This window comes from Henckelia pumila, chromosome 4 (genome assembly GCF_033568475.1).
Source record: "Henckelia pumila isolate YLH828 chromosome 4, ASM3356847v2, whole genome shotgun sequence".
NCBI classification, from domain to species: Eukaryota; Viridiplantae; Streptophyta; class Magnoliopsida; order Lamiales; family Gesneriaceae; genus Henckelia; species Henckelia pumila.
Window position 1 is genome coordinate 97,884,604 of NC_133123.1, and position 72,089 is coordinate 97,956,692.

The following is a 72,089-nucleotide window of genomic DNA, read 5'->3' on the forward strand; positions in this document are numbered from 1 at the left end:
TCTTTCAGATGACAAACGAATATTCAGAGAATTGAGGGATTGATATTTTCAGAACAGATGCAGAAGGAAGTTTAAAGAATAACTACTGATAAACTGGACTATCCACAGCTGGTAGCTGAGAGAGAGATCTGATTTCGGTGGTACAGTTTATTATTTCAGAATAGAATTGGGAACTTTCGACAGGTGTTGTTGCAAAGCTACCGGTCAGTCTGAGTTTGAATTGCCATCCGTGTTTGATTGACCGATTGATGAATCTGCTATTGTATTCCCTACAGAATGGTTCTCAGACATGATCAGATGTTAGTGTTTCTGTCAGAACTTTTGTCAGATTGTTTGAATGTCGAATTTGGTCATTTTAGATAGAGATCTTGGTTATGTCCTTTCTTTTGGTTTAGTCTTCGAAGAGACTTTTGTTATTCTAGTACATCTGAGTTCAGCGATTATCCTCAGAACGGCGGACAGCCAGAACAGATGATATGGATTAGAGGCTTTCCTTTTTTATTAGAAAATTTTTTTGTATGAGCAGTCTATTCCTTCTCTTAAGCTCAACCTTAACCATAATTGATAAATCATGGTATCGATCCTGATGGTCCATGGTTCAAATGAGAGAAAGATGTGAAACTCCCTGATCCCGGGATGGGAAAATCTGAAGCATGGTGCTTGACCCTTGCGCTAGCTGACGAGTGTCGCTAGCTGTTATGAAGTTCTTGTACAACAAAAACTATCAGATGATTATCTAGATGGAATCTTTTGATGAGTTGTGCGAGCAGAATTGAAAACCTCCATTGTTTTGGGATGGTTTTTCTTTTGAATCACCTGTTTTGGGACCAGAATTGTTTTGAGGTTTTGATCAATTGTTGATTGTGTGCCAAGAATGAAGATGACTTGGACTAAACGGTCGAAGTATTTAGATTTTAGATGCAGAATTTTGTATTTTGGTCGGAAAGATCGAATATTTCGGAAGACTCCGAGTTCCAGAAAGATTTGTTAGAGATGAGAAGAGAGATAAATCGTCTCTGAGTTTGTTTGAATATCATTAGAGTCCGAAGATGATGGGCGATCTTTCCTACAGACTTGTTTTATTCTGTCTCTTTCTGGTTTTCACGTAGTGTTTTTCGTCTTTTGATGCGGATTATCACCGAATCCTTGTTGTTGGGTTACCAGATCAGAATTTTTTTTGCTCTTTAACTGATGAGACCGAATTTGTTGAGATGACAAATTGCTTGAGTTGACTAATTCAGAGTTTCGACCTGAATCAGAACAGTTTTGAGACAAGCCGTTTCAGTTTGTATTGGTGCAGTGAAGTTGCTACGGATTTGAAGAAGCAGTTAGAAGAACAGAGTTTGTTTGGAGCAGCAAATTCAGGGTTAGTCCTGAGAGAAGTATCTTTATGGCAGTCTTGACTCTATCTAGTTTTTATGAGATTGAACCGTTTTGATTTCGAGGAAGAAATCTTTTTTTAGAGGGAGAGAATTGTAACGCCCCGAATTTATCTTAATTGAGCTTAATTGAGTTAAACGGAGATTTCAGAGTTCAAGAGCCGACTTGATTTTGATCAGGATCCTTTTTGCAAATTTCGGATTTTTCAGGGACTAAAATGCAAAAATGGAGATTGTTAGATATTTAAGGGGCTTTTGACTTTTCTTCTCCATTCCTTCTCCTTCTTCTTCCTCTCTCCCTCGCCTCTCTCCTCCATTTTCACTCCCCGGCTCGTTTCTCAAGCTTTGTGATTTCGATTTCCGGTCGATCCGTTCGTTGGAATTTAATTCTGAAGGCAGATTAGCGATCACGATAGCGAGAGCTCCGTTATACCGTAAGTATTTCTCCGATCAGATACGTTTTGTTTTTCGGATGTTGTTAGAATCGATTGGGTTTCGGGTATGTTGTTCTTGGCAGATTCTGATTGTTTATTCTCAGTCGGTTTTGAATTTGAGCATCGTTCGGAATTGTTTTGATTTTTGAAAGATTATTCGAAATTTGGGTTTTGGAGATTTGTTGGGTTTGAGCCATTCTTTGGGTTTGATGGTTGATTTGAGTTTATTGGATTGATATTATACTGTCTGTATTTCCGGTTTGGTCAGTTATAGCCGTTATGCCGCCAGTTTGAGTTTTGGAATATCAATCGTTTATATTGATGAGATTTTGGATTTAGGAGTTGGAATTGAGTTTGAATGGTTTGATTTGGATGGATTGACATTGGAATTCTTTTATATCTCCTTTCAGATTCAGTTGCAGATTTTGGAGTCCAGAAATTACAGAATTCGAATCGTTGACGAATTGATCGAGGTTTGATATCGAGATTACTTTATTAATTGACTTGAATCGAATGATGTTTGATTGAGCCTTTTGTGCTTGTAGCATGTCCGGATTTCAGCTACGTCAATCAAAGAAGAGGTAAGAGACGACATCGTTTGAAATGGGACGAGTTCTCGAATCGGATTTATATTCGAAAGTCCCGAATAAATCACATACTTGCATATTACTTGAAGTCTATGTTTTTGTTGTTTGATTTGCACTTGCATTCATATTGAGCCAACTACCATTATTTTGCGGGCAAGAGAGGCCCAGAAGAGTTAGATGTTCTGTGGACTATAGTTGAGTGACATTGGTTAGCAGATTTTTACCAATTGTCGAGAAACACTCTCTATAGGTGCCCAGAGTCTAGAGGAGTAAAATATACACCGTCCACCTCGATCGGGAGAGTCGGTGTGTTGGTGATATTCTATCCTCGGGATCCCAATTGAGAGAAGAGAACCCTCACCTTGTGATTATCCTGACTTGATAATCCTTGTTTTAAAGACATGCATTGTATTTCATGCAATTTGATTTGGAATTATTGATATGCCATTGGAATTCTTAACTGGTTGTGTCATATACGATGTTTGATATTTTAAGTGATATGCATGTTTTGTATCTTTTACTGGGAATTGTATTCTCACCATATTTATCCGGCTGTTGTCTTGTCTTTGTATGTGTGCTTGGCATCAGGTGGGGCAGGATCGAGTCAGAGATCGCATGGCTAGGTGGATGAGTTGATAGAGTGAGACCTTTGTTGTTGTGGAAGTTGAATTTGTATTTGAACTTGTATCGTATGGTATTTTGAATTGTAGAACTTAGAACCGATGTATGTTCTACTCTGTTGAGCGATTGAACAACTCTATTAGTCTTGTATTGTATGTTGCTAGAATTTTGAATCAATGCATGATGTTGTTGTTAGAGTAATGATCGTTTCACTCCCCCCGAGCTTTGGTCGTGCGTTGGAATTATTTTTCTAGCACCGGAGCAGCCAGGAAGGCGCGCCCGCATATCATAGCGCGCGCCCCCGCGCCTGCGCCCCCTTTTGAGAAGGGCGTCATGCGCGGCCGCGCATGAGCCAGGGCGGCCGCGCGGGCCCTGTTGTAAAAAAAAATGTGTTGGCTTTTAATGCTTGCTCCTTTTTAATTACTCCTTTAATTGATGTTTAGAACTGAGGTCTCACACATTCTGACATTCAAATCAGAGTAAAAAAATAAATAAGTGAATATGAGAGCTTGGACGCTCCTCAAAAATGAAAGTAATGTGTTGCAAATGAAGTGAGCAAATCTAGTATTTATAGGAGAGAAGGTAGGGGGCCACGCATATTCCGTAGGGGACCATGTGAGTGTATTTCACGCTTGTTCATCCAAAACTCGCCCTTCTAGGACGGTTCGTTAGAGGAGGTTGGGAATGTGACGCCCGAATCCAAATGTTCTAGGATGATACATGGTCCGCAATATGTTTGGTTAATACCTGAAAGATGAAAACCCCACCAATGATTGGACGACGAGTGACATGAATAAACTGATCTCACACCGAAATGAGAGTTACAAAAGATTTATATGTACTACTCATATAAAAAAGGTACATCTTTTTTTTTTGAACTCATCATATAAGAACACCAAAGTTGTAACGTCCCAAAATTTATTTACCGAATTAATTGATAATTAAAGATAATTATTTAGTGGATAAAATAATTATTGCGGCCAACTGGGTTACATAGTGTATTTATAAAATACACGTGTTAATTAGTCAATGAATTTGACTATTTTTAGATATCTGGTAATATTGGCATTTTTGAGATAATCATTGAGATAATGGAATTAAAAATAATTATCTGTGTTTGACCGAGTTGACCGGTCATGGTCTAAGTTTGACTTAATAATTAATTTGAGAAATTATAAGTCTAATTGACTAGTCAAAGTCAATAATTTCAGAAAATGGTGTTAATATTTGTGGGGTGTGTACCAGAAAAAAAAAAGATCAGAATAAAGCTAATTTTACCAGTGGGATATCAAACAAATTAGTCCGGGTCAGAAAATTATTGACTTGATATATATCTCAAAACACACACTGAAACACACTCAAGAAAACACAAATCAAGGATTTTCTCTCGAATTTTCCCTCAATTTTCGTGTGACTGTAGCAGCCCTTGAGTTTGGTGTTGCTGGACGTTTGTCATAGATCCGATCCAAGATCCGATCAGTCATCATGTATCCAACATCAAGACAAAGCTATTGATGTAGAGAAATTGATGATCGGACGGTTGGATTGTTGGAAAATTGACGAAGAACATACGGGTTTGGAATAGGTACTATTCATCATCTTCTTCGTCTGAAATTTCACGATTCAAGCTCATTTTTGTTAGTTTTTGAGTTGCTAAATGGTATTAGGATGTGTGAAGATCATTTTCCAAGCTTTTTTCAGCATTTTTCGTGAGAAAAATCGGACGGATCTGAGCTCGGAAGCTCACGCCGCCTCCGGCTGTTTTTCTCCGATCTACGCCGCCTCGGTGGTCCGATCCTGTCATGGCCTAGTGCGTTGGAATCGTCTCATCAAGATCTACAAGCCGGTAAAATTTCATGAATTTTGGAGCTGATTTAAAGATCGCCGTCGTGCCGCCGCCGTCGCCTTCTCCAATTTTCCGGCGACCTCCGACATGTTAACCATTTTTGACCGGTTCGATGTGGTAGATCCAAATATCTAAGTTTCGAGTCGATATTTGAAATCTTTAAGCGATGAGAGCGCAATAAATTTTGGTAATTTTTGGTCAAAGTTTTACAAGAGTTGACCAGGGTTGAATTTTGACCATTGTGTGATTTTTCGCAGATCGGAAGCTAGTTGAGGATATTTAGGGACAAAAATCAATAGTTTAGGGATTCGAGCTTGTAGAATTGGAAGTTGTGAGATTCCTGAGTCCTGATATACGCAACCGCAACTGTATAAGTTTTTCATGCGTTTTAAACGCAAAGGCATGTTATACTCTTTCTTTCTCACACCATTTAGATCAGTATATTCACTGTTTTGATGATTAAATTGTGTTGTTGTATTTGTATGTGGATATGGTAGCTCAAATTTTAACTCATGCATCATTCGTGTTTTTATGTATTATGAATGATTTTTCTGTCATGGCTAGTTCTTAGCTGTTGTTCATTGGTTTTACGGCTAGGTTAGGTCCTTTTAGGTCTTGGTTTAAGATTTCTCAAACTAGTGTCGGCTAGGTGAACAGTTGGATGGTTGTAAGGGTGGTCTATCTAGCGGGAAGCTCAGACAGGGCTCAGGCAAGTGGGTTGTCCGGGTCGGGTCAAGTGTATTAGGGTGATATGTTATGGTTTGGGTCCGGATTATTTTATTTTGGGCAGGGTAATTTATTTAAGAGTCTAAGTGTTTAGTTTATTCATTGGGTCAATTTTGTTATTGGGCCTAAGATGTTCATTGGGCTTAATTTAGTTATTGGGTCTAAAATGTTTATTGTGTTTAATTTATTTATTGGGCTTAGTTGTTTATTTGGGATAAAGTGTTATTTGGGCTTGAATAAATTGATTTAGTTATTGAGTCAAGCTTATTGGGCTTAAGATATTTATTGTAGGTATAATTTAATAATAGAGCTAAATTTGTTAATGAGCCTAATTTGTTTAATTATTTGGTTGGGCTAAGTTCTAAGTTGGACTAAGTACTATTGTGTCAATCTAAGACTGATTGGGTCATTTTAAGTGTGATTGACCTAGTCTAAGTATTTTTGGGCCAATATAAATGTTAATGAGTCAGTCTAAGTTTATGAGCTTTAGTTAAGGGACAGCAACTCGAACTAGCCAGTGGAAAACAAAATAGTCCATAAATATATATTTAATAGATGTATATGTATATTTTCATATAAGTATGATTTTTATTATGAAAAATGAATTAAATATATATTTACGGGAAAAATTTTAAGAAAATGATATTTCTAAGTTCATGATTCATGCATTTATTTTATGATGAGATAACGGGCATGTAAAGAAAATATTTTTGGGAAGTTGAAGTGATTTGTGACAAACACAGGACTGGAGGTCGGGATACCGGGCCCGATGACCTTTTCACTTATGATTATGAGCCTATGGATCCCCAAAGGTTGGGTGAAGTGGCATAGGGCGTTAGGGGTACACCCCACAGGCCGCCATCACATACGATGGATTTAGATTGATCAATCGAATTAGGTTACATTTCACTGATATGACCCACAGCAAAGATTTTATGATTATGACATGTCATATTTATGTTATGTAATTATGTTATGATTATGCCTACAACACATTATTATGCATACGATTTTTACGATCATGCATGCATTAGAATCCCAAGGTATTTTTATATATGATATGTGCTTGCATGCGATTTTATTATTTAGTATTTGTTATTAAAGGGTAGAGCATGCTGAGCCTTTAGGCTCATTAGATCTAAATGTTGTGCATGTGAGTATGATGTTAGTGAGGAGGTTGTGGTCCCGACTGGCGGCGAGGACCTCTGAGCATTCGTGGCAAGATAGCACACATGTGACCTTCGCGCTTTTATGTTTCAATGATTATGAAATTGTATCAAACTATTTTTCGCATTTTACGTTATTGAATACTTACACATGGATTTATAATGTGTTCAAGTATTTAAATTTTGACATGAAAACGCTTTTTATTATGTATTAAATTTTATGGAAATCTATTTTTAAGTATAGATGCATATATTTATGGGCATATATGTAATATTTTTTTAAAAAAAATTATGAGTTAGGGTCGTTTCATTTGGTATCAGAGCAAGGTCCTTGGAGGGTTGGCTGCCTTTTACGTGGAGCTCAAAAGTCGCACTGTCAGCCTGTGAGTTTTAAATGGTTTTAATTATGTTCTAAGAATGAGACCCATGAGTTAGATTTTTCACTGAATTTTTGTTATAATAGTTTTAAATTAATACTTAGTTAATGCGGTTGCGTGAGGGATTGTTGGGAATTACAGTCTGCCTCCGAGTCGTGTAGTTTGCGATACAAGTAATCAGGATCCACCTTTGCCTCTACGTTCACCTGCAGCTTTACCACTCACAGATTTTGAGAGTGCCAACATGGACATGTTATCTGGTACCACGAGGTTACTTGAGCATCAGGCTGGGCAGCATAGGAGGACACACGAGGAGAACATCACCAAGAGGTTCCGCAAACAGAGAACAAAAGAGTTCGCATGGACCAGTGATCTACTTGTGGCAGGGTAGTGGATTCAAGCGTCGGAGATGATCTTTGCCTAGATGGGGATCCAGGTTGCATCGGGTCAGATGCGCAATCTACATGCTGGAGGATGAGGCAGCACTTTGGTGGGAGGGCGCAATGACTGATATTGACCTAGCTAGGATGGCATGAAAGAATATCAAGATGGCTTTCTTTGAGTAGTACTTCATGAAAGATGTGCGAGGCCAGCTGATTCGTGACATCATGAGTCTTTGACAGGGAGACAGGACTGTGGCTGAGTTTTTGAGGCAGTTCGAGCGGGAGTGTCACTTCGTGCCCACGGTTGCTAACAATGGAGAGACGCTGCGATATTTCACTGGGAACTTGAGGTTCGACATCAAGCATATGTTTCCATGGCAGACGTGACGAAGCACAAGGTAGCGGTTAATTTAGCGTGCCCGTTTTTAGAAGGGGATGAAGAAGATGCAAGCTGACTTCCAGAGGAAGAGGCGGTTTCAGCAGTAATCTAGAGGATAGTTTTTCAGCAAATAAGCTTTATCTTGGATAGTCTAAGGGATCAGATCCTCCTGGACCGCGGCAGCAGCAGTAGAGGTCGCAGGGCTAGAGGAGAAAACAACGATAGGGGTAGCTGCCCTAGCTTTGGAAGGGTACCTTTCTGCAGGCAGTGTTAGAGGTCTCATGTTGGACGTTGTTTGGTCAACTCAAGCAAGTGCTACCATGACAAGGAGCCGGGACATTTCTCGAAGAACTGTCTCAGGAAGAGGCAGACCTCGGGACACTTGTTTGTGATTCAGGTTGAGGAGGCAGACCCTGGTACTTCTCTTATCACGGGGTTAAAATTAGCATTAGAAGTATTGTAACATTTGCGTTGTTAGATTCTGGAGCTATGCATTACCTGTATCTCTCAGTCGTTCATTTAATAGGTAGGCAATATACTCGAGGTGTCTAGTACTGGGTAGGATATTATCATACCATCTGGTGAGGTACTTTATACCACCAGGGTTCTCAGGGGATTAGAGTTGGATTTTCAGGGGCATGAGGTTATAGCTGCACTGGTTGTGTTGTCGATGTTAGGATTTGATCTCATCTTAGGTATGGACTTGTTGACCGTCAGTGAAGCTTCGATCAACTTTTGTAAGAGGACTGTAGCATTGAATTCTACGAGTGAAGATCTAAGTATCTCCTATGCAGCCCGGAGCAACAGCTTGCCGCATGTCATCTCTTGTGTACGTGAGAAGAAGTTATTACGTAGGGGTTGCCAGAGATTTCTTGCTAGTGTGGTTGCGGTGGCAGAGCCGCCTACTAGTTTTGTTGAGGGTGTGGACGTTGTAAACGACTTTTCAGACGTCTTCTCGCAGGATGTAGCTCGAATTGCACCAGATAGGAGGGTGAGTTCAGTGTTGATTGATGCTTAGTTGATTTTGTGTAGAATTGGAAAAGTTCTTTTGGGATAGCGGAAAAGTCAATTACTTGAGACATCTTATCGATTCTTTCTGAAAATATTAAATCTTTCTTGTAGTTCATGCATTCCTTGATTCGCATGACATTGGTCATTGAATATTCAGTCAATTTGGCATCGATTGATATTTCGATTATAAATTTCTGAAATTCTTATTTCTTGAAAAACTTGAATTCTAATTCTGGACATATATATGGTTTTGGGTGAGTATGATTATTCTATTACATTGTGATCTCGATTCTATTGTGTTGACATCAGATTATGACTTGAGACCTTGTTTCTTTTTTGATGAGTGCGTGCAAATTTTCTTGTAAGTAAGGTCACGCTGACAGCCCAGATTTTGATTTTTCTTGATGATGGGCATGGTTTCCTACACGTTGACAGTGATCACCTGATTTGATATTGATTGATTGGCTCGTATCCCTTGTTCATGGAGCCTTGAATTGATTTGCTCACCCCTTGTATTAGACTGCAAACGAATTGTTTCCTTTTAGCATATTTGTTTTCCAGATTATTGTATTTTGATATTGTTCTGAACCATGTCTCTTCGATTTCGATTTGATTATGACCCAGCAAGTTATTTATTGAGCTGAGTTATACTGAAATTCGTCTTGACATTATTTTGGCTCATAACTGATAGTGATTGTTAGCACCACTATAATTTAGTGTTTGGCGGGCACCAGATAGAATCGGGAGATTGTTGATATCGAGGGTTTGTTGAGAGCTTGTTGTGATTGAATTTCAGGGCTCTTAGGAGTCGAGACTACCTTTAGTGGAGTTCACTTATAACATATGTTATAAGAAGTTTATAGGTATGGTTCTATGTGAAACTCTTTACGGGAGAAGGTGTGGATCACCCGTGCATTGAGACGTTGTTGGAAAGAAAATTCTCTTAGGGTTTGAGTTAGTTCAGTAGACTTCAGACGTCGTGGTTTGGATTCGAGATAGGTTGAGAACCGCACAAACTCGTTAGAAAAGTTATGCTGACCGACGACTACGAGACCTCGAGTTTGCTGTAGGAGACCATGTGTTTGTGAGGATTGCGCCCATGAAGGGCATGACGCAATTCGGTAGGAGGAGGCAACCTGGGAGGCTAAGGCCGAAGAAGAGCATTGACTGATTAAGATGGTGTCGAGTACTGACGCTCGGTGTCCAAGGTATGTGTCTTTGGTTTTATTTTACTTTTGTACATTGAGGAAAATGCACAATTTATGTTTGGGGCGTGTTTAAAAGGTGTGAAAATTTTGAAAATTTTTGAAGAGTTAGTTTGAGTTAAAGGCATGATGTGTAGTTGTGTTGGCCTATGATGAAAATAATTTTGTGCTGAAAGGTCAATGTTAGTTATATTTAATCTTGAGTTCTCACCCATATGCACTATGTCTTGATTGTTTGGACCCTAGTGATTAGAGAAGCTTTGTGATTTTGTGAGTGGATTAGATGATTTGATTCTTAACTTTGGAGATTTATACTCAAGACCGAGGTAGACTAATACAAGATTAGAAATGATTTAGGCAAATATATTGAAAGCTAAAAATTTGCCCAAGCAACAGAGAATTTTTTTTTTTAACAACTCCATCTGAGCCTGGAAAGGGATTGAAATCCTAATCACCAATCCATGGCTAAGTATGTAGAAAAAATGAGTTGATGCTCCATCCGGGCTATAAACGAGGGGATTGAAATCCGAATCCTATATTTAGTTATAGCTAAGTTTGCGGGTAATTTATGGGGATAAAATAAAACTGGGTGCAAAATCCAGTGATGTAATGAAAAAAAAAAATCTTTGATATATCTTGAAAAGTCTTTTTGATCTTAGTGAGTAGAAGTTGAACTTGGTGGAGAGTATTTCGAAACTAAAGAGCAAAATTGATGAATATATGAAGCAAACTTGTTGTACTAATGTATCGAAAGCGAGGAGGATAGATAAGATTGACAAATCACACACACACAAGAACTCTAGAGAAAAGTAGCGGACATGTGGATTGAATTTTGGAATATCAAATATGGAGGCCGACTATATTACCCATTATTGTTTTGTTCGGGACTAGCAAAATTCTAAGTTTGAGAGAATTTGATAAGTGCAATTTATGCACTTATTTAATATATGATTTGACTTGAATTTTGTGATGTATCAAGAGGATATTATGCATATTTGTTGTTGATTTTGTGAGATGCAAGGATTGGAAAAAAAATAGCGAGAAGAAGTGGAAATATGAATTACGGAGCAGCAAGTTTCGAAATTTACTGAGAATGTTTGAGACATCAAAATTCGATCTCCATCGTTCACATTGAAGTTTAGGATGTTTAAAGCTTCTGTCAAAATTTCAGCTCAATCCGACGGTTAGATTTTGAGATATGATTTTTTGAAAAAATGTCGCGCAACTGGAAAATTGAATGGTGCATATGCGCAAAAATTGGTGCATATGCGGCACAAGGCAGAAAAATGAAGAAGAGTTAGCGCTTCTGCGGTGAATGTTGGTGCATATGCGGGAAAAAGCAGAAAACTAAGGGAAAGGAGTAGAGCATATGCGGGACAAATGGAGCATCTGCGTGAAAAGTAAAGAAACAAAGTACCGCATTTGCACCTACATTAAGCGCATATGCGGGAATCGGATTTTGAAAAGCAGCGCATCTGCGGCATATGTGAAACATGGAAACATTACAGAGTTTGGAAAATTTTGGAGACGTGATATTGGACTTGATTGTGGGTTTCTAAACACCTATAAAAGGGAAAAACACACGCAGAAATCGGAGAGAAGCCGCTGCACAACAAAACATAGAAAATTAAGAAGAGCTTGAGAGTGAGAAATTTGAAGAAGAAATATGGGCAACGTGAAGAACATCAACTAGAACAAAGATGAAGATCGATTGACCGGACACAATATCGAATATTCGGATGTGTTTTTATTCTTTCGAGCTTGTTATTATTGAATTGATGTCTAGATTTCTGAACATGATTTATTTTTGAAATATTTTAATTATGAACTAAATTTTATTAGTCTAGAGGTTGACGTAGCTTGGTGTAGAAGACTTTTAAAACTTTTTATTTTTATTGGATTGAATTCTCCTAAATTAATTATTTTTTTAATATTGATTGTCTTTCCAATTACTTGATCACTAATTGAATTGTAATATTTATTTGAAATCATTGCTCGGGAGAGGGGATTTTGAATAGGACCAATAAAAATTACACCGTTAATTGTTTATATAGCTCGGGAGAGTATATAGTGTTAACGGAGCCGTAGAAAGAACATGGTTTCTCACATATCACTAAGAATAAATTTTTAATAGGGATATTGAAATTGAATCTTAGTTGATACACATTATTTGTTGCTCAGGAGAGGGAAATAATATAATTTAAGTGTTCATGGCTATTAATTGAATAGAATTCATGAAAATAATTTAATTAGAAGTAGTTGTCGAAACCAGGTGAAATCAAATCCTCTAAACCATTTTTCTCTCATTGATAATTTCTGAAATTGTGTGCGCGCTATCTTATTTTCATTGCTTATTTTATTTTTATGAAAAAATATTTAAACTTTGATTTTTTAACATAAAATTCGGACTATTTTAATTACAAGCACTAAATAATTTTAAATATTACTCTTCATGGGATCGACACTCTACTCATTCTTTATTAAAACTTGATAATTGTGCGCTTGCGAGCGTAAATTTCGCAAAAAATTCCAAGAATCTCCCCTCATGCGCCAACTTCCATGATAACGTAGCGACAACATCCTTGTACTTGATAATAATCTACAAATCTTGCTCAATCCCTCTTCTTATATTTTGTTGCTCTGGTTTCTACAATTCACCAAGGAGGGAATTAGCAACAATAAAAATATTTGAACTACACAAAAGTACTAGGAGAGCATGCGATACATGTTACCTTCTTTGGCTCAGTGCAATCACGAGCAAAGTGACCAATTTTGTCACCGTTGTAACACGATACTTTGTTTATGTTTTTTTCCACCCCTTTTTCCTCAGAGACTAACTTTGGTTTGGCCACTTCATGGAGCTAGGTCTCGATTTCTCTCATTTTCTTGCCCAACACCCATTTTATTGATCCAATTTCCACCTTTTCGGGATTTCGTTGACTAGCATGTGCGACAAGAGCAGTTGTTTGTGCACGTTCAGATTCTCTACAATCAGCCTCAAGTCTTAGGTGACTTGTGACACTATCGAACGTCTTAATCTGCTCATTGTGATTTAAAACAAGTTTAACATGTCCCCAAGTCTTCTCAAGTATTGATCTAAGGACTTCCAGAGCTTTTTGTTCATCATTGAGCTCACATCCAACATTCTAAAGCTCTCGACATCCTTCATCACGTCAAGATGTTGGATCATCGAGTGTATTGGGTCAAGTACATATTGATTAAACTTAAGGGTAAGAGCCCTCAATCTAGTAGTCGAAGTGCTACCGTACTTGCCCTTCAAAACTTCCCAGAACTCTTTAGACATATGATGCTTCTCAAACTCTCTGATTAGATTATCGTGCATTCCGCACAACATAGTAAAGCGCACACTTTTATCTTAATCCACTCACTTATTGTACGTGTCCAAATTGCAACAATATTCAGTAGTCGATCCATATTTTGACACAATAGGTTTAGTAATTGCAACGGTGAGATAATCAATCAAATTTTCTTTGTGAAGTAAAAATTGAAATTTTCTATGTCACATTGCATAATTTTAGCCATCAAGTTTGCCACTACTATGAAGTTCAAGAAAAGCTGGTTGAATTTTCCATAACTGTATTTTATACACAATAAAATAAAGGTATTTATATATCCACAAAAATACTTTTATTTCAGATCCGAGTAAATATTATTTTTTTCTTTAATTCATTGGGGAAAATTTCGCAATCAGCTAGTAATCATCTCATTCAGAATTAAAGATCCTAATAAAATTACCGATCTCGAAAATAAAATAAACCCATATAACTATGCATTACAACAATTCAAAAAATAATATCATAAATTGCATACTCAAACAAATGCAATAACTCATCTCTTTCTATTTTATAAAGGCTGAGGGTAGGATAAAAACTGTTTTGTGCGTATGGTATGGTCGTCACTTTGGAATGGCCCAATAAATTAACCAACAAAAAGCAAACCACGAAACCTCACGCTGCATACAACCCCTCATTTTGGTATGTCCAAACCCATGAAACAAATCCATCGCCTTGCTCTTCACGTCGTGGCCGAAAAAACTCACGCTTTGTACGACCCCTCAGTTTGGTATGGAAAAAAAAAATAAGTAAAAACCCACCGCCTTATTCTTCACAGATCGTGGCTGACATGGATGAAGAAAACCATAAAACCGATCGATTTTTAACTTCTACTTCGGAAAAACCGCCTCTGTTTACTACAACCCCTTCACTTGAAAGTTCATTGCTTTCTCTTTCGAAGCCGACAAATTCTTATGGCGACGGGAATGGAAAATCAAGCATACATCGAAGAAACCGTCCAGATTTGTTGATATCCTTATGGGTCCAATTGTTCAGCGCCCAAGGTTTCATATTCATTCAGTTAGATTTTTAGTTCTTCTGTTCTCTATTCTTTTCAATTTTTCGCAATTCTCCTTCGCTGTCTAATAAAGACTTTAATATCGGTATTCTATTTATCCGAATTATGTTGTTTGTTTTCTGCTTTGTCGAGCTATTTGCTTCAATCATTAACTTATTCCCTTCATGAGAATATGACTAGGCTCTGTGTTGTGTTTTTCTTTTATTTGTTGTTTATTGTTTGCATTATTAGAATGGTCAAAATGGTTTGATGGAACTGAATTTTACCTTACGGCATTTACTTGAATCAATTATTCACACTTTTCCTTTATTGTGTTGTAAAGGAGTTCAGAAAAGAAATGTGATTTGAAGAAATGGAATTTATATTCAACATTTTTTATCTCTGTATACATTTAATTTGAGTAAATATGTTCATCGTTTGTATTTCTATTGACGGGCTTTCATACAATATGGTTTATGAAATAAAATATTTATGATAGTATTAATGTTTGTATTATTTTCTGTTGTATTTAATATTTATGAAACAAAAACAGGAAATAAAAAGTCAACAAAATAATTAATGTTTATATTTAATATTCTGTTGATATTCTGAGCAAATATACGTTTGTTCCAAAAATAAGACAGCAAATATATGTTTGTATTTAATAATACAAACATTTTTATTTGATAATTAACGTTTACTGAGAAATGCTCTTAAAATGTAATTCATCATTTGTATTTCATGATTCAACTTCCTTAATCATATTTCTCATTTGTACGATTTCTATGTTGCTTGGACTGATTGATGAATAACGATTGGTTTCCGGGTCTCTTTGTTTGTGTTTCTCGCTAAATGTTATCGCAAAAACATTAAAAATTAAGGTACATGTGTAAATTGTATTTTCCCCCATTTTCAAATATCATGAATTTTTCATGTTTCTTTCTGATTATTTTGATCTCTCAAGTTGTTTCCTGTTGCCGATTGATGTTGCTTGGAGTGGTAGGTTGGTTGGAATTTATTGAAGATTGGGCGTGAGTTATATTATGTTTTGGAATGAGAGTGATTATTTCTATCCTTTTGGATTTAGAGCGATTTTTCAAGTTAATTCATCATAGTAAAAAAGACAAATCTCACAATTTTCATTTTCTCAATGCCATGCATTTTCATGTCCATCTCTCAACAATAAAATTATTGGTGCAGAGCAGATCTGATTTTTGTCCAAATTTGTGGGATGACCGTGGATGGTGAAAAGGAGAAAATATGTTCCAGTGAGGATTGCTCGCGACTGAATTGGAGAAACCCAAGGGCAAACATAGTAGCCGAGAACTGTTGGTTTGGCGGGATCTGAGGATTCTAGGCGTCGCATTGAGGTGGGTTTGTTCTCATCTTGGTAAAGCGCCATGAAGATTGGCGTGATATGAAAAGCCAACATACTGTTTTTTCGAGGTAATTTATATTGCTAGAATCGCAAGACATTAATGAGATTTTCAATTCTTGGCTATGGATTTTGTGATTTTAACATTGTTCGAATGCAGATAAATTTTATATTTATTGTTTTTCAATTTGTATCAATAGCTTTTCTTTGAGTGTGTACCACAGTACGTAGGATTAACGATAATGAAGAGAAGATTGTCATTAGACTCATTATCTCTGTTCACTGAACAACAAAGATTGATTTTCAAAGAAAATGGCAAAAGGGCGTTAGTATTTGTCTTCTATATATCTATATGCTTTGCAATAGAAAAAATTGGGAATTTTGAGATACGATGTCAATTAAGTTGAGTTAGATTTATTGTGTATAATTTTATTTATACATTATATTTGTCAGCATATATATTTTGTTTTGTTTGTGAATTGAATATAAGAAAATTTATGCATATATATGGCATTATATTTAGATAAATTTTACCACATCTTATATGTTGAATACTCGAAAATGGAGGTATCATGTGATTTCTTTTTTTCTTTTTGGATTAAGTTTTGTGTTCTTTATTTTTTAATTTAATTTTTTATTGCTTTGCCTTTTTTTAAATAAGAATTATTTTGCTTTATCCCATTTTTTATTTATTTATTCATTATTCATTGTATATTTTGATCTCATTTATATTGTCGTGTTGATAACATTTGAACACATGTTCATTTATAGTGTCGTGTTGATAAAATTTTATTTGGGATATTTGATTTTGAACTCTTACATATAGACATATCTCCTTTTTCTCATTATATGTTACTAAATTTGATTAAATTTTACTTTACTGGCTTATGAGTAGTTCATAACGTGATTTCAAACCAACATCGTCAGTTTAAATTAACGGCATGTAGTACGATTCTTTTTCATATACTGTTTAGTTCCTATTCTTCTTATTGCTTTCTCTCTTAGAGTTCTTTCTTTAAATTTTCTGAAATGTCAAAAAAAATTTATCTAAAGTTGGATTCTTCGTTTGGAAATTTTACAAGGCATGTTAACAAAAATTTATGATCAAAGCGATGCATATGTATCTGTCTAACTATGTATACCTTTAAATTTCATGGTTGATTACGCAAAGTTGAAGCTAGCTTATAACATAAATTTTATTCGTATGATTTCATAATTGATAAATACTATAAATGTTATTTAGTTCAGAATGAAATTATTATTACTTTGTCGTTTGCCACAATTTTACGTCATTTACACATTTTAATGTTTCTTGTGTGTTTCTTTTTTGTAGGTGTCTTAATTCCAATTTTTCAAATACTGATGATGACTACGTGATTTAATATTGTCTTCTTCTTATTAGCCTAAAATTTTATGTTCTCAAGTTTCTTTTTGAATTAATGATAATTACTTTTCATGAACATTTTTTCTTGCAATTTTACTGTTGGTGCATGAGTATGTGTTGCGAAAATTCCTCGCAAGCGTACGAGTGTCAAGTTTTAATATAGTGATTAAATCAGATATCGATCCCTCAGGGAGTAAAATGAAAATATTTAGTCCTTGTAATTAGAATAGTCCAAACTTTATCTAGAAAATCAAACTTTGAGAATTTTGCAATAAAATAAATAATCAGATGATTTTAGATAGCACGCACACAACTTTCGGGAATAATCAATCAGAGAAAAATGGTCTAGAGATATAGATTTTACCTGGTTTCAACAACAGTCAATCCTAAATGATTAATCTTCATGAATTCCAATCAATTAATAGCCAAGAACACTTACGTATATTATTTCTCTCTCCCGAGCAACAAATAATGTTTATCAACTACAATTAAATTCCAATATCCCTATTAAGAATTTATCGCAGTGATCTATCACAAAACAATGTTCTTTTTTTAAAAGCTCTGTTAAAATCATACACTCTCCCGATCTGTATAAATAATTAACAATGTAGTTCTAATGTCCTATTCAAAATCCCCTCTCCCGAGCAATGATTTCAAATAAATATAACAAATCAATTATTGATCAGATAATTGAAAAGACAATCAATTCTAGAAAAAAAAACAATTAATTTAGAAGAAATTCAATTCAATAAAATCAAACATTCATGAAAGCGTCTACACCAGGTTCCATCCGACCTTTAGACTCTAAAAATTTAGTTCATAATAAAATTTTGAATAAACCAAAACATGTTCAAAAATCTAAAAATATTCAGAATAAAGTAAAAGTAAGAAATCAAATCCGTCGTCGACGCCGTGTCCGGACTATCGAACTCCGTCTTTGTTCTTCAGATAAGCCCAGAAATCTCCAAAAGTCACGATCAATCTCTGATATCCTGTGTTAATGTTGTGGCGGCTCTCCTCTTTCTCCTCTGATAAGAATTCCTTTTTATTGCGTACAAAAGCCCACAAAACCAAGCCCATAAAAATTGCCTGAAATAATAAAATCTTTCCAATTCTCAACAGAGCGGGCGCTCAAGTGAAGGCGCGGGCGCCCCTTTGTCTCGAAATCTCAATTCTCAAGTTTTCAGTAACTTAGCGCGATTGCTCTTGAATAGACGCTAACAACAAGCGCTAAAGATTGGCCCATTAAAGAAAGCCCAACACTATTTCTCAATCTCTGTACGTTCCTTTCTTCTTTATTTTATTCTTTTCTTTTCTCTTTTCTCCAACTTTTTCTTCTTCTTCCACTAATTTTTACTTTTCAATTAATTTCTTCATAATTTCCTACGAACACAAAAACAACAAAACACAGCATAAATCTGCTCGAAACCAATAATTAACAATTAAAATCATATATAAATTAAGTGTATAAAATACACTTATCAAATACCCCCAAACTTAGACTTTTGCTAGTCCCGAGCAAAACTAATAAAAATTAATAATCTTCCAAAAACTAATAATACCCAACAACCAAAAAAAATAGTCAAGAAATATTATGGAGCAATGGCCTCTGCAATGATTTCAAAAATTTCAAATCCAATCTCATCCAACCTACTAACACTTGAAAGTTTCAGTCATAACAAAATAACCGCATAAACTCACAATCTCCGCAACTCAAGTTCAAAACACCCTTCTCCAAATTCAATTCAAACATTCATAGATCATGAGGACTTTTCAAGGATAGCATAGGATCAAATATATGATATAAATCAAAAACACTCACAATTAGATAAATGCAAAAAATAATAGTGTGTGCGTGTTTCGATCAAAATTCATAATCATTAAAAGCATCAATCAACAGTCCATAGGCTAAATTCTCGCAACTCTTCTCCACTAGTATATTAGGCAACTGAGACTCGGTCAATAGGACTTATTCAGCTTATAATGTAAGGCCTGGCTCATGGCTACAAATGAAGGATAAGAATTCAAATAAGGAGTAATTTATAATTTTATCAAACTCTAATTACGACTCCTTTTTCATTCACAACTTCACATTTTTTCTCTTCAATTCACTTCATTAATTTTTTCTCAACTTCATCTTCTTTCACAACTCTTTTCAAATTTTTTTTCTTTCTTTCTACTACCTCTTTTCATCTTTTCAATTCATCCACCACACCATTTCATTTTTCACAAATAAAAATAGGAGCATACAACATTTTAGCATTCAAGTTACTCCCTTAAAGGTAGGAATTAGTGTATAGGCTATTCAGGTAGTTAATGTAGGACCTTGAAATAATGACGAATGGGGGTTTAATCACACATTTACACGCATGTCATTCGATTTTCAATAAAGCTCAAACAAGGTACTATGGATAAAATATTAACAGGTAGCTTGAAAGGCTCAAAAAAATTCAGAAAAATTGCCTAAATCATTCCTAATCTCAGTTTTGCCCGTATTTTGCCTCGAAGAGTGTTCAAACTAGTTCTAGACAAGTCTCAATCCATAATTAAATCATACAAATATCAATCAGTGCAGAAAAGAATAATCATCAGCAGTAAACGATGATTTTCACAAAAAATTCAGATTTTCTCGTACCTCAATGTACTAATATACGTGTAAGCTCAAATAGGCAACTAAGGATAAATTTTTCAATGAAAATTAGGCCCAAAAATTCCAAACAATGTCTCAATCATATCTATGTCTGTATGTCTCAAAAATCAGATTCAAGTATTAATCACAGAGTATATAGGAAATTGTTTATTCACTTGGTTCCATTTTTCTCAAAAATATTTGTCAGATAGGTAGACAATAATGGATTTCAGTTATAGCACAAAAAATATTTTTTCATCAGCCATGCATCCAATTCTTTCTCAACTTCTTTTAAAAACTCAAAACTTCAACTAACACAACAAATAAACTCAACAAAAAATTTTATCTATGAAGCACACAATAAATTCAACTACTCAACTATCTACCAAACAACTAAATCAAACATTGATTCACCCCCTCAAACTTAATGTAATCATTGTCCCTAATGATTAAAAACAAAAAGAACGAACAAGGGACTCATACCTTCGACACCGAGCATCAGTACTCGATGTGATTAAAATTTCCAGTAAAATAACTTGCAACCGCAACCGCAACCGCAACCGCAACCATTGGAGAGGAGGTGAAAAGCAATGACCACATCCATTTTAATCTGAAAAGAGAACATGCACACGATTAAAACACAAATGTAAAGCCCGAAGCAAGTAAAATACAACTCGTAATGTATAGGGAAAAAGAGGGAGTGCGCATAGATGATGTGGCTCTAGAACTCGATGCGGAATAGTTGGAGAAAGCTGCTAGAAGTGCATGCTGCGCATGTTGGAGCCATCAAGTTCGATGGTGGTGGATCCTTAAGAAATTTATGGCGCATGGAAAAACACACTTTGTGCGCCTGTTAATGAGTGAAGCGAGAGCGATTTGGACGGCACGATTCACGCAAAGATGGAGTGCTATTGGTGAACTGGTGGAACAAAATCTTGTGCTGCTGAAGATATAGATTCACATTTGCTCAAGGAACTCGCGCAGGAAGTTGATGCTGTAAAGAAGTGCTGCGCGATTGCTCTCCGCGAGGCGCTGATGGGAGCTGGTTCGCGCAGATGGTTGCGCGGTTCGGGAGGGTGGAGCGCGATAGCGCTTTATAGTAGCTCAGATGGTGGGGTTTTAGCGCGATAGCGCTTAGGGAGGGGCTGTTGGAGAGGGGCGATAGCGCAGGTGCTGGCGCGGATGAGAGCTTGTAGCGCAATTGCGCTTGTAATAGCGTGGTTCGTGGAGGTTAGCGCATATGTTAGCTCAGCTTGGAAGTGCGATAGAGCATGCCAGGCGCTGTTCAGTAGCGCGATTGCGCAAGGTATAGCGCGGTTCGTGCATTAGTGCAACGAAGGGGAGGCGCGGGCGCTCTAGAGAAAGGGCGCGGGCGCGCCTTGAATTCGCAAATCAACGCCAATTTTGTCCAGGAGATGCGCGGGCGCTCAATTTAATGGGGCGGACGCGCCTCTAGCTCGATTTTGAGGTTTCTCAAGCCTGCAAATTTTTGAAAATTAATAAAAATTAAGCTCAAAAATTTAAAATAAAAAAAATTAAAACAATTAAATAACAAAAATTAAATAAACTGAAAAAAAAAAACAAATAAAGTATAATAAAAGAAAATTCTTGGGTTGCCTCCCAAGTAGCGCTTGGTTTAAAGTCGTCAGCCCGACTTTCACCGGTGTTAGATCTTCCCTTTCTCTTTTACTCGCCAAATAAATTCCACGAACCGCCTTTTAAATTTTTCTTTCTTGTTCTTCGTGGCTTTCTTTGTTGGTAAATTTGGCGCTTTCTTCTTTGACGATTCAACCGCAATATTAGCTCTTTGACAGCTCTCCAACTTCACAACCGGTTCAATTAAGCATAATTCTTCGATGGGTGGATTAGGTGCTTTCGTAAATAAGTTGAAGATTACTCATTCGCACTCCACACCCATTGACAACTCCCCTTTCATCACTTCAATTTTTGCATCCGCCGTGGCCAAGAATGGTCTCCCAAAAATTAGCGGAGCACCATGATCTGCTTCTATATCTAATACCACAAAATCCACTGGGAAGATGAATTTATCCACCTTGACTAGAACATCTTCAACAATTCCTAGTGGATATTTAATGCTTCTATCCGCCAATTGCAATGAAATCTTAGTCAATTTCATGTCTCCCAACTCCAAGGCCCTGTAAATAGATAATGGCATTAAATTAATACTGGCCCCTAAATCACAAAGTGCATTATTAAAATAAGAACCACCAATAGAACAAGGAATAGTACAACTCCCTGGATCCTTAAGCTTTTGTGGCATCTTCTTTTGAAGCACCGCACTACACTCTTCTGTTAAATTGACCACCTCGTTCTCAAGCAGTCTCCTTTTCTTGTACATCATCTCCTTGATGAATTTTGCGTAGTTCGGCATTTGCTCCAAAGCTTCAGCAAAGGGGATGTTGATGTGAATTTTCTTGAAAATCTCCATGAATTTGGAGAACTGCTCATCCAACGCCTTCTTCTTGAACCTCTGCGGGTAGGGAAGTGGAGGCTTATACATCGGTTTCGGCTCAGTTTTAAGCTCCTTCTCTTCGAGTTCCTTCTCTTTCTCGACATCAGCTGCATGTTCCTGGACTCCAACTTCTTGTCCACTCCTCAACTCTATGGCCTTACACTGTTCTATGGGATTCACCTCAGTATTGCTAGGAAACTGGCCTCTGTTATTATCCTTCAGTGCGTTCGCCAATTGCCCTATGCTAGTCTCCATGGATTTCAACACAGCACCCATGTTGGCCATGTGCGTCTCCAAGCTGTCAAGGCGAGACTCAGTTCTTGCCATCCTCTTACCTGATTCCTGCACAAAAGTACTAACCACATCCTCCAAAGACAACTTACCATCACCCTTATTAGTATTGTTAGCATATGAAAAATTTTCATTATTCCTCAAACTAGGGTGATAAGCATTAGGAACCGGATTACCTCTGTAAGCTCCATAACCTCGGTAGCCATTAGGATTAATATAATTAACTTCCTCTATGGCATATGACCCTTCAACTCCAGTTGAATCTGCAACATGAATCTTATTCAAAGAAGCTACCTGTGTAGTCAGTGCAGATAATTGAGCAGTGATGGATGTGAGAGGATCCACTGCATACACTCCAGCTGGCTTCTTGACTCCCACACGCTCCGATGGCCATTGAAAACTGTTTATCGTCATCTGTTCTAGCATATCATAAGCTTGAGCGGGTTCCTTTGCAAAAATAGTTCCTCCAGAAGAAGAATCCACGTTCATCCTCGTAGGTGCATTTAGTCCATTGTAAAACCACTCGATCTGTTCCCAATCTGCAAAATTGTGGTTAGGACAACATCTAAGTAGTTCTTTGTACCTTTCCCACGCCTCGTAAAGCTGTTCAGAATCCATCTGCCTGAAAGTTCTGATCTCTATCTTCAACTGGGTGGACTTGGCAGGTGGAAAATATTTAGCAAGAAATTTTTCTGCCATCCCCTCCCAAGTAGTGATGCTTCCAAGCGGCAGTGATTGCAACCAACTTCTGGCTTGATCCCTGAGAGAAAACGGAAACAAGCGTAAGCGAATAATATCTTCAGGAACACCGTTAAATTTTACCATATCAGTAATTTCTAAGAAGGTCCTGAGATGCAGGTGAGGATCAGCTGTAGCGCTTCCATTGAATTGGTTTGATTGCACCATGTTGATTAACGCCGGCTTTAGCTCAAAATTGATGGCATTGATTGTTCCTCGAGCTATTCCAGAGTAGTGAGCCTGGATCGTCGGCCTGAAGTGATCTCTGATAGGCACCAGGGGAGCTTGATTCACATTCTCTTCAGCCATGTTATTAATTTCTTCTCTTCTCGCTCTTCTCAAAGCACGTGCAGTTCGTTCGATCTCCGGATCAAAAAGTAGAGAATTCGCACTTTGAGATCGTCGCATAAACTGCAATTAAAATTAAGAAGAATTTAATTAGTAACTTCAAAATAAAATAAAAAAATCTAAATTAAAATCTAGACTAATTGGTAACAAGACTAAAAAAAAATAATCAAAATTACTCCCCGGCAACGGCGCCAAAAACTTGTTGCGAAAATTCCTCGCAAGCGTACGAGTGTCAAGTTTTAATATAGTGATTAAATCAGATATCGATTCCTCAGGGAGTAAAATGAAAATATTTAGTCCTTGTAATTAGAATAGTCCAAACTTTATCTAAAAAATCAAACTTTGAGAATTTTGCAATAAAATAAATAATCAGATTATTTTAGATAGCACGCACACAACTTTCGGGAATAATCAATCAGAGAAAAATGGTCTAGAGATATAGATTTCACCTGGTTTCAACAAAAGTCAATCCTAAATGATTAATCTTCATGAATTCCAATCAATTAATAGCCAAGAACACTTACGTATATTATTTCCCTCTCCCCGAGCAACAAATAATGTTTATCAACTACAATTAAATTCCAATACCCCTATTAAGAATTTATCGCAGTGATCTATCACAAAACAATGTTCTTTTTTTAAAAGCTCTGTTAAAATCATACACTCTCCCGAGCTGTATAAATAATTAATAGTGTAGTTCTAATGTCCTATTCAAAATCCCCTCTCCCGAGCAATGATTTCAAATAAATATAACAAATCAATTATTGATCAGATAATTGAAAAGACAATCAATTCTAGAAAAAAAAACAATTAATTTAGAAGAAATTCAATTCAATAAAATCAAACATTCATGAAAGCGTCTACACCAGATTCCATCCGACCTCTAGACTGTAAAAATTTAGTTCATAATAAAATTTTGAATAAACCAAAACATGTTCAAAAATCTAAACATATTCAGAATAAAGTAAAAGTAAGAAATCAAATCCGTCTTCGACGCCGTGTCCGGACTATCGAACTCCATCTTTGTTCTTCAAATAAGCCCAGAAATCTCCAAAAGTCACGATCAATCTCTGATATCCTGTGTTAATGTTGTGGCGGCTCTCCTCTTTCTCCTCTGATAAGAATTTCTTTTTATATTGCGTACAAAATCCCACAAAACCAAGCCCATAAAAATTGCCTGAAATAATAAAATCTTTCCAATTCTCAACGGAGCGGGCGCTCAAGTGAAGGCGCGGGCGCCCCTTTGTCTCGAAATCTCAATTGTCAAGTCTTCAGTAACTTAGCGCGATTGCTCTTGAATAGACGCTAACAACAAGCGCTAAAGATTGGCCCATTAAAGAAAGCCCAACACTATTTCTCAATCTCTGTACGTTCCTTTCTTCTTTCTTTTATTCTTTTCTCCAACTTTTTCTTCTTCTTCCACTAATTTTTACTTTTCATTTAATTTCTTCATAATTTTCTACGAACACAAAAACAACAAAACACAGCATAAATCTGCTCGAAACCAATAATTAACAATTAAAATCATATATAAATTAAGTGTATGAAATACACTTATCAGTATGTTAAAGGTTTTCATCTATTATTTTGCTAGAAATTACAACATCATGACATTGGATTCTATGCAGCAACGTACGACTCTTCGGTTTCTACAATTACTACAAGTCCACACATCAAAAATCTAAAATGGAGTTGAGGGAAGTTTAAGTTCAGAAATTGAAATGTAGGAATCTTTTTCAAGTGTATCTAAAGAAATTGCTTATTTCGTGGAACATGTATATATTAGGATTGTATTTTCAAATTTTTTTTTGTTCAACGCCTTTCTAAAAGATACATGATGTGTATATATATGTTTTAAATATTTAGTTATCTTATTTGACTGAATTAAATTTATTTTGAGAACATGTATTAAGTTACACGTATTTGCCACATTTTTTCATTACACACGCAACGCGTGTGCCACGGTTGCTAGATATATGTGATGCATTTTCTTTTTCAAACATAATGAAATTAAATATTTTTTTATTTGTTACATATATGTCGCAATTTCAATAAGAATAACTCAACATTGCACAAAGAATTTGATAAAAGATGGAAAGTTACATTAGCTATCTGGTTATATCCCGAAAATGTTGTATACAAAGACGTTCTACTTCTACTCACATAGACTGGAAAAAAAATTCTGAAATATATGTTTTTCTTTTATGTATATTAATTTTGTTACATTAAATTCTTAAATGTATATTTAATAGTATTTTCTTGCACTCATTTTATTTATGGTTGTTTCTATTTGGACAGGTAGCATGTCAATGCATCGATGTACAAGGATCAAGAGAGGCTGTGAAAGAATTTTAAATTTGAGTTTTGAAGAGTATAGATTTTTCAAAGTTTATTACAAGGAGTCATAACTTAGATTATAAAATAAAATACTTCAATCTTAGCTCCAATATTTTTTCAGTTAATTATATGCTTTGTTTTTTTTTCCCGTATATGTTGGTCTTATTTCCATTTATCGGCCGAGAATTATGATCATTTATTAAAAATTCATTGTATTTATTTTAGATATGATTTTCTTTAGCAATTCTAATTTATGGCAAAATTATGTCAATTTTCTTTACAACTCTATGTTACCCACATTTTGTCATTTCAACTGAGGTAAGATATAATTATTATTTTAGACATTCACTCTCAACATTAATATTTTAGTTTATAGCACACTTATTCATACACATATTATACTTAATATTCATGTATAAATATTGCACACGCATCGCGTGTGCCTCAGTCGCTAATATAAATTATAACTAAGTAACTCATACAAACAAATGTAGAAAAGTATAAATATTTAATTATTATTATTTTGTAAATAATTATAACTAAATAAATTATTCTAAAAAATAAATATATTATACAAGCAAAATATAATATACATGTGTTATATTATATACAAGCAAGCATGTGCATTTGAACATGACACGCCAAAAAACTTGACACAGCAAAAATATCTTTCAATTTTACCATTTTATCTACTTTTTTCTTTATTTTTTTCTTCTTCTACCTTTTTTAATATAGTAGCATATTAAATTTATAATATTATTTTTTAATAACTAATTTTCAAATACTAAATAATATATTATTTCATAAATAAAAAAATCATAAAATATCATATATTATATCACACAAGAAACTGTGTATGCTTCTATCGCTAGTCTTTATAATTTATTATGTCTATTTATATTATTAACTAAGGTTAAACTCCTATATAATTAATTTTTTGCACGTTGAAATTTTTTTATAATTTAAAAAAAAAATTTTAATCACACATTTCACACTCCACTTTTTTTCTTCCCATAATTTATTCTCTTCTACCCTTGTGAATTAAAAAATTATCAGCAACTATATAGAATTTACAAACTTTGAGTATGAATACAAGGTTATTTTATCAAACTTCAAATTTAAATTAGAATTATACTGGAATATTATTTTGGAAGTGAGATTGATATGCGTGAAAGAGGGATAGTCCCTTCCTTCAAACTTTTTTCTCCCATTTTTGTTTGTGTTCAGTTGCAGAAGGCTTTCCAATCCCTCGAACAAAATGCTTTCTTCCAATCTTTTGTCATCCACTAACGTCACTTTCTCCAAACCCAGCTCCAGATATCCCTTAAATGCTTCATTCTTGGATCCAAATCTCGTGAACAGGGCTCCAAGTCCCCGGATTACTCGCTGTCACTCTCCAGCTCTGCAGATTCCAAGCTTAAGCATTAACCATGGCTTCCCAATTTCCCAGATCTCAGAATCAAGATCAGATTTTGGGAGGAACTCGGGGCACCCATGTGGATTTTCTTCAAGATTTTCATCCCACAAACCCGGAGCAGCCGCCGGAACCCCGGGAGAAATTAGCCCGGATGGGGAAATCGAGACCCCAAAGCCGAACAAGGATTTCAAACTAGCTGTTGTTTTTGGGCTCTGGTATTTTCAGAACATTGTTTTCAATATATATAATAAGAAGGTGTTGAATATTTTCCCCTATCCATGGCTTCTTGCATCGTTTCAGCTCTTTTGTGGGGCTATTTGGATGTTTGTCCTATGGTCATTGAAGATTCAACCTTGCCCGAAAATAAACAAATCGTTTATTGTTGCACTTCTTGGACCTGCACTTTTCCACACCATAGGCCATATCTCAGCATGTGTTTCATTCTCTAAAGTTGCTGTTTCTTTCACACATGTGATTAAATCTGCGGAGCCTGTGTTTACAGTTGTGTTCTCTTCGTTTCTTGGTGATTCATATCCACTAAATGTATGGCTCTCCATTTTGCCAATCGTGTTTGGTTGTTCTTTAGCTGCCATTACCGAAGTTTCCTTCAATTTTGGAGGTTTATGGGGTGCCATGATTAGCAATGTTGGATTTGTGCTACGAAATATTTACTCGAAAAAGAGCTTGCAGAGTTTCAAAGAAGTGAATGGGTTGAATTTGTATGGTTGGATCACCATTATTTCATTGCTCTATCTATTTCCGGTTGCTATATTCGTCGAAGGGTCTCAATGGATCGCCGGATATCATAAAGCTATTGAAACTATCGGACAGTCATCCACATTTTACCTGTGGGTGATAGTATCAGGCATATTTTACCATTTATATAACCAGTCCTCGTATGAAGCACTTGATGACATTAGCCCGCTTACGTTTTCGGTTGGGAACACTATGAAGAGGGTGGTTGTTATTATTGCTAGTGTTTTGGTTTTCAGGAATCCGGTTAGGCCTCTAAATGCACTCGGATCGGCTATTGCAATTTTCGGTACTTTCTTGTATTCGCAGGCAACGGCTAAGAAACCAAAGGTTGAAGGGGGTGAAAAGAAGAACTAGAAAGATGGTTTTCAATTTTTTTTGTACTTTCTTGTGGTTCATTGTGAGCTTCTAGGAATTTTTGTTGCTTATTGCTTTCCGTTACCTATGACCGAATATTTCAACATTTCAATATGATTCCAAACTTTTTAAGCTGGGAATCATGCTAAGATTTATATCTCTTGCTTAGTTTTATTTACTTGATATTGCTATAATCCCAGATCTTTCTCCTGAAGGTTCTCCTATGTGTTTCGATCATTTACCCGTCTGTGATTTAAACTTGTTGCTGTTTTCAGTTGTGGGATTTTTCGATTGTCTGTGATCAAGATTTTATGGTTTTAAGAGTCCAAGATTCAGGTGATATAACTTCTTGTGAGGTGATGGGGCTTACTTATCAAATCTAAATTCTGCACTAATATTCTTGTATTTCACGCGATGCGTGTGCAACATTTATATATAAATATTAAGTATAACATGTGTATGAATAAATGTGCTATAAACTAATATTAATGTTGAGAGTGAATGTCTAAAATAATAATTATATCTTACCTCAGTTGAAATGACAAAATGTGGGTAACATAGAGTTGTAAAGAAAATTGACATAATTTTGCCATAAATTAGAATTGCTAAAGAAAATCATATCTAAAATAAAAACAATGAATTTTTAATAAATGATCATAATTCTCGGCCGATAAATGGAAATAAGACCAACATATACGGGAAAAAAATAAAGCATATAATTAACTGGAAACATATTGGAGCTAAAATTGAAATATTTTATTTTAGAATCTAAGTTATGACTCCTTGTAATAAACTTTGAAAAATCTATACTCTTCAAAACTCAAATTTAAAATTCTTTCACAGCCTCTCTTGATCCTTGTACATCGATGCATTGACATGCTACCTGTCCAAATAAAAACAACCATAAATAAAATGAGTGCAAGCAAATACTATTAAATATACATTTAAGAATTTAATGTAACAAAATTAATATACATAAAAGAAAAACATATATTTCAGAATTTTTTTTCCAATTTATGTGAGTAGAAGTAGAACGTCTTTGTATACAACATTTCCGGGATATAACCAGATAGCTAATGTAACTTTTCATCTTTTATCAAATTCTTTGTGCAATGTTGAGTTATTCTTATTGAAATTGCGACATATATGTAGCAAATAAAAAAATATTTAATTTCATTACGTTTGAAAAAGAAAATGCATCACATATATTTAGCAACCGTGGCACACGCGTTGCGTGTGTAATGAAAAAATGTGGCAAATACGTGTAACTTAATACATGTTCTCAAAATAAATTTAATTCAGTCAAATAAGATAACTAAAATATTTAAAACATATATATACACATCATGTATCTTTTAGAAAGGCGTTGAACTAAAAAAAATTGAAAATACAATCTTAATATATACATGTTCCACGAAATAAGCAATTTCTTTAGATACACTTGAAAAAGATTCCTACATTTCAATTTTTGAACTTAAACTTCCCTCAACTCCATTTTAGATTTTTGATGTGTGGACTTGTAGTAATTGTAGGAACCGAAGAGTCGTACGTTGCTGCATAGAATCCAATGTCATGATGTAATTTCTAGCAAAATAATAGATGAAAACCATTAACATACTCATGCACCAACAGTAAAATTGCAAGAAAAAATGTTCATGAAAAGTAATTATCATTAATTCAAAAAGAAACTTGAGAACATAAAATTTTAGGCTACTAAGAAGAAGACAATATTAAATCACGTAGTCATCATCAGTATTTGAAAAATTGGAATTAAGACACCTACAAAAAAAAAACACACACAAAAAACATTAAAATGTGTAAATGACGTAAAATTGTGGCAAACGACAAAGTAATAATAATTTCATTCTGAACTAAATAACATTTATAGTATTTATCAATTATGAAATCATACGAATAAAATTTATGTTATAAGCTAGCTTCAACTTTGCGTAATCAACCATGAAATTTAAAGGTATACATAGTTAGACAGATACATATGCATCGCTTTGATCATAAATTTTTGTTAACATGCCTCGTAAATTTCCAAAAGAAGAATCCAACTTTAGATAAAAATTTTTTGACATTTCAGAAAATTTAAAGAAAGAACTCTAAGAGAGAAAGCAATAAGAAGAATAGGAACTAAACAGTATATGAAAAAGAATCGTACTACATGCCGTTAATTTAAACTGACGATGCTGGTTTGAAATCACGTTATGAACTACTCATAAGCCAGTAAAGTAAAATTTAATCAAATTTAGTAACATATAATGAGAAAAAGGAGATATGTCTATATGTAAGAGTTCAAAATCAAATATCCCAAATAAAATTTTATCAACACGACATTATAAATGAACATGTGTTCAAATGTTATCAACACGACAATATAAATGAGATCAAAATATACAATGAATAATGAATAAATAAATAAAAAATGGGATAAAGCAAAATAATTCTTATTTAAAAAAAGGCAAAGCAATAAAAAATTAAATTAAAAAATAAAGAACACAAAACTTAATCCAAAAAAAAAAAAAAAAATCACAAGATACCTCCATTTTCGAGTATTCAACATATAAGATGTGGTAAAATTTATCTAAATATAATGCCATATATATGCATAAATTTTCTTATATTCAATTCAATTCACAAACAAACAAAATATATATGCTGACAAATATAATGTATAAATAAAATTATACACAATAAATCTAACTCAACTTAATTGACATCGTATCTCAAAATTCCCAATTTTTTCTATTGCAAAGCATATAGATATATAGAAGACAAATACTAACGCCCTTTTGTCATTTTCTTTGAAAATCAATCTTTGTTGTTCAGTGAACAGAGATAATGAGTCTAATGACAATCTTCTCTTCATTATCGTTAATCCTACGTACTGTGGTACGCACTCAAAGAAAAGCTATTGATACAAATTGAAAAACAATAAATATAAAATTTATCTGCATTCGAACAATGTTAAAATCACAAAATCCATAGCCAAGAATTGAAAATCTCATTAATGTCTTGCGATTCTAGCAATATAAATTACCTCGAAAAAACAGTATGTTGGCTTTTCATATCACGCCAATCTTCATGGCGCTTTACCAAGATGAGAACAAACCCACCTCAATGCGACGCCTAGAATCCTCAGATCCCGCCAAACCAACAGTTCTCGGCTACTATGTTTGCCCTTGGGTTTCTCCAATTCAGTCGCGAGCAATCCTCACTGGCATATATTTTTTCTCCTTTTCACCATCCACGATCATCCCACAAATTTGGACAAAAATCAGATCTGCTCTGCACCAACAATTTTATTGTTGAGAGATGGACATGAAAATGCATGGCATTGAGAAAATGAAAATTGTGAGATTTGTCTTTTTTACTATGATGAATTAACCTGAAAAAATCGCTCTAAATCCAAAAGAATAGAAATAATCACTCTCATTCCAAAACATAATATAACTCACGCCCAATCTTCAATAAATTTCAACCAACCTACAACTCCAAGCAACATCAATCGGCAACAGGAAACAACTTGAGAGATCAAAATAATCAGAAAGCAACATGAAAAATTCATGATATTTGAAAAATGGGGGAAAATACAATTTACACATGTACCTTAATTTTTAATGTTTTTGCGATAAAATTTAGCGAGAAACACAAACAAAGAGACCCGGAAACCAATCGTTATTCATCAATCACTCCGAGCAACATAGAAATCGTACAAATGGGAAATATGATTAAGGAAGTTGAATCATGAAATACAAATGATGAATTACATTTTAAGAGCATTTCTCAGTAAACGTTAATTATCAAATACAAATGTTTGTATTATTAAATACAAACATATATTTGCTGTCTTATTTTTGGAACAAACGTATATTTGCTCAGAATATCAACAGAATATTAAATACAAACATTAATTATTTTGTTGCCTTTGTATTTCCTGTTTTTGTTTCATAAATATTAAATACAACAGAAAATAATACAAACATTAATACTATCATAAATATTTTATTTCATAAACCATATTGTATGAAAGCCCGTCAATAAAAATACAAACGATGAACATATTTGCTCAAATTAAATGTATACAGAGATCAAAAATGTTGAATATAAATTCCATTTCTTCAAATCACATTTCTTTTCTGAACTCCTTTACAACACAATAAAGAAAAAGTGTGAATAATTGATTCAAGTAAATGCCGTAAGGTAAAATTCAGTTCCATCAAATCATTTTGACCATTCTAATAATGCAAACAATAAACAACAACTAAAAGAAAAACACAACACAGAGCCTAGTCATATTCTCATGAAGGGAATAAGTTAATGATTGAAGCAAATAGCTCGACAAAGCAGAAAACAAACAACATAATTCGGATAAATAGAATACCGATATTAAAGTCTTTATTAGACAGCGAAGGAGAATTGCGAAAAATTGAAAAGAATAGAGAACAGAAGAACTAAAACTATGATTGAATGAATATGAAACCTTGGGCGCTGAACAATTGGACTCATAAGGATATCAACAAATCTGGACGGTTTCTTCGATGTATGCTTGATTTTCCATTCCCGTCGCCATAAGAATTTGTCGGCTTCGAAAGAGAAAGCAATGAACTTTCAAGTGAAGGGGTTGTAGCAAACAGAGGCGGTTTTTCCGAAGTAGAAGTTAAAAATCGATCGGTTTTATGGTTTTCTTCATCCATGTCAGCCACGATCTGTGAAGAGTAAGGCGTGAGTTTTTACTTTTTTTTTTTTTTTGCCATACCAAACTGAGGGGTCGTACAAATCGTGAGTTTTTTCGGCCACGACGTGAAGAGCAAGGCGATGGATTTGTTTCGTGGGTTTGGCCATACCAAAATGAGGGGTTGTGAGGTTTCGTGGTTTGCTTTTTGTTGGTTAATTTATTGGGCCATTCCAAAGTGACGACCATACCATACGCATAAAACAGTTTTTATCCTACCCTCAGCCTTTATAAAATAGAAAGAGATAGTATCTTGTCTAGCCGAAAATGCCTTTTTCTTCTTCAATCTTGAATTCAGGTATAATGGCGCTTTAGCTTTTTTTTTTTAAGCACCCTGATAAGCTAATGAAGTGTATCGTGTTTATGTCGATTTTGCTGTTACACCGTGAGGGATAGTTTTATGATATTTTGATTATTTTAAAAAAAATGTGATCGATATTCGGTCCTATAATTTATATCTAAAGGAAATCAAGCATCTTGTTGCAACTATCAACGGAGTAATTAATTTTATGGGAGCGCACCATCCATTGACACCCATCAAAGTAGAACATTTGGCTGGTTAAGATTGGAGTTACTATCGATTCAAACATTTGATAAAATGACAAAACCTATTATCTAATCTCATTTCATATGAAACACTCGAAAGGTGCTTCAAAATCTGGTTATACAATTATTACATTCAACTCAGCTCAACTCAAAACATTTGAAAAAGATTTTTGTAGTAATTTTTGACAAATATTGTATAAAGATTCATCTAAAAATATGAAAATATTGAGAAATTTTTTAATATATAGATAAAAACAAATCTATTTTTATGTAAGGTGAGAGTTAGTTGCTTCACTGAACGCAGATTATTAGCCGTCTCACTGACTCGCTGTAAAAAAACCAAATGCCAATGAAAATCGAGTTCATTCTATACAAATTGTCAGTACTGTGACAACCACAAGAGTAAACTTGAGCCAACATTTCTTGGATCAAGAAATTAATTTACTCTCCATGCACGACATATCACGACGAATGTCGACGACTAATTCGATTCTGCCTACGGAAAGGTCTGCAGGCCTCTATGCTAAGATCAACAGCAGTGGCCAGAGCCATGAAAATGGCTGCATCTTCCACACACGTCACGTGCCGCATGGCAAGTTGCACGAGGGGTTTGCTGCATTTCCCTTCCCCGCGAACTCTACAGCTCATGACGAACCCGCCAGTTATAGGACTTAATGCTGTAAAATCACCACTACTTTGAGGGCTTGGTAATGGGCTTGCTCCCTGCCTATCAGTGTCTATGAAGAACTCACCGCCCTTTTCGGCATCAATCAATATCTCTGACATGAGGAGCTCTCCGCCTTCAAGTCCGTCTGACAAAAGGTGGAAACGGCAACAAATAGAATCTTTGATGCCTCGTTCACGCCATGCTTCGAGCTTTCCCCATGGCTGCCAGCTCTCAGGGCGGCATGCATCAGGCCGGACAATCAACCACGCTCCCGGATTCGATTTAGCCACCCAATCACAACCTGTTGATGGAACAAACGGGGTTGTAATGAAGGCGGCAGCAACAGCCGAGCCGGAGAGATCATGTATCTTCACCCTCCATCCCTTCCTCTCTCTTCTCTCGATCTCATGGTAGGAACCATCAGCAGAAGTTAACCAGAAGTTGCTAAGTGGATCTATCTGAGATAACCTGAATTATATTTTTCATTCTTTGATCAAACAATAAATTCATTAACAAAGTTAATAAAACGATCTTGCGGAAAACCAAATAACCCAAATGGCTGCCTACAAGTTAGAGCCATGGAAGAACACCAAAACTTTAGGCAACTCTAGACAAAGACCTCGAAAATAACTTCACTTAGTTGTTGATTAACCATATGTTCATCTATATAATCTGAGCCAAATTTGGTTTGTGTGTGTGTGTGTGTGAAAGTATTCAAATTAGAGCATTTTAAATCCCCGCATTAAATCCCTTTGGTTTTTTAGATACTTTTGGCTTTTGTGAATTTCAAGTCGATCCATCATGAGTATTTCATGTGTTTGGGTGTATGGATTTGGAAAGAGATTTTAAATGAAAACATCTGGAAATCAATGAATTTGAAATGTCAAATTTGGCTCCCGAAAATGAATTAAAAAGGTAACAGATTTAAAATTCTAAAACATGAGTGATTTGAAATCCATATAGATCAAAACCATCGATCCAAAAGCAGCCTTCGAGTTTTTGTGTCAACAATTCAGGTTTTTAAATCCTCTTATATTCAGTTTAATTGAAATTCATTACTCAAATCATTTTCTTTAGTACAAATCTTTCCACTAAAACATTCATTACCTGGTTGTTCAGAAAAGCCGCTAGAAGTGATACGAACCCCTCATTGCAGGTGTCAAACCAGAATATATGTACAGCATGTTTCACAACTATATTTAACCATCTATAAAAATGTAAAAGCAAGAAAAGAAGTCAATATCACCTGTCTTGACTAAACTTGCAGCTGAAAATAGCCTGCTTTACAGTTCCTTGAAGCTGAACAATCTGTGGACTCAGTTTAGTCTGATCTTCAAACCGAAATACGTATCTTGGATCAGGATCCAGCTTCACCCTCAAATGAAGCTCGACTCCTGGCTTTCCATTCTCCTGCCTGTTTTTGCCGATGCTGATCCAACCACTGAAAAGAATAACCGGTTTTCCTTCACTCCATTCGGGCCCAACATTTAACTTAAACGTCCCAAGATGCTGCCTTTTGACACCAACACCACAATGAGTGCCCTTTCGACCAGTAAAGACCAGTATCTCAAGAGATGCCAGTGAAGTATACAAACATCCTGGCGCCAACAATGCTTTTAAGTCCGATTCTTCAAGATAAAAGCTTGAGGAAATGCTGTGAGGATTGGGGGTTGACTCAGGAGAAGATATAAGTGGAATTTGTGTTGTTTGAACAGGAAATCCACGCAGACGAATCTCACAAACACATGGAGTGGATATGGCGTGATTACTGGATTTTGCTGCCGTAAGAGCTGTCCCAGAAATTCGAAGCCCCAAGGAGCCTATTGACAACCTAATAAAAGCCTGAGGATCCATTCACATCAAAGGTCCTTTTCCATCTGCCGATGCTATGAGTTTATCCAAGCTAAAAGGTATGTCAAATTAACAGATAACCATCAGAATGGTAACATGTTGAAATGCTTTTAATAGCAAAAGACGAATCTACAGAAACCTTTATCATAAACAAACAAGAGTCCATTCTTATTTTCCAAACAGAATTAATGTTAATACTTGAGAAATATGAGGCTTAAGTCATCATATCCACATCTAAGGAAGGTAAGAATTTAGCTGAACATTGTCGCATAATTGTGGCATTTCATCACATTGATCCAAATATGAAGGATACCAACAGTGGGATAAGGGTAAATAGCATTAAAGAAAAACTAATGATCAAGTCATCCAACAAACCACTGTTTATTTACTTTCTGCCATTTACTAAAATATATAAACAATCAAGTATGTACCACGAATTTCAAACCACAACCGGTCAAGTACTAGATGGAATCGAAACTGTTGTTCACCTAAGTTCTTGGAATCAAAGGGAACAAGAACGACATTTATCAGGGTGGACACACATTAAACACTTCATGCGTGAGATAACAAAAAAGAATGCTTTTGTTAGCTAATATACGAAAGCTACAACAAAATCTCAGCAATTTTATTTCGCAAAAAACAATTGTAGTTCATTTCTTGATCTGCCTTCATAGTTCTTCCTTCAAAGGAGACACGTCTAATAATCCCTGTTGTCACAGAGTCTATGTATCCACCATGATTCCACAAAATTATTGACCATTTTGCAGCAGCCAATCTACACTCAAACAGCCTAAAATTTGTGAAAAACTTTACGGTTGACTTTACTAAACTGAATTAGAAACCTTTATGAACAAATTCTTAACTCTCTTTTATGGATTACCAATTCTTGATTCAAACCAACTATTGATGACCATTCAACAAAGTCGATTCATATATTTCAGACCAAAAGATCATAGCTTGAGAGATGAAAAGTCAGCTGCATTCCATCCAAGAAATTAAACTCAAAAACATAAATACATCACCAAAAGTGAAGTCAAATTCACCAAAAACCCAAAAGAATCACACGCATTAAAGCACATAACTACAAGAATACAAAGCAACAAGAACCAAGAAGGTAGTAAAGATTACTTTTTCAAGAAAAGTAAACTTGCAAAAATAAAAAAGATTCGGGACAAAAACTTAGTCGAATTTGGCCCAAACACCCACCTTTGCTACAAAGAAAATTTCTTCTTCTCGGAAAAGCCACTCAAGAATTCACCCCAGAAAGCGGTAAAAACTTTCATGGCTTCCGACAAAAATTTCCAGAGAAAACAGGCTCAGAGTTGAAACTTTTGCCCCCCTTTTCAGCAAGATTTATGGGTTCTCACTGATATCAGATCCAAGAAAGATAATGCACACTGTGGAAAGAGGGTTTTCATGAATATATTACACACATGACGAGACGGGGAAATGCTGGTAAATTATATTAATGGCAATATCTCATTTTGATGGATGTGTGCGTACTTGTATGTTCATATTCCGCCAAAGCATATGTGAATACGTTTAAGAAAATCGTCGGAGAAATTAAGAATTGTGTCCCATTTTGATTCAAAACTATATAAAAATCATAAGAAATTATTGATTAAATTTATAAAATTTGATGAATATTATTTCACGAAAATTTGATGAATAATATTTCACGTATAAATGTCCAAACGTTCATGTCGAAAATGTAGTCATGCTTTTATATATGGGATAGAGAATTTCTAATAAATTTTTTAGAATAATTATTTAAATTTCATGAGTTTTTCCAACAATAATGTTTTTTATACTAGAGATAATATGAGCTAAAGCTAAAGAGTTTAATATTTTATTATTTTTTTAATTTTTATTGAAAAGTGGATAACATAGGGTAGTTACTAGCTACAAATGATCTACATATTTAGTAAAATAGACTTTTATGATAATTTTTTTGTTAAGTAGAAATATAAATTTGAAATAGATATTTTTCATTTGTACAAATTTATGACATGCGTTCATACAAAGTTGGAATAATTATCATTGATTTTTGAATTGTTTTATTATAGATGATATCTGGAAATTTAATAAATAAATAAATATAAATAAACATTTTTAAAAATTTAAAATATTTTTGAAAGTGAATAATATATATATATATATATATATATATATATATATTAGCGAATCATGAATTTTTTTTAGAAAAAAAATTTTAAAATAAAAGTTAATAAATTTTTAAATTAAAATATTAAGAGAGAAAATATTAAATATAAAGAAAAATGATATCATAATATGATAAAACCATGGTTTGATAAGATAAACGATATTTTATTCAAATTCAAAATTAAATTATGATCCCATATAATTAATATAGAATATTCTTATATATACAAGAAAACGATATATATATTATATATATATATATAAATATATATATATATATATATATATATTATATATATATTAAAAAATTAAGTATGGCCCCAAAAATAATTATTATAAACTACTAATATTTGTAGGGTGTGTTTACTTGGCTTGATATCCATATAACGAACTTATTAATTCAATCTCATCCATTTTTTTCTTAAAAAAATAAATAATCTCAAGGTCCGTCATCCTACCCTAATTTCATCAGATATCTCATATTTAATTACATAAAATATAACATATCCTAAACAATATTTATGAAAAAATATATATCCACAGTTCACACAAATCATAATCTATCCTCCTTTAATTAATTCTTTTATTTACGTCTCAATTTCTCCTTGTCTCTCTTTTTTAATAGCTCAGTTTACCAATTTTATCCATTTTGAAAAATACGTAATTTTAACTTAAAAATAAATATTTTTATAACCAATAATTTTGATAAGTGAAAATGACTCATGTGTAAATCAATAATAATTTAAAATACTCAAAAATAATCCAATCCAAATTACATTAATACAAAATTAAACATAAGATTATTTATCATAGGTGGAGAGTAAAACTGTAATTTGTCCCTCGATCATTATTTCAATTCTAAAATTAATAACTCAAAGTAAAAATGATATTGCTTAGCCATTATTATTCAACATCCTTCAAAATCATTTTAATAAGCGATCCTAATATGATTTATCCATATTTAATCACATCACACTAAGTAAACGCAATCGTAGGGAAGTGTTATTTACACTCCACTATTTATTAATTGTGCTTCAATTTTAATTTTTGTGATAGAAATGAACTATAGTATCCTCCCATTGATTTCTCTTCTTGTTTGGTTAAATTTATTAGTATTTTTTCTTCCTAAAATAATTAAATTATATGGGACTTTAGTATTTCAATTTTTTTATAATTTAGTTATACCATATTTTTAAATTTAGAACAATATGAAAATATTATTTTGTTGAGTAATTACAAATATTATTCGACATATATATCGATTGTTTGTTATTATGTTCCTTTCTAATTTTGGAATAAATATTTCATTATTATGTTTTTCATAATTTATTCCATACATTTTCTTATGTTTTTATTGCAATTATAAAGTCAAAGTTTAATTTTATTACATTATCTTATAAACGAGACATATTACCAATAAAATGTAATTTATCAAATTTTTAGTTAATATATTAGTGTAGTAAACATTTTTCTAAACAAAAAATAAAATAGCAGAATATTGTTTTTAATACATCTATATGAAATGAATGAGTACAAAAAAATATATATATCTATATGAAATGAATAAAGTTCGAATAATATCTTTATATCGTTATAATTATGCTTTAGTCGTTAGATTATGCCCTACCAAAAATATTAAGAAGTAATAAAATATTTTACCTTTTAATATTAATTTTAATATTTATAACTTTACATCATACCCCAAGAAACTGAATAAATTTTTGGTAAATCAAAATTTTTTAACCCCGTTACTTTTTTTTGTATTTTCTATATATAAAAAATGAATAAAATTTTATACCCAGCAAAATCTTGAATAAATTATGAATAATTAAATTTTAGATCAAAAAAAGTTTTTTTTTTTTTTTTTATATTTTATTAAAATCATGAAATTTTTTCTATATATTAAAAGTTTAGATGTTAACAAATAAAATGATTTAACTTGAGGTTTTTTTATTGGTAAATAGAGATTTTACAACATAAAGAAAGTGGGGTTTTTTTTTATTATTTTTAATGTAAATTAAAAAATAAATTTCAAAAATATCGTAAAATAAAAAAAATTTCACAAATACCGTAAAACGCCAAGTCTGATAGCGGACGTTCGTGTACACGTAGGTATCGTCCTCTACCACGAGGCGTGGACGCTACCTATTAGGCAGCGTCCGCGCCCCGTGGCGGAGGACACTGCCTAGTTGGCAGCGTCCTCCGCCACGGGGCGCGGACGCTGCCCAATTTAAAATTATTTCGTTCCTCCATTATTATTTCTGCTGCCCCACCCACCTCTCTTAATTTTTTCAGAAACAATTTCGTTCCTCTATTATTATCTCTACAACATTTTTTTCTCCTCTTCTCAATTTTAGTTTATTTGACAGTAGATTTCTCCGTCATCGTTCGTCTGATTGCAAATCCGAGAGTAGTTTTGGAATCCTTGCAACGAGAGTTTTTTTTTACACCAATTTTTCGAGTTTTCTTCGCCATCTCGGAAACATTGTCCGATCAATCGTGTTTTTTTTCACCGTTGTTCATCGCCGCCGATCGTTGTTCAAGCTAGGAATAAAATATTTAGGTTGGTTGGAGCTCTATTTCAAAATTTGAAGGTAAATTCGAGATTAGAGTTTTGAAATTTGGGTGTTTTGGTTTAATTGAGTTACTATAATTGAATATGTTTAATTGTTATTTGTAGGTACTTAAAAAAAATCCATTTAAAGGTATGGATTATTTTTCAGAATTTTTTTAAGCATTATTTTGAATTTTAAGTTTATTTTAATAATATGTTTTAGTATATATTTCAAATTTCTTCTTTTTTATAATTAAATATATTATATTAATATAATAAAAATTAAATGTATTAATAATAAAGAATAGTTAAGCTCCCTTCCTCCAAGACTGGAATCAGGAAGAGCGGGTGAACATTTGTAGTTGTTGGTGGATGTTATTAATATTATAACTAAAATTAAATTAATAATATTTCAAATAATTATTTTAAATTTTATTGAAAATATATATTTATTTACTCAAATTTGTAATGCATAATTAAATTATTTATTACTTATTTTGTTATTATTTGTTCAAATTTATATATTTTATTATATTGTTATAATTATCTATTGTAACTATAAAAAAATATCTATGATAATATTTATTATGTTTATCAAGTGTGTAAATATAATAATATTATTTTAAAATCATTATACTTACATAAAGATATAGATTTTAAACCAAAATATTAAAACATCTAATCAAATTTAAAAATTTGAAATATCTAATCAAATATCATATTTTGAACCAAAATTATAATATATATACCATTAATGAATTTTTTTATACAAATATATGTAAAATTAACTAAAATTAAATTAATAATATTTCAAATAATTATTTTAAATTTTATTGATAATATTTATTTATTTAATTATTCAAATTTGTAATTAATTTATACTAATTACACCTAAATTACCTCCTAATTACCCTACCCTATTCACGTCCAAACCCTTCCCATCCGCCTCCACCCCCTTCCACCTTCATTTTCACGTTTCCACCAGAAGCATAAATCTTATAATATATATAAATATAGAATTATATATATATATATATATATATATATATATATATATATATATATATATATATATTAAAAGACTAATATATATATATATAAACTTTATTATTGTTATTGTTATTATATTAGATATATATGCATATATATTACCTTATTATTGATATACTATATAAATATAAAATATATTATATATATATATATATATATATATATATATTAAAAGACTAAAATATATATATATAAACTTTATTATTGTTATTGTTATTATATTAGATATATATGCATATATATTACCTTATTATTGATATACTATATAAATATAGAATATATATATTATTACATTGAAATATATATATATATATATATATATATATATATATATATATATATATATATATATAGTTATATATATAATATATGTGCATATATAGACATATATTGTTATATGCATAGATTAAAATTTATTATATTTTATTTTATTTTTATGTTTTGTAATTTTATAATATGTGTTTATTGGTTTGCATTATATAATTGTTAGTATTGTTGAATCCGATATTTTGGTGATAACAAACAACAACTCATTGTATAGGAATGTGCTGCCAACCATTGTATTTCAGGAATCTACTACAACTTCTACCGGAAGCTTGTCAACCGCCTTTGCCCTCGACCGGCTGAAGTCACACGCCTATCGACTGGCTATCAAAACCAGCAGAGGATAAATCTATCTACCGGAAGCTTGTCAACCGCCTTTGCCCTCGACCGGCTGAAGTCACAAGCCTATCGACTGGCTATCAAAACCAGCAGAGGATAAATCTATCTACCGGAAGCTTGTCAACCGCCTTTATCTCTCGACCGATTGAAGTCACAAGCTTATCGACTGGTTATTCAAACCAGCAGAGGACAAATATCTCTACCGGTAGAATGCCAACTGCCTATCTAGATATCTCGAGACAAGTACCTGTGACAAGATGTTCTTTGCAGGATCCTTTATTAAAAGCAGAACCGGCGTTTCAGAAGATTTGTTGACTCCTGCAAATCAAGACAACAGGTTGTACCAAAATGGCAAAAACACAGAATGACTGCAGATAAAGCATTCGACCGTTTATTCCAGTTTTGGACCCTGGAAGTTGTCTGCAGTGTACGATCCTCATGCAGAATCATCAATGCATTTATGAGCATTAAATGTGCATTCAATGCAGCATCAGAACGTTCAAAATAAAGACGTTGATGATTGACCTATATAAAGGGAAGATTGCTAAAAAAGAGAGACACAACGTGAACAACAACAAGTGATACGAGACAACGAAGAGAGACAAGCAACTCAGAAAAATTTCAATCACTTGAATAATATCAGAAGTCCTCATCTGATATACTTGAGCACACTTACAAGATCATTCATCTGCTGCTCAAATAAACCCTCGCCTACAGTTCACATATCTGATCGTCAAGGATCATCCTAGGGTTTTCAAGCCTCTCGACCGCTCTGCAGTCTGAGAAGCTCAACTCAACTATACTCAGTGTTGAAGAGACTTGAAGCTGCTCTGAAAGCTTCCACCAGTCTGATAAGAACTGAGAATCTTATCTGTGTAAATCTAGGAGTTTCGGATTAGGCATTGGATAAGTCCTAAGTCTGAAGTGGGTGTATTACAAGACGTTGTAATAACCAAAGTCTTCTAGTGAATTTCTTCCTAAGTGGAAGAAGGGGAGACGTAGAAGGATTAAGCCTTCGAACTTCCATAAAATCGTGCTTTAGCATTTACTGCCATTTATCTTACATCCTGCTCATACACTGCATTATAAACTTTGCATCACTAAAACCTCTGAACTATTTCCGCACTATTTAAGTTGTTCAAAACGTTTTAGAAGTTGAGAAAACTGATTAAGTGAACTAAACCTCACTTGATCATTTTAAAGAAGAAGAAGAAAAGTTTCAGAGTGTATTCACCCCCCCTCTACCCTCTGAACCGATCCCAACAAGTGGTATCAGAGCGGATTCCTTTCTCAACTGCTGATCTGAAGTTTTCAAATCATGACTTCTTTCAACAGAATTCCTATGTTTTCTAAAGAAGAGTATGATGATTGGAAAATTCGCATGCAGGCACATCTTGCAGCACAGGATGATGACATGCTATATGTCATAACAGACGGTCCTATCAAAATTATGAAGGTCAACCCAGCTCTAGCCGATGGTGCAGGACAAATGATTGAGAAACCAAGAGCTGAGTGGACCACTGAGGACAAAAAGAAGGCCAATCTTGACAATGTGGCCCGGGACATCCTATACAAAACACTGGACAAGAATATGTTCAGCAAAATCAAGTCATGTTCCACAGCAAAGGAGATTTGGGAGAAGCTCACTCAGCTGTGTGAAGGGAATGACCAGACAAAGGAAAACAAGCTCACTCTGGCCATTCAAAAATATGACAACGCCAAAATGAAGCCAGGGGAAACCATGGCTGAATTTGATGAACGGTTCAGTAGTATCATCTGTGATCTTATTGCTTTAGGTAAAACTTATACTAACCGTGAAATTGCTGTGAAGGTTATGAGAGCTCTGCCCAAAGAATGGGAGATCAAGACAGTGGCCATGAGAGAGTCAAAAGACTTGAGCAAGGTTGAACTGCATGATCTCTTTGCAGATCTCAAAGCCTATGAGTTCGAGCTCAACATGAGAACAGAAGATGAACCATCTACTTCTCAACCAACCAAGGCCTTAACCTCAACCTGTTGGAAAACTGGCGAGTTCCCAGACCAATTACGATTGATACCCGGTGCAGCGGAAGTTTAAAAATTTTTCATGGAACGTTTCCATGGTATGGGTATCAACCGTTCATCGATTGAATTACGTGTGTGTAAAATTTAAATAACAATTAAATAAATTTTACCTCAAATCTCGCAACGAGATTAATGGACACCAACAGAACAATTCTGCTCTTGTTGTCTCTCCCTGGAACCGATGAACGCCTTCAATCAGGTCCACGAACAGAGGTTTAATCCCTCTGATAGATTGCACTAGAAAATCTATCAGAAGTTTTCTGCGAAGAGAATAAACGAATCTGATTCGCTATTCCTTACTGCGATTCAAAATCACAGACCGGAATTTCTCGGGCAGAGGGGGAGGGTTCGGCCGATTTGTTGAGAGAGAGGCTAGGGTTCGATTTTTGCTCTGTCTCAAAAATTATGACCTGTTGTGTGTAATTTCTGTACTGAAATAACTTATTTATAATGCAGGCCACTAACACCTTAGGGCCCATTAGTCATAAGCTGGGGCCCGGCAAGCAAAGCCCGCTCGTTCAGAAATTAATATAAAATTCATCGTGACTCCGATTGATGAAACGATTTCACCAATGTGCACAGAAACCATTTCTGCACGTTTTAAAGTCAAAATAAATTTTCCTGAATCCGAATTCAGTGGTTTCCAAAAATGTCCATCCCTATGTCATTTTAGGAAATCCTACTCCCTTACTCTTATTTAAGAAGTCCAACTCCTTAGTTCATTAAATTTAACTCTTTAAATTTAACTATCTCAACGGGGATTAAAACTCCATTACACTGTGTGACCCTCAATGGTTCAGGGATACAGCTAGCCGTGGGCTCACAACTCCTTGTGACTCGGAACAACACTTTCCGACTTGCCCAACGAATCATGGTAAAGCGCCTAGCAACATCGCCCCATGATTCCCTAGGTATCACTGATAGTGCCTACAAGAACCAGTAGATTTTGGTTAACGTACAGTACGGTCCCTTCATCCATATATCCCGATCGAATCAACAACCATTGGTATATCGAGAGTCGCTCAAGATTCGATAACTATGCAATACATCTTGAAGATCAAATTAGTGACATCGCATGTGCTACTAAGAAACCATTTCTTAAATCACATCAAGTACTCTGGCCAGAGATTTGTCACACTAATATCTCCTCAGATCGCATAGGATATCCACACTCGCAAGTATGTGGTGAATCCTTGACAACAATGCATTGACTCCTATATGTGTCGTAACTGTACCCAATCTCGACACCTGATGACCCCCTCAGAGTCGGTAAACGAGTCAAAGCACAGTACTAGCATATAGAGTCTCCATGATGTTTCAAGTCGTAAGGACTAATGGTGTACAACCAAAACCGCGGACTTTATCCACTCGATAAGTGATAACCACTTGGAAAGTCCGGATAGGGTAGTTCGACTATTCATCCTATGAATATCCATTTGCATGCTTCGAACATCTCCATGTTCCCTACCAATGAAACGTGGTACTCCGCATCGCAAATGCTAGTCTCAAACTCGAGCGATCCTTATCCTTATTATCGGACGGCTCAATCGACTAGGAACGGTTTTAGAATATACAGTGACTATAAGATGTATTTCATGATAGACATCTCCATGTTCTACCACATCTTACATACACTATAGTATATTCAAGGTCTTTATCAAAACAACAATAGTATATCACAATATAACAATATGAAGTAATATAAAGTCATTGCCATAAAAGTGTAAATAATATTAAACAAAAGATTGTTTATACAAAGAGTCAACAAAGCCCATAGCCACACAGTTGGCTCACTGGGCACCCACTCTTACAATCTCCCACTTGCCCTATATCCAACTAGTCATACTACGTAGACCCATTGCTTCGCGATGTTTGTCAAACAATGGTCCTGGCAAAGGCTTAGTAAGTGGATCAGCGATATTGTCTGCAGAGGCCACTCGTTCGACACTGATGTCTCCTCTTTCCACAATCTCCCGGATTATGTGGTATTTCCTCAGTACGTGTTTGGATCTTTGATGAGACCTTGGTTCCTTTGCTTGAGCAACGGCACCCGTGTTGTCGCAGTACACCGGGACTGGACCAAAAAATTCAGGAATGACGCCCAACTCTTGGACGAAATTCCTCATCCAAACGGCCTCTTTAGCAGCAGCTGATGCTGCAATGTATTCAGCCTCAGTGGTGGAATCCGCTGTGGTGTCCTGCTTGGAACTCTTCCAAGAGACAGCACCACCATTGAGCATGAACACAAATCCAGAGGTTGACTTCGAGTCATCCACATCACTTTGGAAGCTAGAGTCGGTATAGCCTTCCAGTTTGAGTTCTCGTCCTCCATAAACCATGAACATATTCTTAGTCCTTCGCAAGTACTTAAGAATGTCCTTCACGGCTTTCCAATGCATCTGACCAGGATTAGACTGATATCTGCTCGTGACACTCAGAGCAAATGCTACATCCGGTCTGGTAGATATCATCCCATACATGATACTACCTATAGCTGACGCATATGGTACATGTGTCATATTCTCTATCTCTGCATCAGTCTTGGGACACATAGACTTGGATAGAGAAACTCCATGACACATGGGTAGATGTCCTCTCTTGGACCCATCCATTGAAAACCGTTTCAATATGGTATCGATGTAGGTTGATTGAGTGAGTCCTATCATTCTCTTAGATCTATCCCTATAGATCTGTATCCCAAGAATGTAGGATGCCTCACCCAAATCCTTCATCGAAAATCTACCTGATAACCATATCTTTGTTGACTGCAACATCCCTACATCATTCCCAATGAGTAGGATGTCATCAACATAAAGTACTAAGAATGTCACCGCATCCTTAACTACTTTCTTGTACACGCAAGGTTCCTCCGGGTTCTTGATGAAACCAAAATCTTTTATTGTTTCATCAAATTTCTGGTTCCAACTTCTTGATGCTTGTTTTAGACCATAAATTGATCTCTGAAGCTTGCATACCTTATGCTCGCTTCCCATGGATGTGAACCCCTCAGGCTGCTTCATATAGATTTCCTCCTTAATGTCTCCATTAAGAAAAGCAGTCTTCACATCCATTTGCCATATCTCATAGTCATACCATGCAGCTATGGCAATTAGGATTCTTATGGACTTGAACATTGCGACTGGTGAAAAGGTTTCATCATAGTCAACTCCTTGCCTTTGAGTATAACCTTTCGCCACCAATCGCGCCTTGTAAGTCAATATCTTACCATCAGGCCCAAGCTTTCTTTTGTAGATCCATTTACACCCTATTGGAACAATTCCATCGGGAGGATCCACTAAAGACCAGACTTGGTTAGTATGCATCGAATCCAATTCTGATTGCATAGCTTCAAGCCATAAATTCGAATCCGCATCAGAAATTGCTTCCTTGAAGCTTCTTGGATCACATCCAATGTCGGGTTCATCTTGACCCTCTTCAAGAAGAAGACCATATCGAACTGGAGGTCTAGAAGTCCTCTCGGATCTTCTAGGTGCAGGCGTGTCCAGCAATGGTTCCTGAGGTGTGGGATCGTTATTTTGTATTTCGGGTTCTTCTCGAACTTCTTCGAGTTCCATCATCTCGCCTTTCTTATCCAATAAGAACTCCTTCTCCAAGAAGGTGGCATTCCGTGAAACAAACACCTTTGTTTCAGCAGGATAATAGAAATAATATCCGATTGAATTCTTCGGATACCCCACAAAATAACACAAGCTGGATCGACTATCCAACTTATCTCCCACTGTCCGCTTCACGTAAGCAGGACATCCCCAAATCCTCAAGTATGAATACTTAGGAGCTTTGCCATTCCATAACTCGTATGGTGTTTTGTCCACTGCTTTAGTGTGGACGTTATTCAACAACAATACCGCCGTTTCAAGCGCATAGCCCCAAAACGAAGGTGGAAGCTCAGTGAAGCTCATCATGGATCGAACCATGTCCAACAAAGTTCGATTACGACGCTCCGATACACCATTAAGCTGTGGTGTCATAGGAGGAGTCCACTGAGAGAGAATCCCATTCTCTTTTAGATAGTCCAAAAACTCGGTACTCAAGTATTCTCCACCTCGATCCGATCGAAGTGCTTTAATACTTTTACCTAGCTTGTTTTCTACTTCAGCCTTGAATTCTTTGAATTTTTCAAATGCTTCAGACTTATATTTCATTAAATATAAATACCCATACCTAGAATAATCATCAGTAAAGGTAATGAAGTAGGTGTGGCCATGTTGAGTCCCTACTCTAAATGGACCACAAACATCTGTATGGATCAAATCCAACAGATTTTGACTACGTTCAGGCTTCCCCTTAAAAGGAGATTTAGTCATTTTCCCTTTTAGGCAGGATTCACAAGTAGGTAGAGAGTTAATATCATACATATCAAACATGCCCTCTCCCACTAGCTTGTTCATCCTCCTTGAGGAAATATGACCTAGTCTAGCGTGCCAAAGGTTTGCCGGGTTTTGACTATCGATTTTCCTTTTGTTTGTTGTCGCCGGTTTGTCAATACAATTTACTGGAACGTCTTTTAGTTTTAAATTGTATAGATCGTTTTCAAGTTGTCCATTTCCAATTAAACATTCATTCTTGTAAATATTGCAAATCCCATTCACAAAATTACAAGAATAACCATCTCTATCAAGCATAGAAATAGAAATAATGTTTTTAATTAAATCTGGCACAAATAAAACATCTCTCAACAATAATTTAAAACCATTCTGCAAAATCAAACAAACATCTCCAATGGCGTAGCTTCAACTCTGGAACCATTCCCGAGCCTCAGCTGGGTCTCACCCATTCTAAGCCTGCGACTTCTTGTCATCACCTGCAAATCATTGCAAATGTGAGATCCACATCCGGTATCCAATACCCAAGAAGTTGTATTAAGTGACATGTTTATTTCGATATAGAACATACCCTTTGCAGTTCCCAACTGCTCAAGATACTCCTTGCAGTTGCGCTTCCAATGACCCGGCTTCTTGCAGTAATGGCAAACATCCTTGGATTTTCCATCGTTTGAAGCCTTTGTCTTTTGCTTCTTCTCGGGTTCCACTTTCTTGGGTGGGGCAGAACGTTTCTTGCCCTTCATACTTGGCCCCTTCTTAGCAGAAGATGAGGAGCCCACCAAGAAAGCTGGCTTATCCTTCTTAAGTGTGGATTCATATGTAACGAGCATATTGACCATCTCTTCAAGGGTGGCCTCTATCTTGTTCATATTAAAATTTATCACGAATCCATCAAATGAAGAAGGAAGAGATAGAAGCAGCAAGTCCACATTGAGTTCATGCTCCAACACCAAATCAAGGGTCGCTAACTTCTGTATGAGCCAAATCACTCGTACCCCATGATCACGGACCGAAGTCCCTTCACGCATGCGGCACGTCATCAACTCCTTAACAGTAGAGAACCTTTCAGCCCTCGACTGAGCCCCAAAAAGTTCCTTGAGTTGCGTGTGAATGTCAGCAGCATTCACCGTGTCCTCAAATCGCCTCTGGAGTTCATCAGACATCGAGGCTTGCATATAGCATTTGGTCTTGATGTCATGGTCACACCATGCATCAAGTTTGGCCAATTCCTCCGGACTTATGTCAGCTGGTGCTTCCTTCGGAGGTGCTTTCTCTAACACGTAGAGCATTTTCTCCGAAGTTAAGACAATCTTCAACTTTCGGAACCATTCCGTATAGTTGGCGCCAGTCAGCTTGTTTTGTTCGAGGATCGAGAATAAAGGATTTCGCGAATTCATTGTATGAAATACTGAAAAGGAAAAACAGACATATATCAATGATTGTTTAACAATTTACTAAGACATAAAATAGGCGAATTTAATTTTATGAATCTCACTCCCACTATTTTAACGATTTCACCACCCTCTAGTGAAAACGGGAAACTTTTTCCTTAGTGAGAACATGGAGTCCAATTGACAAACTTATGGTCCCGAATAATATCAGCCAACCATAATTCTCAAAAGGTAGAGCCCAATTGCTTCCAAAGCAACCCCCATGTATTTACCTCATGTCCAATAAGGGCCCAATAATATGACGCCGTTTAAAGTGACATGTCAAGATGACCCATCAATATTAAGTTGTGATGGACGGTCGCCATGTGGATCCCCCAATAATATGAGCCGATCCCATGGGAGTTCCACCCAACTTACAACATTTGTCGATCCAATGTACAGCTTTCCGACGGACGGGCCCCCCCAATAATATGAGCCGGACCGTATCCGCGGGTAGCATCACATACATTGACCGTTGATGGAAGGTAGGAACATTTAAACAATATTTAAATTTCCTTTATTTATCTTGATATAAATTTTAAATCATATTTAAAATGAGGGATTTTATTTATAAAAATATTTGTCTCATCATATTTAATTTATTGCATGCATTGCCGGATTCACGCAATTTATGTCTAAACATGCATACAATCATAATATCACATATTATATAGGATGATCGATTCCATTTCTAATTGACCCGTGGTTGCCAATCACGGGTCTTAGTCCAATCCTAGGTAATATGCAGTATGCAAATGCAATCCTATTACATATGCTTCCAATTTACATTTCTTCAGTCTTCATTGTCTGCTGGGCCCACCATCTTCAAATCTTGATCTCCCACTAAATCTAATGTATTTACAATAAATAACAATGACAAGTAGGGGATACATTTTTAGGGGGTGGGAACGGGCTATAAACCAAGCCCACTTTTATTACATATGACATTCATATCGGGCCATAAACCAGGCCCATTAATAAAACCAACAACAATAAAGACAAAATGTAAATTCCTAACATACACCTACAAAATTGGTCATGGCAATCGATCATCCTTATCCAATAACATTTAATTCAAAATTAATTTATTGGATAACATGCTGTGGCAATTCAAATTTAAACAAGATAAAATCATATTTTATATATAAAATCACATTTCACATATAAAATCATATTTTATCTCCATATCAAATAAAATCATATTTTATCTATAAAATCCAATTTTACAAATAAAATCATATTTTACTCAATATATCATAAGATCATATCTTATCATCAATTGTACCAAAATAATTGATTTCAAAATTCAATTTACGGATAAAATATTAAAATTTTCCAAAAATTCAAATTTATCCAAAATCAATTTTAAAATTTACGGACTCGAACAATTCGATCCGAAATCTCGTGAACCAATCAAAAACAATTTTTGACCGGACCAAAAATAAAATTTTAACATATTAAAATTAATTTTTAATAAAATATTAATTTTTCCCGCGGGCCACCCGGGACACTCCCGGGTTGGCCCGCACCCGGGGCGCGGGCCGGGGCAGCCCGGCTGCCCCCTTAGGGCAGCAACGCTTGCTGCCCTGGCGGCGCCGAGCGCTGCCCTGCGCAGCGCCCAGCGCTGCCCTGGGCAGCGCCGTGCGCCGCCCTGGGCGGCGACGGTCGCCGCCCTGGGCGGCGCCGTGCGCCCCCTTTGGGCGGCGCCGTGCGCCGCCCCTGGGGGCAGCGACCATCGCTGCCCCTTCCGGGCAGCGATCCAATCGCTGCCCGGGTTTCGCCCCCGAAAAAAAAATTTTTTTTTATTAAACATATTTATTTTGTTTCAAAAACCGAGACTCAAAAATTTTGTACAATTGATTAATTCAATCGATTGATCTGAGCAACCTGGCTCTGATACCACTGTTGGAAAACTGGCGAGTTCCCAGACCAATTACGATTGATACCCGGTGCAGCGGAAGTTTAAAAATTTTTCATGGAACGTTTCCATGGTATGGGTATCAACCGTTCATCGATTGAATTACGTGTGTGTGTAAAATTTAAATAACAATTAAATAAATTTTACCTCAAATCTCGCAACGAGATTAATGGACACCAACAGAACAATTCTGCTCTTGTTGTCTCTCCCTGGAACCGATGAACGCCTTCAATCAGGTCCACGAACAGAGGTTTAATCCCTCTGATAGATTGCACTAGAAAATCTATCAGAAGTTTTCTGCGAAGAGAATAAACGAATCTGATTCGCTATTCCTTACTGCGATTCAAAATCACAGACCGGAATTTCTCGGGCAGAAGGGGAGGGTTCGGCCGATTTGTTGAGAGAGAGGCTAGGGTTCGATTTTTGCTCTGTCTCAAAAATTATGACCTGTTGTGTGTAATTTCTGTACTGAAATAACTTATTTATAATGCAGGCCACTAACACCTTAGGGCCCATTAGTCATAAGCTGGGGCCCGGCAAGCAAAGCCCGCTCGTTCAGAAATTAATATAAAATTCATCGTGACTCCGATTGATGAAACGATTTCACCAATGTGCACAGAAACCATTTCTGCACGTTTTAAAGTCAAAATAAATTTTTCTGAATCCGAATTCAGTGGTTTCCAAAAATATCCATCCCTATGTCATTTTAGGAAATCCTACTCCCTTACTCTTATTTAAGAAGTCCAACTCCTTAGTTCATTAAATTTAACTCTTTAAATTTAACTATCTCAACGGGGATTAAAACTCCATTACACTGTGTGACCCTCAATGGTTCAGGGATACAGCTAGCCGTGGGCTCACAACTCCTTGTGACTCGGAACAACACTTTCCGACTTGCCCAACGAATCATGGTAAAGCGCCTAGCAACATCGCCCCATGATTCCCTAGGTATCACTGATAGTGCCTACAAGAACCAGTAGATTTTGGTTAACGTACAGTACGGTCCCTTCATCCATATATCCCGATCGAATCAACAACCATTGGTATATCGAGAGTCGCTCAAGATTCGATAACTATGCAATACATCTTGAAGATCAAATTAGTGACATCGCATGTGCTACTAAGAAACCATTTCTTAAATCACATCAAGTACTCTGGCCAGAGATTTGTCACACTAATATCTCCTCAGATCGCATAGGATATCCACACTCGCAAGTATGTGGTGAATCCTTGACAACAATGCATTGACTCCTATATGTGTCGTAACTGTACCCAATCTCGACACCTGATGACCCCCTCAGAGTCGGTAAACGAGTCAAAGCACAGTACTAGCATATAGAGTCTCCATGATGTTTCAAGTCGTAAGGACTAATGGTGTACAACCAAAACCGCGGACTTTATCCACTCGATAAGTGATAACCACTTGGAAAGTCCGGATAGGGTAGTTCGACTATTCATCCTATGAATATCCATTTGCATGCTTCGAACATCTCCATGTTCCCTACCAATGAAACGTGGTACTCCGCATCGCAAATGCTAGTCTCAAACTCGAGCGATCCTTATCCTTATTATCGGACGGCTCAATCGACTAGGAACGGTTTTAGAATATACAGTGACTATAAGATGTATTTCATGATAGACATCTCCATGTTCTACCACATCTTACATACACTATAGTATATTTAAGGTCTTTATCAAAACAACAATAGTATATCACAATATAACAATATGAAGTAATATAAAGTCATTGCCATAAAAGTGTAAATAATATTAAACAAAAGATTGTTTATACAAAGAGTCAACAAAGCCCATAGCCACACAGTTGGCTCACTGGGCACCCACTCTTACACAACCATGATATGTCCACCGGTCGAGGTAGCTCCAAAGAGATCAGCTGAGCAAATCAGCAATGAAGCCATGACACTCTTTGTCAAGAAATTTGGTAAATTTATGCGTAAAAACAATTCTAAATTTAAAAATTATCATAAATCGGACCATACAAACGATGGTCCTACTTGTTTTAACTGTGGAAAGCCAGGCCACTTCATTGCAGACTGCACCAAGCCTAAGAACAATGATCAGAAGCAATTCTCCGAAAGAAGAAGGGGTAAGGAGGATAAAAGGACGTTTAGAAAAGGAAGAGACCAAAGGGTTCTAGTAGCAGACGAGAGCAAAAACAAGTGGGCTGAGTCTGACTCTGACAACTCCAATACCGGAAGCTCTTCAGATGACAGCGATGATGAAAAAGTGGAATGCCTTATGGCCGACATCGAAGAAGAAGCTGAGGAGGTATTTGACTTTGGCTCACCTGAATTTACTCACAATGATTTAGTTACTGCTTTACACGAAATGGCTAATGAATACAAAGCATTATCCAAGGAGTTCGAGGAAGTAAAGGCAGAAAGAGCTGACCTAAAAGATAAGTCAAGCAAATCAAGCTGCATGCAGCAAAAAGAGCTTGATGGTCTTAAGGTCAAGCTAAGTCTGCTGGCTACTGAGAACGACACCTTGAAAAGAGTATTCCAAGCTACCTTGATTGAGAATAAAAAACTACTTGAAACCATTAAGGCTTGGAATAAATCTTCGGTAACCATTGACAAGATTCAAGAAATCCAAAGACCGGTACATGATAAAACCGGTCTAGGGTTTGGAACAAATGAACAGTCTATGGAATCATGTATTCAGTCTAGCCTGGACAAAGGCAATCTTAACAAAATAAGATTTGTCAGGTCCAGCACGATATATGAACACGATAAGTGCAGCTTTGACAAAAATCAGAAAGTATCGAACGAACGAAGCTCTAAGCATAGAGGGCTGGGATATGTGGATCCCCAGACCTCTAATCAAAGAGGAACTTGGATCAAACCAAAACCTAATGAAAGAAGAAAGGGAAACCAATCTAATTTCAAAAGGCCATGGAATGAGTCTAACTACTCTAAGAAAAGATGGTCAAAGGAGAAGCCTTACCAGTACTTTAATTGCAGGCCAGTTCAAAAGAGGTACAGGCTAACTGATGAAAATAAAAAAGGCAAGCAGCACACAGCAACCTCACAAGCACACACATTTACTGCCTATCGACCGCACAGATTTCTGGACACACACACGGGCAAACCTGTAAGGGTGTTCCAGGTGTGGGTCCCGAAAGGGCTAATCCGACCTGGACCCTACTAGATATGGGTACCAAAAGTTCTTCACTCTTTGCAGGTACTAAAAGTCCAAACGGGCGAGAAAACCACTTCTATCAAGGACACTACCTGGTATTTAGATAGCGGTTGCTCACGACACATGACAGGGAATCCAGAACTTCTAACAGAAGTGGTGTTGTGCAAAGGACCAAAGATCAGCTTTGGAGACAACTCCAAAGGTAAAACCGTGGGTAAGGGTAAGATCATCCATGGTAACATCATTATTAAAGATGTGTTACTTGTTGACAAACTATGCTATAATTTGATAAGTATTAGTCAACTATGTGACAATGATCATTCGGTCGAGTTTCACAAACACACTTGCCTCATAAAAAATGACAAAGGTGAGACTCTTATGACCGGTGTACGAGACCTAAACACCTATAAGGTAAACTGGTCTTGCTCACATATTTCTTCACCTACTTGTCTTACTGCTCATCATGATAAACATTGGTTGTGGCATAAGCGGTTAAATCATCTAAATTTTAAGTCCATTTTTAACTTGAGGAAGCATGATTTGGTTTCTGGTCTGCCCGAAGGAGATTTTATAAAAGACAAAGTTTGTCCTGCTTGTCAACTAGGAAAGCAGGTGAGAGCAACTTTTAAAAATAAAGGGTGTATGTCTTCTTCCAAATGTTTAGACTTACTTCACATGGACCTATTTGGTCCTATACCAGTAAGAAGCATAGGGGGAATGAGATATGCTCTTGTTGTTATAGATGACTTTTCTCGATTTACTTGGGTCATCTTTCTCTCTTCAAAAGATCAAACTGCACCTCACCTGATTAAGCTTTTTAAACGCTTGCAAAATGAACAATCTACTGTGATAGATAGAATCAGGAGTGAGGGACTGAATTTTTAAACACCACTCTTATGACTTATCTAGATGATCAGGGAATCAAGCATGAGTTGTCAGCTGCTAGATCCCCACAGCAAAATGGGGTGGCTGAAAGAAGGAACCGTACTTTAAAAGAAGCAGCCAGAACTATGATTGCTGATTCAAATGTTTCTCAAAGACTTTGGGCAGAAGCAGTTAACACAGCTTGCTATACTCAAAACAGATCTATGATTAATAAACGATTTAACAAAACTCCATATGAGATCTGGAATGGCACAAAACCTGATATTTCTTATTTCAAAATTTTTGGGTGCAAATGCTTTATCCACAACAATGGCAAAAACCATTTGACAGCCTTCGATGCCAAAGCAGACGAAGGAACTTTTATTGGTTACTCAGCCGTTAGCAGAGCTTATCGAGTGTTCAATCAAAGATCACTAACGGTCGAGGAAACCATTCATGTTGTTTTTGATGAATCTACTCTATGTACAGAACAAACTCAAGGGAGCATAAATGATCTGAGTCACAGACTGGAAAACACAAATCTACAGGAAGAGAGTGACAGTGATCTATATCCTCCAAAGAAGGATGATCCAGTTCCCTCTACCGGGTGTGATCAAACAAGGCCAGAAGTGGATCCACCGGTTGATAACAATCCTCCAGCCAATGATGATCCAGTAAACGAGGACGTTCATCAACCAATTGATGACAACCCTTTAGGGAATTATTTTAGGTGGAACAAAGATCATCCACCTGGGTTGGTCATAGGTGACCCTTCTGCTCCTCGAAAAACGCGTGGTCAAATGATTAATGAATTCTTGCATGCCGCTTTCATATCTCAGGTAGAACCCAAGAAAATAGATGAAGCTCTATCAGATGCCAGCTGGATTGAAGCTATGCAAGAAGAGTTGAATCAATTCACCCGCAACAATGTTTGGCATCTAGTTCCTCGACCGAAAAATCAAAATGTGATTGGAACTAGATGGGTGTTTCGTAACAAGCTCGATGAACATGGCACTGTTGTGCGTAACAAAGCTCGACTTGTTGCTCAAGGATTCAGACAAGAAGAAGGCATAGACTTTGAGGAATCTTTCGCGCCAGTTGCAAGACTAGAAGCAATCCGCATCTTTCTTGCCCATGCAGCCTTCAAGAATTTTAAAGTTTATCAAATGGATGTGAAGTCTGCATTCCTCAATGGTCTACTTCAAGAAGAGGTGTACGTTGAACAACCACCAGGTTTTGTAAATCCTACTCATCCTCAATATATCTATAAACTTGACAAAGCTCTCTATGGATTAAAACAAGCACCGCGTGCTTGGTATGACACTTTGCTAAAATTTTTACTGGAACATGATTTCCAAATTGGAACGGTCGATAAGACCCTGTTTAAATTTGTAAAAGGTGATCATGTGTTACTAGTACAAATTTATGTTGATGACATTATATTTGGGTCAACTAACCCCAAGCTGTGCTCAAAGTTCTCTAAACTGATGAAGGAGAAGTTTGAAATGAGCATGATGGGCGAGCTAAACTTCTTTCTTGGACTTCAAGTAAAGCAACTTGAAACTGGAATATTCATCAATCAGTCCAAGTATGCCAAGGAATTGGTAAAGAAGTTTGGAATGGAACAATGCTCAACTGTATCTACCCCCATGAGTACATCAATTAAGCTTGATAAAGATGAAGGGGGAATTCCGGTCGAGGTAACCATGTATCGAGGCCTTATTGGTTCACTGCTCTATTTGACTGCCAGTCGACCGGATATCATGTATTCAGTTTGTTTATGTGCTAGATTTCAAGCCGCACCTAAGCAATCTCATTTCATTGCTACCAAACGAATACTTAAATATATTAAAGGAACTACTAATGTGGGTCTTTGGTATCCCAAAGATTCAAATCTTAATCTTATTGGCTATTCAGATGCAGATTATGCAGGTTGTAGAATTGATCGCAAAAGTACAAGTGGCACATGTCAATTCCTTGGAGATAGACTAATTTCGTGGTCAAGTAAGAAGCAGACATCAATTGCTACCTCGACCGCCGAAGCAGAATACCTTGCTGCTGGCAGCTGTTGTGCTCAAATACTCTGGATTCAACAGCAGCTTAATGATTATGGGATTCGGTCGAGTGAAGCTCCAATCTACTGTGACAATACAAGTGCCATAGCCATCACTCACAATCCAGTGATGCACTCTCGGACAAAGCACATTGATGTCAGGCATCACTTTATCCGAGATCATGTCTTAAAGAAGGAAATCAGGCTGGAATACATCTCTACCGATCAGCAAGCAGCAGACATATTCACCAAGCCTCTACCGGACGCTAAGTTTTCATATTTTCGAAATATTCTTGGCTTAGTAGATTTAAGTTAGTATGCATGTGTTTAGGGGGAATGATTGTCATAATGACATTAATAGATTAGCTGTTACGATTGCCATAAATATTGGCATATCATCCGCCTTTAACTTGTCTCTGACAGGCTTCGTACTAGCAGCTTGGTGCTTTGAACCAAATGACATTAATTGAGGCGCCGTGATTATGCACTTCAAAACTTTTTGAATTTCAAAAATACTTTTCATGACGTCACCCTATGGCCCATAGGTTCCTATATATACCTCTTTACACTCGTATATCAATCTTTCACCTTTGCTAAAAGCTTTCATATTGTATTAAACGGTCCATCAAATTACTCTCAAGCTCTTGCTTACTCTTTGCTCGAGTTCTTATCTACAGATATCATGTCGATCCAGAAGACTTGCCTTGCCATCAACTTTGATTCCGTTGTTAAGGCAAACAACGCAGGAATAACTGAGGTCTTCACCATGCTTGAAGCCTCTGGACTAAAGAAATTTCTGGAATGCAGCGCCATCTGCGATTTGCCTATTTTGAAGGAGTTCTTCGCAACCGCTCAAATCGAGCATGGGACTATCAAATGCTTGATTAAGACAGAGGCCTACTCCTTCAATCAGAAGTTCTTCGCCAGCACATTTGATCTGCCCTCCAGGGGTTTGACAAAATGCACGGATCTTCCAGATGGTAACTGCTCTTATTGGTTGAAGGAGTTCTCAACTACTGATGCTCCGATCAAACTGCCGGCCCAGAAGACATCTCTCAAAGCTCCATTCAGACTACTGACTAATATCGTGGCCAAGAATCTTCTGGCCAAGGCTGGATCTTACGACAAGGTGACGCTGGAGAAATTTCAATACATGGCTTGTATTGCCTCCAAGATCAACATAAACTGGTCAGACATTCTGTTCAATATTCTATGTGAAATGATCAGGGGCAAAGGGCAATCCGAGGGATTTGCTTTGCAAATCTGCCACATCTTGGGCGTCCTTGGAGTGGACTTTTCCAAGACTGAGCCTCTGCATCCCACCAAATGGCTCAACAAGTCTACGATTCTCAAATTCCTGAACAAGAAAGAGACTGCGGTCGACACCTTGCCCTCAACCGCAAAGGTTATTGCTATCCCTCAACCACTTTCAACGGTTTCGGTCGTGGCCAAACCAGTCCATACCAAAAAGTCTGCCAAGCGTCAACTGATCATCGAATCTGACTCTGAAGATGAATCACGTGAGAATGTTCCACTGATTCAAGCCTTCAGCAAGTCATCTCCTTCGGTCTCCAAAGCAGCTGTGTCATCCACGCCTGCAGGCGAGAAGAAGAGGCAGCACAAGAAGCTAAAGTCTCTTTCTGGACTTGCTCCTACCCTGCCAACGGTCGAGACTACCACCGTTGTTGCTTCTACTGCTCCTCGTCCTACAAAAGGTGTGATAATCCGGGAAGGTGCCTCATCAGCTCCTGAGGTCACTCTAGCTGATCCCAAAGACAAAGGGAAAGGTGTGATGATATACACACCCAAGGCTCAACCAGCAGCTATGATAGAACTCAATATGATCATCTCTCACGTGCTCCGTACTGTCAAGCGTCATCTACAACGTTTTGACAGATGGCATCACTCCCGCACTCACTTGACACTCGCTCAAATATTTCCTAAATGGAAATCTCTAAACGTCATTGAGCAGAAGATGCTTCTATTTGCTGATACTGAAGACATCGTGGAGGCTCTGGGAAGAAGACATCTCATAGACTTGAAGCTTCGAGGAAGCCTGCTATCACTGCTAATTAATGAGCGTGTCAAGAATTTCAAATCCAAGAGTCCTACCGCCGCCGATGACTTTGTGATTTTGACTGGACTACAGGATAGTCTACGTCAAATCACTCAACTACTTCAGCACTTCCAAGCTCTCAACAATGTCAAAACACCAGCTTCAGCAGCCTGTTTACAAGCTTATGTGCTGGAAGAACAAGTGATGATGAAAACCTTTCTCACTCAAGATCAGGGTGAAGAAGACGTCTATGCTCTCCCTTCTTCAGATGGGATTTTGACCGATCTCATCACTGCTGACCTCTTTCAATCATATGCTCTAAGATCGAATGTGGCAGCATCTTCATCGGTCGACCCCTCCTCAACCGCAGTCCAAGCAGTTACTCAACCGGAAGCAGTTGTGATTGCTCACTCCCTCTCCCGTGACGACCGCTCACACTTCTCCCGGTCATTCACAAGATGTTTTAGAAGTGGTTGCACAAGAGATACCTGTCACCTCTGTGACAGAGGCTCCTTGCAGTAGTGAAGCAACAGTGCCCCCAACGGAGATATCAAGCACTATTGTATCACCTGCATCTCCAGAACAGCAAGTGACTGATGCTGATCCAGCACTTCAACCGTCTCCATCTACTGAAAAGTTTATGGAAGATCTCATTATGGATGAACCAAGTGCTGATCCTGGTACTCCACCAACCATATTGGCTGCAGTCGAAACTATTACATCTCCAACTGTACCATTATTGGAAGGTCCATCGGGCAGCTCTCCAGCAAATTCACCCGCACCACATCATCGTGAGTCTAGCCCGGTTTCACCAAGAAATGACCCAGAAGGGCAAATGCTTCAGACTGATGATTCTTTAATTGAAGCCATGGCCGCAGCTCTAGATCATACCTTGATAAATCGGCTTCATGAGCTCATGCAAACGGTTAGGTCCTTCTCTCAAGACATAACAAACTCATCCTTATCGGTCGATAATTCACGCCAGACGATGATTCGGCATTTCGAGACCGTGTCTCGAGACCTTGCTCGTCTGTCCACAGAGATCACTAATCATCATCGCACTCAAATCAACACGCTCTCTACCGTCTCCGAACAAGTTATCCGATCCGAAAATCGCCTTCATAAGCAGTTGAATGATCGGATGGACACTATGCAAGCCACTCTACTTGCTCAAATCGATGCAAAAATAGACACTATGCAAGCCTGCATTGGCACTCAACTCACTGAGGTCATCCTTCGGCTCAACCAAGGTGATGCCAAAAAGGGGGAAGAAGAGCAACGTAGAGCAGCAGAGGCAAGAAGACGTGAAGAAGAGTCCAGAAGAAAAGAAGAAGCCGACAGAAGAAGAAGAGAAGGCGATAGGTCAGGAGGAGCCAGTTGGTTCAAAAGATGAACAACTTATCTCTTCTTTACTTATCGCAGCCGATTTTTTTCTGTAGGTGTAATAAAAATGCTTATTGTACTTAATGAAATTCATTCTCTCAATGAAGTTCATTTTAATGCTTTCATATTGTTCTTGGAGCACTTAAGTTTTGTCATCACCAAAAAGGGGGAAATTGTTGAATCCGATATTTTGGTGATAACAAACAACAACTCATTGTATAGGAATGTGCTGCCAACCATTGTATTTCAGGAATCTACTACAACTTCTACCGGAAGCTTGTCAACCGCCTTTGCCCTCGACCGGCTGAAGTCACAAGCCTATCGACTGGCTATCAAAACCAGCAGAGGATAAATCTATCTACCGGAAGCTTGTCAACCGCCTTTGCCCTCGACCGGCTGAAGTCACAAGCCTATCGACTGGCTATCAAAACCAGCAGAGGATAAATCTATCTACCGGAAGCTTGTCAACCGCCTTTATCTCTCGACCGATTGAAGTCACAAGCTTATCGACTGGTTATTCAAACCAGCAGAGGACAAATATCTCTACCGGTAGAATGCCAACTGCCTATCTAGATATCTCGAGACAAGTACCTGTGACAAGATGTTCTTTGCAGGATCCTTTATTAAAAGCAGAACCGGCGTTTCAGAAGATTTGTTGACTCCTGCAAATCAAGACAACAGGTTGTACCAAAATGGCAAAAACACAGAATGACTGCAGATAAAGCATTCGACCGTTTATTCCAGTTTTGGACCCTGGAAGTTGTCTGCAGTGTACGATCCTCATGCAGAATCATCAATGCATTTATGAGCATTAAATGTGCATTCAATGCAGCATCAGAACGTTCAAAATAAAGACGTTGATGATTGACCTATATAAAGGGAAGATTGCTCAAAAAGAGAGACACAACGTGAACAACAACAAGTGATACGAGACAACGAAGAGAGACAAGCAACTCAGAAAAATTTCAATCACTTGAATAATATCAGAAGTCCTCATCTGATATACTTGAGCACACTTACAAGATCATTCATCTGCTGCTCAAATAAACCCTCGCCTACAGTTCACATATCTGATCGTCAAGGATCATCCTAGGGTTTTCAAGCCTCTCGACCGCTCTGCAGTCTGAGAAGCTCAACTCAACTATACTCAGTGTTGAAGAGACTTGAAGCTGCTCTGAAAGCTTCCACCAGTCTGATAAGAACTGAGAATCTTATCTGTGTAAATCTAGGAGTTTCGGATTAGGCATTGGATAAGTCCTAAGTCTGAAGTGGGTGTATTACAAGACGTTGTAATAACCAAAGTCTTCTAGTGAATTCCTTCCTAAGTGGAAGAAGGGGAGACGTAGAAGGATTAAGCCTTCGAACTTCCATAAAATCGTGCTTTAGCATTTACTGCCATTTATCTTACATCCTGCTCATACACTGCATTATAAACTTTGCATCACTAAAACCTCTGAACTATTTCCGCACTATTTAAGTTGTTCAAAACGTTTTAGAAGTTGAGAAAACTGATTAAGTGAACTAAACCTCACTTGATCATTTTAAAGAAGAAGAAGAAAAGTTTCAGAGTGTATTCACCCCCCCTCTACCCTCTGAACCGATCCCAACAAGTATATTTGTCAGGATGACAACAAATCGAGGGCCAATAGATTCCAGTGTGCTATATTTACAAGCAACACATATGTCGTCAGAAGTTTCCACAAAAACAATTGATGACATAGTTCGAGTCAAACGATCCGATAATTTGATTTGGCAGTTATTTAATGATCATGGTCTGCACAGTCGTGTGATTGCATATTTAAATAACATGGGGTTTTATGGTGTTTTGCTGTGTGGATCTCGGCAATATGATAATCATTTAATTACTGCTTTGGTTGAATAATGGCGACGTGAAACACATACCTTTCATTTTAGATGTGGTGAAGCAACCATCACTTTACAGGATATTTCCATTATTTGGGGTCTGCCTATTGATGGTGAGCCTGTAATTGGTATAGATGTTTCACACAGAGTTGAAGAGTGACAGCATATATGTTTGAATTTATTGGGATTTATGCCACTGACGTCGCATTTCAAAGATGGTCACTTATCGATGACCACTTTATATGAGCATTGCATGGCTGCACATATCGATGATAATAGTCCAGAAATAGATGTCGTAAAATATACCCGTTGTGTAGCATTAATGATTATTGGAGGAATCATGGTTCCAGATTATCAAGGAGGATCTGTTAGATTGATTTTTTTGCAACTACTTCGGGATATTGAACGCATCAGATCTTATAGTTGGGAAAGTGCAGTTTTGGCATTTCTATATCGTGAGTTATGCAATGCGACACGGATAGGAAAAGCTATAATATCCGGGCCTCTATTTATCCTACAGGTATAAATTTTTAAGTTCATCTAATATCATATTATAATAATTTTTAATTTAATTTATTACTGATGACAGATATAGGCATGGAGCAGGATTACATTTGTTAATCCTGATATGAATGGATTATCTCTGATTGTGCATCAAAATGAATTCGAGGAAAATATTCCATATGCTCCTTATGGTGCACGGTAATATTTGAAAAATATTAGCATTGTATAAATTACAAATTTATTTTGTAATAATTTTAATAATATTTTTTTATTGTAGGTGGTCAAATGTATTTAGTTACACTCATTCACCAACGCACGCTGTTAGAATTATAAGGGATTGCTTCGATCGTATGACTAATGTCGAGGTGTGTTATTGGATTATTGAAACTTTACAATAATTATATTAATTTATATTTATTAATTAAAATTGATTTTATTATTATTATGCAGTTTAACTGGATAGTTTACAACAAAAAAGATGTTGATGTTAAAGTGATCATTAGTACATACGATAAATGAATCTGGCAATGTGTTTGTCCTCTGATTTGTTTTGATATTGTGGAGATGCATCGTCCTGATCGGGTCTTGAGGCAGTTCAAAATGCGACAATCTATTCCTTGGCCTGCAGTTGACAACGATAACCTACACAATGTTAATAGAACAGGTCATCGCAACACAGATTGGAGAGAGTATCATAAAGATGCAATTATTATTTGGAACGGAAAATTGAGTAATGTTGCCCAAGGCGAACGCCACGGAAGATCTAGGCAAGTCGATGATGATTACTTTCCATGGTTTGATCGCATTATTGTACGGTTTATATCGCCTGCAGTAACTGGGCTTGGTTTTAGGCCATATCAGTCGAATTTAGATATTGGCGGACACAATAATATTCCACAAAATTTTAGTGTGCCATCCCCTGATTCGCATCAGTCATCATCGGGGTTTGTTCCTCCTCGGCCATCTGGTGAGTTCTACAACGCGGGTCCATCTGGTGGGTTCTACAACGCGGGTCCATCTGGTGGGTTTGACAACGCAGGGCCATCTAGTGGGTTGTACAATACCGGACCATTCGGTGGATTTTACAGTGCAGGACCATCTGGTTCATATGTTGATGCCGGTTATCATACTCCATTTTGTGAAAATATCCAAAGTTTTACAGATCTTGTTAATACTGGTCAACGCAATACTCTGGCTCCTGAAAAAAACGTTCCGTCACCTGTAATATTCCCTAGTTATTCAGATGAGCAACAAGAGAGGACTGAAGAAATTGTTGATGCTCCTGTTGTGCGTAGAGGACAACGTAGACGTAGACCATCTGCTTGTGGTACCGGTGGTCATTTGTATAACTGCAATTGTCATGAACAATCATGATATTTTTTTTGTGTTATAGTAATTGATAATTAGTTATGCATGTGATTTTTGTTTTTTTTCTTTCCGTATGAGTTTTTTTTTAATTACACCACAATTATTTTAAATACTTTTTTAAGTTGTTTCAAACAAATATGAAGAAAAATGCTAGTAGTGTAATAGATCAATGCATTTAACCAATATCAAATACATATCTTATTCAAATGCATACATTATATGACAAAATTATAAAACGCATATGCTACCTACAAACATTTATTTGTTATACATTTTTCGTCAAGCAATCTATTGTCCACGTTCATCTGATGCTCCTGAAATACAAAAAATAGACATATACAAATTTAAATATATTACAAGACATATTTTTAGCAACAAATTAGATTTCCAAAGTTTATACCTGTTAGTTCTTCGTTGTTGTCTCTCTCTCGCTACCGGCCTGTCCATCTCGTTTCTTAGTCGAGTCGTTGTATCTCTACCTGCTCTTCTTCTTTCACGTCTAACTGGGTTGTGTTGCAACTCAAAGGTAGGACGATCCCAATATCTTTCATCTGCAAGAGGTTCAAATCTTCCTTCATACGTTGCGAGGTACTCCGATATATTGTACCATGGCTGCACAAGTGTCGTGGGATCTAACGAGTGCCATTTAGCGATGCAAATAGCATGAGAACACGGGATGCCGAAAATTGTCCATTTACCACATGAACAATCTGTTGTTGATATTCTCACCACTTTCATGTGTTGTCCGCGACTTGGCCTTCCTCCGGTCTCAACCTGCGCAGTTTGTGATCGTACATCATATTTAACAACACGATGTTCACTAGATTTTTTTGCCCATTCCTCATACTTTCGCCGTGCATAATCCGACCACAATTGATTTTCCTGAACCATACGTTGACCTTTCGTCACACGTTCAATGAAGTATTGGATACATCTCAGAAGGCTCAAGTGTACTATTGCAGATATAGGCAGTCTACGAGCTCCCTTCAACACACTGTTTAAGCACTCGAACATGTTGGTCGTCATCCCTCCACGACGCCAACCTCCGTCATGGGCCATACTCTATTTTTCCTTTGATATTCCATCCAAATATCTGTGTGCCAAAATATTTTTGTTCTTAATTGCCTCAATTGTTGCATCAAATTTACAAACTTGATGTTGACTCCCTGCTTCCCAGCATAAATCTTTCAAATGCACATCTTTGAACCTGGAATTAAAATTTGAGAACACGTGCCACAAACAAAAACGATGCACACCTTGTGGAGGTTTGAAATATGGTAGATCTTCAACGGCTCGCACGATTCCCTTGTGCCTATCAGATATTAGACACACACCATTTTCGCCACATACAACATGTCGTCCAACATTTTCCAAAAACCATTTCCAGGAATCAGACGTTTTTTCATCCACAATTGCAAAATCCAATGGTAGAAATTGATTGTTAGCATCCAGAGTGACAGCGATCAACATTTTATGTTTGTACTTTGTGTACAAATGTGTACCGTCGACACTAATAATTTTTCGACAGTGTTAAAATCCATTAGTACACGGCTTGAACGCCCAAAAACAATAGTTCAATGTTTTTATTTCTTCATTGTTTCTGAGATGCTTCCAGTCGAAAATTGTTCCAAGATTGTATTTGCAAAGAGCACGCATATATTTCGGTAGTAATTGAACAGAGCTCTCCCAAGTTCCATAAACAATTTCCACTGCACGTTTCAGACTCCGCCACGCATTCGTATACGAGATTTGATATCCATATTTATCTCACACTCTCTGTTATATATTTAATCTCGTACGAAGGATTACATCGTACAATGCCCAATAGTGTATGTGCAACCATATCACTATTCAAGTTGTGATGATCTATGCCGACGTTGGTTGATATACATGTATGAGGCCCACCATATCTGGTTATTTTTCAATAACCTATTTTCTCCTTGAAAGATGCGCGAAGACCCCAACGACATCTGACGGTGGAAGAATCATTTTTGCATTGAATTTTCCACAAAATGCGTGTGCTCTCAACAACAAGATATTCACGCCTAGAAACTCTGACCGAATAATCCTTCACAGATGCAGTCAGATCTTTTTTATCCTTGAAAACCATGTTTACACATAGTTCTCCTCTCTCCTCATTATAGTATCTTGTCCGCATGTCATGAGGTACGTCAATAGAATCAGGAATCTCTTCTTCAAAATATGTATTGAAAAAAGATGGCATATCAGAAGTGGTAGAAAAGAAAGGAACATCTTGCCTCTGTAATTTCTGACGAGGTGGTGGACGAGATGATGTTTCCTCATCAGTATTTGCATGGATATTCACATGTACATCATCATTCACATCTTCAACATCGTCATCATCTTCTTCCTCAGACTCCCCGTATGACATCTCTGGCTCTGTATCGCTTCTCTGGACATCTTCGTTTTCACTCCTAGGATCATCAACACGTGGCACAAAGTTTTGAATTTCTGAATTCCAATTTGCTTCACCAGAATTTTGTTCCCTAACACGTGTACTTTGCGGTCAACTTGCAGGATCAGGTTCGCATGTGCCGGCGATATATTGATCCCACGATCCACTTTCAGGATAAATATACATGTTGTCCATTCCTTCGGTGACATGTAAAATATCCGATTCTTGGTCGACATGACCAACGTGATGGTCAATTTGGTTTGCTTCCACATACAAATGCAATATACGTATATTGGAAGATTGCATCATAAACTCTAAAGCATTGTCATCGACAAGATTGACTTGAATTTCATGCCAAGATGAATTTTCCATGAAAGAATATTTCGTTGATAATTTGAGAGTAAAAGTAGTTGGATCAATCCTCAATATTTGATGCACAGCTTCAACCAACTCGAACAAAGTAATGGAACGTAGAACTCGTATCGATCTAGTATAAGGAATACTATACACAATCGATCCACTATCTACAATAATATGACCACCAAAATATAAAAATATATCAATGTTTTCCATTATCGACATGATTTTTTGAAATAAAAATGAAAAACGGATAAAAGAAACGAGAAAATTTTAAAGAGATTGATATTTTTATGAGTGATAACCGAATAACATTTGTGAACATATATATATAATAATATACGCGTAGAATTAATTGTTTACGCGTTAAATTAATTATTTACGCGTTAGATGATATATTTAATTGTTTACGCGTTAAATTATTTTATTTTACGCGCAAATACTATGCAAATGCTATGTGCCAACACGTTTTCTTTAATCATTTTAAGTGTTAAATAATTTAAAATAATTTTAAATTGGGCAGCGTCCGCGCCTCGTGGTGGAGGACGCTGCCTAGTTGTAGGACGCTGCCTAGTCCGCGCCTCGTGGCAGAGGACGATACCTACGTGTACACGAACGTCCGCTGTCAGACTTGGCGTTTTACGGTATTTGTGAAATTTTTTTAATTTTACGGTATTTTTGAAATTTATTTTTTTAATTTACATTAAAAATAAAAAAAACCCAAAGAAAGTGACATTAAGAGTAATCTTGTCCATATAAAAATTAAATACATAAGAGAAAATGTTATTAATATTTTTTGGAGTGTAAATAATACTTTCCATATTTTTATAACATAGTATACACTAACTAGCTAGTATAGATATAAAAACTACTCTTTATAATATTAAATTTTAAAAAATATAAAATCTTTTAAATAATTAATTTAGACATGCCCAGATCATTCGCTGTATTGATAATGTTCTAATTAAGAGGCCTTTGGGGACAGCTTTGGTACCACACTACCACTATTTTTGAACTAGTAATCATATAATATATATATATTTTAATTATGAAATCATTTTGCGGTACACTTTGATTGAACAAAATAAATTAATTTTAACTTATGAATTTCTTTCATAATATTTTTATATGATTTGAATTTTAATCTAAATAATTTTTGAAATTTATTATACTTATAAAATTTAGAAATCTTTTAAATTAATTATAAAATCATCTCAAATGTACTTTTAATTGAATTTTTTAAAAAAATAAGTTTTTTCTTCAAACATTTAAGCTAGTTTTATAAATAGTGTTTAACCTTTTCAGTGTACATATTGCAATTCTCTTAATTATGTTATGTCACACTAATTTTGAGCAAATAATATATAGAACAAACATTTTGCGCTCAAGTGTGCCACTAATAATTTAGGAAGGTGGGTTATCCAGAATTTCCAATATTATATAATAATATATATAATTTTAGAGTAGGTTTTTTATGAGATAGTCTTGTGCAAAGACAGATGTATTATATGGGTAAAACCGGGCAATTGCCCGACAGGTTTTTGCCCATTATTTGTAGCTAATACCCATTGGTAATTAGTTTAGTTTTACTTCATCCTTATCTTTGTTTGCCTTTAATTTTCTGGTACAGTTGTACTGCATGTCGCGCGAGTTGACCGTGTATTAAGTGCAAGCAATTAGTTTTTTTTTTTTTTTTTTTCCTCAAAGATTTGTTCATTTTTTTAATTAAGGCTTAATAACACAATAAGCAAAGTTTACAATAATATATTGATCATATCAGTTATAATGTAGCGACCCAACCCAAATCCACTACCTAATCAGAGTTTAAATAGCGCATGCAATAATTAACTGAAGTGTAAAAGCGGATAATTAAAATACAACAAATCCAATCGGCAGAATACAACCGACGATCATAAATTTGTGCATAAACTCTGTTATACAACCAAATCAAATTTAGAGTATCAAATCCCTAACCACTACACTCACTCGGTAGTGCTGACACTGGCCTCACTCCTGGTGCGAACCTCTTATACCATCAAGCCTCAGACCTGTCCCGCCACAAGGTAATCCCAAAACCACCAAACACACAGGCGTGAGCGACTTCGCTCAATACGGAAGCAATGATATATAAAATATATGCAGCACAGAAATGACGTTAAAATCCTGGTAAAACAGTCTGCTCAGGAGCGCCAAAATGAATACACAGTACCATGTCAGAGAACGACTCCGCGGAGTACTCGTATATTCCCCTATCACTGTAGCGTCTACCCCGCCATCGAGGCGTCTCCCAGCGATAGACAAAACATGGGGTTGAGCCTCCCCTCACCTGACTCGAATCCATAGGGAATCACCCTCGTAGGGAAACTGTCACGACTCACCTCTCACGAGATGCAGTCCCATATATAAAACATGCATGTGCTAAAGCAGTAAAACATGGTAACACATAGCACATACAATGCTACACATATATCATATATCATGCCGGCTATCTCGGTCAGTACTTACGTACCTCTATCACAGTAGGTCAATCCTAGTACAACGCTCTAGTTTCAAGCCTACGAATCCATGCTAGTGCGTCTACAATGCAAAATATCCATGCATCACTATTTAAGCTCTAAAACCCTTAACTAAGCTATTACATACTCCTAAATATTTTTAGAAATCCAAAGTTATACATACGTCCGTCACCAGTCTGCTGTTGTCGAGTGCCCCACTACTAGGCCACAACTCTGCTACGACTGTTGGAATGCCTTGCCAACTCCGGGATACGCCTAGAGGACTATAAATCGCCTAAATAGACTAAGAAGCAAGAGGAAAGGAATTGATCTCGGTGCCCCAAATGAGCTCTCGAACCTGCCTTATATAGACAGAGATCGGAGCCTCCGATCCACCCCTTCGGATCGTCGGATCTCTGCATGGCGGCCACGTGTCCTGCCAACAGATTGGAGCCTCCGATTGGAACTTTGGATCGTCCGATCTCCCATCGGTGATGTAATCCCTTACGTCATCTTGCTGATGTCACATGCACGGAGCCTCCGAACTCCGATCACACCGGAGCATCTCCTCCGATCGTAGATTCTGAACTCTCCAACACTTCAAACCCTCCGTTCCCATAGTTCGGATCGTCCGAACCTTGGAAATCCTTGGACTATTATCCAATGTCCTGAGTTCGATTATCAATTTCCTTAATCATACTTAACCCAATTTAATTACAATTGATTATGATTAATCTCTTAATCACCTTATTTTGGATACGAGTTACTACATTCTCTCCCACTTAAGAAATTTCGTCCTCGAAATTTAAGTCTGAGGAAAACACAGAATTTAAAGCAAATGTTCTTTATTACAACTGAACATTACAAAGTACAACACTCTCACAAACAAGAATACAAAAATCAGAACAACTCTGGATGCTCGGCGCGCATTTGGCTTTCTAGTTCCCATGTTGCTTCCTCTGTACCTCTACGCTGCCACTGCATCATAACTAACGGTATGCTCTTATTACGA

The 72,089-nt window shown here is 36.3% G+C and overlaps 2 protein-coding genes and 1 long non-coding RNA gene across 6 annotated transcripts; 1 reads left to right on the top strand and 2 right to left on the bottom strand.

The window, feature by feature from the left end:
• The first annotated feature begins 27,179 nt into the window (after positions 1 to 27,179).
• On the top strand, positions 27,180 to 28,842 carry LOC140865628 (xylulose 5-phosphate/phosphate translocator, chloroplastic). The gene has a single exon (XM_073270316.1). It carries the CDS (start codon positions 27,298 to 27,300, stop codon positions 28,564 to 28,566), a length of 1,269 nt encoding a protein of 422 aa, XP_073126417.1. The 5' UTR covers positions 27,180 to 27,297; the 3' UTR covers positions 28,567 to 28,842.
• Positions 28,843 to 29,325: 483 nt separating this feature from the next.
• LOC140867475 (uncharacterized) lies at positions 29,326 to 33,409 on the bottom strand. 4 transcript variants are annotated; one of them, XR_012145154.1, is made up of 4 exons: positions 33,056 to 33,409; positions 31,613 to 31,855; positions 30,025 to 30,119; positions 29,326 to 29,449 (listed from the first exon to the last, which is right to left on the bottom strand). It is a non-coding gene; the product is annotated as an uncharacterized lncRNA (long non-coding RNA). The 4 variants fall into 4 exon arrangements; XR_012145156.1 differs by having other exon boundaries at positions 30,025 to 30,150; XR_012145153.1 differs by lacking the exon at positions 29,326 to 29,449 and having other exon boundaries at positions 29,816 to 30,119.
• A 761-nt stretch (positions 33,410 to 34,170) lies between these two features.
• LOC140864278 (uncharacterized) lies at positions 34,171 to 37,899 on the bottom strand. The gene is made up of 3 exons (XM_073268363.1): positions 37,578 to 37,899; positions 35,767 to 36,423; positions 34,171 to 34,988 (listed from the first exon to the last, which is right to left on the bottom strand). Exons 2-3 carry the CDS (start codon positions 36,372 to 36,374, stop codon positions 34,316 to 34,318), a joined length of 1,281 nt encoding a protein of 426 aa, XP_073124464.1. The 5' UTR covers positions 36,375 to 36,423; positions 37,578 to 37,899; the 3' UTR covers positions 34,171 to 34,315.
• Between the last annotated feature and the right edge of the window lie 34,190 nt (positions 37,900 to 72,089).

Bases quoted from the DNA above. Each gene is read 5' to 3' on its own strand.
- LOC140864278 (XM_073268363.1), bottom strand. From the start codon at position 36,374: ATGGATCCTCAGGCTTTTATTAGGTTGTCAATAGGCTCCTTGGGGCTT. The intron at 34,989-35,766 runs GTGATATTGACT...AATATAATTCAG, and splicing joins TGCAAGTTTAGTCAAGACAG to GTTATCTCAGATAGATCCAC.
- LOC140865628 (XM_073270316.1), top strand. From the start codon at position 27,298: ATGCTTTCTTCCAATCTTTTGTCATCCACTAACGTCACTTTCTCCAAA.